Source organism: Typopeltis vanoorti, chromosome 15 (genome assembly GCF_054136105.1).
Source record: "Typopeltis vanoorti isolate ZY-2024b chromosome 15, IOZ_Tvanoo_1.0, whole genome shotgun sequence".
In the NCBI taxonomy this organism is placed as follows: Eukaryota; Metazoa; Arthropoda; class Arachnida; order Uropygi; family Thelyphonidae; genus Typopeltis; species Typopeltis vanoorti.
In genome coordinates this window covers 52,231,175-52,297,758 of record NC_143563.1, presented here as the reverse complement: position 1 = coordinate 52,297,758, position 66,584 = coordinate 52,231,175, and the positions used below count along the sequence as shown (strand labels likewise).

At 37.2% G+C, this 66,584-nt stretch overlaps 1 protein-coding gene across 3 annotated transcripts; it reads right to left on the bottom strand.

Moving 5' to 3' along the window:
• Nucleotides 1–7,458: 7,458 nt before the first annotated feature.
• Nucleotides 7,459–59,801, bottom strand: mTTF (mitochondrial transcription termination factor). 3 transcript variants are annotated; one of them, XM_090405182.1, is made up of 2 exons: nt 58,627–59,801; nt 7,459–7,512 (listed from the first exon to the last, which is right to left on the bottom strand). In XM_090405182.1, the coding sequence occupies exons 1-2, from the start codon at nt 59,542–59,544 to the stop codon at nt 7,507–7,509; spliced, it is 924 nt and encodes a 307-aa protein (XP_090261308.1). In that variant the 5' UTR covers nt 59,545–59,801; the 3' UTR covers nt 7,459–7,506. The 3 variants fall into 3 exon arrangements, with proteins under 3 accessions (XP_090261308.1, XP_090261307.1, XP_090261306.1); XM_090405181.1 differs by lacking the exon at nt 7,459–7,512 and adding an exon at nt 15,056–16,180; XM_090405180.1 differs by lacking the exon at nt 7,459–7,512 and adding an exon at nt 22,568–23,111.
• Nucleotides 59,802–66,584: the final 6,783 nt, after the last annotated feature.

Below are 66,584 nucleotides of genomic sequence, written 5' to 3'. Positions count from 1 at the left end.
TGGGGTAGTAATAGTCCTGGATTCTCAGAGGTATATAACTTCTGTGGGAGACAAGATTTTAATTAAGTAACCATCTTCAAAATCTTTTCCTATGCTACAGCAAAAGATTCTAATTTTAAATCCATCTATTTGATTAGTTCAGTCCTCATATTGTCTAATTCTTTCATGACTGAAGTCTAAATTAGTTGTCTATATTATACAAGGCAGAAAGTATTTATTCAGAAAGATTAACAGGAATTTTACAGCTTGGTTGCTCTACTGCATCGTTTCTCAAACTGTGATACATGTACCACTAATGGTACATTACGTTATTTTTGGTGGTACAATTTTTACACAAAATATTTAAATAAATGTTCAGAAAAATGTATTTTAATATAACGAGTAGACTGTTCCAAGAATTTAGCCTTGGCGAATCGAAAAAAATGAACAAATACATTTTATTGCAGTTTTATGTGAATTTTCGGATGCAAAGTTTCATTAGCATGTCACAACGGTTTTCTTATTTAATATTTATTTTGAAACAGTATTTTCGTATGCAAAAAAAATTATAATAAACAAAGTTTCTTTGTCAGATGACACTGTTTTGCGACAAATTAATGAAATGGCAGCTCAAGTAAAACAAACACTAATCGAAAATATAAAGCAAAAATAAATGGTGGTATATATATTTTTTGATTCTTATTTATGTGGTACAAAATTTAAAAAGTTTGAGAACCCCTGCTGTACTGTATGTATATGATTTAGCTGTGGTACATTTAAACTCTGTATTAAGCTTTCCTCCTTTAAGGAACATTCCTAAGCCTCTGTAATATTGTTAGTCCTTTATGGTGCACAGTCCTTTGTAAATCAGGTTTAAGACCATTTTACAAAAAAAAAAAAAAAAAAAAAAAAAAAAAAAAAAAAAAAAAAAAAATATATATATATATATATATATATATATTGTTGAAATTAGGATTTACTCGGGATGTATACATTTATGAAAATAAATTTAACTGACTACAACCCGAGAAAGTATAACAAAAACCTTTAATAATTTATTTCTCACCTGAAGAAGTCGGAGCACCGATGAAACTAGTTGTGATGTATTAAAGGTTTTTGTTATACTTTCTCGGGTTCTAGTCAGTTAAATTTATTTTCATAAATGTATACATCCCAAGTAAATCCTAATTTCAACAATATTTATCTACCTTCTGACGAAGTTAATGTACATCTTATCAAGGATTATGAAAAAACTCTGGTAAAAATTGGACTTTTTATCAATAGGTTAGTTTTTCTGAAAAGATGCAAATTTCACTCTATCATCCCAAAGTTTTTAGATTTCAAAGAATCGATTCGCACTAAACGTGCTCATAATATCTATCACAAGGCTAAACTTGATTTATTATATGAAAGAATCGCAGATACCAAGTCCACATTAGCTTCTTTGTTCTGCAAAAGAGATTCTTTAGAAAATAACTTAAATTCATCTTTAGATAACAAGTTCTGGATTGATATTAAAAACGAGCTCTCTCCGTGCTTCTAGATCGCAACTCTCCAACAAATTAATTCTTATCAGAAAATTCAACCAACTCAAACAGGAACAAACTCGCCAATACAATATCAACTCACAAAATTTAAAAAATGTTGTGATTAACAAATCCTCTCACACACTTTCTCCTGCAGAACTTAGTGTGCTCTCAAAGGGCCTTAACTTCGTTCCTTCTCCGACCTTCATTCCTAAAGAACTCTTTCTTACGAAAGTTGAGAAGGCAGCTGGACAATTACCAAAACAAACTGCGAATCTACTTAGGATCGATGCCATCTTTACCATTAACAACAGTCATCGTCCTACAGATAATCTATCGCCGACAGAAAGGAAAGCAATACACCAACTTCGTAACAACAATGACATTATTATCTTACCTGCTGATAAAGGGAATGCAACTGTAATCTTAGACAAAGCTGACTACCATTGTAAGATGAACAACTTGTTAAGTTCTAATACGTATTCTATGCTAGAAAGTGATCCCACAAGAGAACTTCATAACCGTACAAACAATCTTCTGAAATCAACTTCTGAACTTCCTTGACACCCCTTTAAGACCTATTGTGGAAGGGATTGACTCACCTACGTACAATCTGTCTAAATATCTTGCAGCTTCTTTAAAGCATTTAGTTGGCAATTCTTCTTCCTTCATCAAAAACTCTGAAGATTTCATCTCAAAAATAAAAAATTTGAATCTTTTAGACTCGGACAGAATGGTGAGTTTTGACATCGTATCTCTGTTTATGAATGTTCCTACAGATGAAGTTCTGAGTCTTCTTAAGGACAAGGTTTCTAAAAAAGTGTTCGCTCTTCTAACTCACTGCATCAATTCCGGCTATTTCTGCTACAAAGATAAAATATACAAACAAACTAGTGGTTTAGCTATGGGCAGCCCTCTATCTCCAGTCTTAGCTAACTTTTTTCTAGAAGATTTTGAAGAGAAAGCTATTTCCTCAGCTACTTTGAAACCTAAACTGTGGTTACGTTACATTGATGACGTCTTCCTTATTTGGGGACATAGTCTAGAGGAACTGCAAAACTTCCTAAACCATTTAAATAACCAACATCAAAACATTAAATTCACATCTGAACTAGAAATTAACAGCGTTCTCCCCTTCTTGGATCTAAAGATCAGTAGATTTCCTGTCTTAAATTTTCAATTTTTCGAAAAACCACCCATACTGATAGATATTTACATGGTTCTTCTCATCACTTCCCACCTCAGAAACTGGGCATCATCTCCACCCTCACCCATCGAGCAAGATGTCTCATTTCCACAGAAGAAGACCTTCAAACAGAGCTTAACTTCCTGAAAAACACCTTCTTAAATAATGGATATTCGTCTCGTAACATCACTAAACGTTTGAGACCACGCCAACATCCTCGACAAGAAGATGACTCCAACCCTATCACTCATATACAGTTACCTTTTATCAGCACTCTTACCCCAAAACTAGCTAAGATTCTGAAAAAATTCAACATAAAGACCGACTATACTACGCTGCCAAAACTTCGTTCTTTTCTGAGTCGACCAAAACCAAAACACAACCATCTGCATTTTCCTGGTGTTTATAAAGTTTTGTGCAACTGTGGTCGACCTTATTTTGGCCAGACAGACAAATCTGTTTCACTTCGTCTTGAGGAACATAGACGTGACATCTCCTACAGTAGAGCACGAGTGAGCGCCCTTTCCAGTCATGTCCTTTTCTCGGCAAACTCTAACCTTGAAGAACAGCCACATCAAGTTGATTGGGAACGCACTACTAATTTATATATTTGCAAGGATGAATTCGAAAGAAGAATTATCGAATCAAAAGAAATAGTTCTGGACCCTTCACATTTAAACAATAATCTTAGCTACAATTTGCCTGATTCCCATAGCGCAGTAATCCAGTACTGGTGCTCAAAAATTAGCTGTCGCACACATTCTACTCATGCCAACGGTAGCATGCGGTCACCTATTCAAATATGACTGTTACTATTCTGCTTTTTATTAAGCTGTAAAGTTCATTTTTTACCGTGTTTTTTATATCTTATGTTTTTATTTCTCATCTGAAGAAGTCGGAGCACCGATGAAACTAGTTGTGATGTATTAAAGGTTTTTGTTATACTTTCTCGGGTTCTAGTCAGTTAAATTTATTTTCATAAATATATATATAATTTTTCGGCAAATTCAGCAACCCCCCGCAATCTTAAAAGTATATACTAAACCAATTTATCATAAGTCAGACTCTTATGATAAACAGACATGCAGTCAGACACTTTTTCACTCAGAATTTGTACACAATTTTGATATTAATTAGATAGTGATCCAAGCTCTAGCTTTTTAGAATACAGCTATGACTCAGTTTATGATGGGATTAGGTTCCTGAGATTTGCAGTGTAAATTAAAGCAAAAATATAATGGGAACATATGTACTCGTAAATACATTAGATTCCATCCCAAGATTTTCAGTAATCAATAAAAATATTTAAAAAATCTATTTTATGAAATTTATGTGTTGAAAATTCTGTAATGTTTAAGAAACAGAAAGAAAATATAATCGCTTTAAAAACAATAGAATAAATGTCTGTTTGATTTCTTCTTTTCTAATAAGTTATAGTATGGCTGTAGAATTGTCTCAATTCCTCTCTAAATAGTTGAGTTCTGCTCCCAGTTAGAATCGTTGCTATAGAAGCTTTCGCATCCCTTATTAATAAGTGCGATAGCCTCTTGCATTGATTTAAATGTTGTTGTCCTAACTGGCAATGTAGAGTCAGCTTCACTTTCCTCTGTATCTTCTTTGGACAGTTGTTCAGCTAGCTCTTCTAAATCTTCCAGTCAAAGCTCTTTGCCACGACTCTCAAGGAGCTCATTTATGTCACCAACCTCTGCATCATCTAGCCCTATTTCTTTTGCTATATCTGTCACATTCTGTTATTGATGCAAGGGTAGTCTCATGCTCTTGCAAATTTAGAATGCAGTCAGACCAAAGCTTATGCCAAGATGTTATTCAAACATGATGATTTTGACACTTCACTCTAATGCCACCGAAACGTTGGAGATTTCTTTCATGATGTCATATGATTGCCAGTAATCTCTCAATGTGACATTATCTGACACTTGAGTAGCCTCAGCAATTCCCTTGAGTGTTGTCTGTGGGTTGTGAAAGTGAGGTTGTGTTTTGTGGAGGGTAGGCAATCTTGGCCTATAGACCAATGGTATTCAAAACATTCAAATCTGGAGGGTGACCATGGCCAATGTCAAGCAGCAGCAAAACCTTGTAAGGAAATCTATTATTTGTACAGAACTTCTTTACTGCTGGGAAAAAATATGATATGTACTAGTCACTAAAAATTGTCTACATAACCCAGGCCTTTTTGTAGGAACACCAGAAGAAAGGAAGCTGTGTTTTCATGATTCCCTTCATAGCACATAATGCTTCTGAATGGTAAATCTGAAAGTTCCTGAGGTATTGAAACCCAACAAAGTCAAATGGTCCTTGGCTGCATTGAACTCAAGGGCAGAGCATTTTTCATGAACAATGAAGGTATAGTTGAGCATTTTTTTTCCAGTACAGGCTCATTTTGTCTGCATTAAAAACTAAGTCCGGGGTAAGCTTTTCTTCATCAATGAGTTTTTGAAAATGAACTGAAAATACATTTGCAGCTGTAATATCAGCACTGCTTATCATGACATTTTAACACTCTGGATTTTTGTTCTGTTCTTAAATCTAAAGAACCATCTCTACTAGCAATAAAATCATTAGAACCATCCCCTTCACTGCTTAACTCATCAAAGAAAGATTTTGCTTTATACCTAATAAGTGATTCTGTTAGAGGAAGATGACACTGGGTCATGTTGTCAATCCACAGGACAAGCAGCTTTTCCATTTTTTTTGACTGTTTTATTCTGGGAACATGGATCAGGTGTTGTAGGAGCATCTCACACCAATACTGACCACTGATTGGGAAGATTACTTTGTGGTCTCAGCATTTTTCATTATAGCTGTTACAGCAGAAGGTGCTAAACTGTCAGCAAAATATACAGCTGACTGAATTTCTCCTTTCTCCATTTGCCGAATAACTTCCATTTTTCTTCGATTGTCAATGATTTATGTTGTTTTTAGTCTCTTGTCCAGAAGCACTTGATAACATCTTTTAGGAACATGGCGGTAGATATTTGAAAATATTAATTAAAAGAAGAGTGTAAGATGGACCACAAACACCTAGTAAAACTGAGAGCAACTAGGAAGGAAAAAGAAGGCACTTGTTAAAGAGGCTGGAGAGGCCATCAAAAGTGGGAGTAGGGACAATCAAACTTATCCTTTTGGCATCCTGTTGTCTAGATGCCAGTTCATTTGCAGCTCTTAGTCCATGTTAATGTAATTTGTTTTTTCTCGTTGCATTTTAAATATTCCATTTTTAGCTTATTTAAATTTTAAGCCATATTATAATGATTTAGTATAAAATTTTATTACAATGTCAGGACCATCTTTTCTAGGAAATTGGGCAGAGACATTACTCATCATCCCCTCCAAACATGATCAAATAGGGGCACAACAGTGAAGCAAGCATAAACTGAAGCACTGTAAACTGAGTCATAGTCATACCTGTATTCAGTTAATATTTTCCTTGAATTGTGCATGACTGAGCGTCTTTAAGCTTTCTAGAAGTGTAAATAAGTCTGTCTTTGTTTTGCCCCAAAAGAGATTTTATAACAAACATTAATTGATCATCTCACTATTTTCCAATCTCTCTGACCTTTGCTCTACAGGCTAGAGAAAAAAAAACATTCAATATTTTCATTACATTTTCCAATTAAATTCTGCAGAGAGTATCTGCTAGATAATATGTTTAGAGAATTCATCATTTATCAACACGTCATCTTGATCACTGGCCATAATTAAGCAATACCTAGAAAGTTTTCTTAAATTTTTCTCACTGAATCACTTATACAAAATTTAAACTTAAATTTAGCCTGTTCTACCAACAAATATTAAATACCAAATGGGCTCATTAAATAGTTTTATTCAATTAATAAAAGATTTGTATCCAGGATATTGTTATATCAGGGCTTCAGAAATACAACTTAAATCTACTAGCCAGAAAAAGTTTACTAACCCAAGATATTGGTCAAGTTTATATAGATATTGTTATGGGTGATGATGTTAAAAAAAACTAAATGTTATGTTGACAAAACAAAGTAATACATTCTTTAATTCTCACTATACATTACATGTAATTATACTGAAGTAGGCTTTTCTTTACGGTGGATATAAAATGTATACCACAACACAGTTCATCACAACTCAATTTGTTTTCTTTTGTTTCCTGTTCATAATGAAGGGTGAATTTATGTAAATTATCCATGAAAAATAATTTAACAGGGAAGACAATAAAAAATAAAATTCATGAAAACAAGAAAAGTAGGAGGCACTCAATGTTGAGCCAGACTCACTTTTTTTGCAATGCACTCAGTCAGATGATCCTGTCTTTGGAAGGCAACTGTATATTTTTTTTTTGATAACAGTATTAAAAATAATCTGTATTATGTAAAATTTTCATGCATTTAATTACATTAAGTTAATTCATGTTGTGAGTTGTGAAAATCGTCTTAGGATAATACTACATTACAATTTCACACTCAAGGAATAAAGGTGTTAAGAATAACATATATAGATGTACCACAGTATTTAATCAGATTATGCCAATTTTAATTTCATATTTATAATTATCGGTTTATTTTGTTGATGAAATTATACTGTACGAAAATTGCAATTTTCTTTTAAAGAATAAACTGTCTGTATGTAGGTAGCTGAAATAGTGTTTCCTTTCACAATGAGTCCTTGGAGGCATCAAGTAATTTATTAAAAATTTATTTACTGGAAATAATAACTGCAATTTAATTTAAATGTATATGATTTGAAAAACTTACATATTTTATGTTTTCAAAAAAAGTACCATAGCTATAACATAATGGCCACTCATTATTTGTTGCTTCATGACTGAAATGAAAAGCAGAAGTGTGTTACTAACTGAAAATAGCCCTATAATATTGCTACGAGAGAAATTAGTTTTTTTTTTTTTTTTTTTTTTTTTTGTGAACTTGAAAGTGGATATTATATATATATATATATATATAAGCCATTAGGAAAAAGAAAACCATGACATCCTCTTAAATGATTCAATGATGACTTCTAAGGCCAGAACAGGCCATGCTAGGCCTAAATCCTTGATATGCATGATGATGATATATATATATATATATAGAGAGAGAGAGAGAGAGAGAGAGAGAAATGCTTAAAAGTTATCAATTGTTATGTTACGACAATGACAGCAGAGCAACTGTTGGAGGGTGGGAGAAAAGAATCATTCGAGGGTGGGGAGGGGGAGAGAGAGAGAGAAGTTTAAAAGTTATCAATTGTTATGTTACAACAATGACATCAGAACAACTGTTGGGGAGAGAGAGAGAATTTTTAATTACTATGGAAAAAAAACAGTCTTTCATACAGCAAGAAAAATAAAGTTCTGAACCTTAAAGGAAATAAAAGGAGAGAAGAAAGTGAAGATGATTGGTTTATGTTATGACTTTTAAAGAAAACCAGCAACTAAAATTGCAACAGTTTTGGTGATCTGCTAAAAGAGAATGCTGCAGCATTCAAATTAAAGATTTCAGATACAGAACTTTTATTACCAACTTTCTGAAAATAAAACTTCTCTAATTTAATGAAAAAAATGATATACTTTGAATGCATTTAAGAACGAAGCCGAAAATTCACTCACAACTCGTCTCTTCAAAAAATTGAAGAGATTGAGTGAGACAATATCTTTATTCACAAATGATACCATCAGTGTAAATTATGGTATGCAAGGCTGTAAACAAGGATGTAAAATTTTTTCCTCAAAAGTATTGTATATACAAATCAGTCTTATAAAATAAAACTTGTAATCTAAATAGAAAGGTCTCACAAACTTTACATCAGACAAATTTCAAACTTATTCAAACCTAACTCCTTCAAATTAATTACATAACTGACACTTGATTTTTTTGCGAATAAAAAAATAACTGCAGACAGCATTTTTTGAATAAAATTATGTTTATTCTCCCATGTCTTCTTTAAACATATATTAATTTCTCTTCTGTTTCTTTGGAAATTCATTCCAAAGAATATTAAAGTTCATATTTTTTCCCTATTGGAAACTCCATTATCCTTGAAGCACAAAAACATTCATCTCCTCCCTGACTTACTGGAGGTCTCTCTTAATAATAATAACAATAATAATATCTCTTGCATAACTTAGGTTTTAAGGGGAATAAAGAGATAGTTTTTTCCTCAAATGTTTCTAAGTATAAATTTGTTAGTATGGGTGATTAAGGATTGCCTATGGCCAAGTCAAAGCTCTGTTTATGAATAGTATCTTTAAAAAAAAATAACCACAATTAATGCAATGGGTGAGTAGAAACAATTATTTTTTTAAATAATTTATCTTTTAAAAGAGCCGGAACTACCTGTGTGTATATTATCATCATACGGGCACCTCCATGGAGTTCAAAAACTCACCAAATGAGATCCAATCTATTATACCTCTCCCTGAATCCATTAACAGAAAAAGCACTCACAACTAACTCTGGTAACCCATTCCACTCATTCACAACTCTCCAAGCTAAAAATCTAGTCGTCACATCCCCTACTAACCACACCTTTATTCAACTTCCAGGGATGACCCCCATGTTCTGGTCCCTCTAGCCAAGTGCAGAAACATTTCCCCTGCATCGATCCTATAAAATCCTTCATCATCATCAAATTCCTGACATGTACCCTGAAGGGGTGTACAGTATATGATAGTACTACATGAAAAATTTACATCATTACTAACTTCCTACCTACAATTTTCCTCCAAATCAGTCTGTTACTTGTCAAGACTCTAATATTATCAGATCTTATATTTCTATCGTCTAAGGCACTTTGTACCATATCAAACGACCCAGAGGAAGACCAAGATATAGGTCTTCCTCTGGGTCGTTTTCCTGCCAACCTGGCAGAGAACACTTGTTTTGCTAATCTTTCCTCGCCCATTCTGTTCAAGTGACCATACCACCTGAGATTAGCTCTGCTAACGCATTTCTAGATGCTGACAATGTCAATTTCTTTCCTAACATTTCTTTCCAGGTAGCTACCCAACAGGGTGCACCACGAGAAGGTGAGGATTGAACATCAGGTCAGAAGCCCTGGTCGGTTCTCCGCATTCCTTTAAAGGCTATGTGGAGGTCTCCTCTCAGTTATACAGCTTTGACCTTAAAGCACCCTCTATCCTTTAAGCAACTTAAATGTCTCTATCATATGCCCTCACCAACTTCTGCAATATACATACCCTGAATCTATTCTCATAGTGAACATTCCATAGGCCAATCCATCTCTGAATTCTCTCCACCACTTCCTCAAGAAACCCATGGGACCAGATTTGAGCACAATATCCAGATGTGGACATATTAAGGCCTTATAAAGAGGAATAACAACTTCCTTATATCTACTTGTTAATGTGTTCTTCAATAGCCAATTAATCTTATGACCTTAGCAATATGTACTCTAACTCTGTCTACCACCATCCCTAAATCCATAGCTTCATCTATTTCCTGAAGCAATGCCATCAATGTGATACATGGCTTGCAATCTATTTTACCCAAAATGCATAACTATACATTTCTCCACATTAAAGTGACACCCATTATCTTTTGCCTATACTGACAGCCTATTTAAATCGTCCTGCAAGCTCTCAAGATTGCCTTGATTAACTATTATTCATCCTAATTTTGCATCATCAGCAAATAACTGAACATTTCCTTTCAGGTTATTTCCTATATCATTTAAGTACAAATTAAACAGCAATGGTCCCAGCACTGAACCTTGCAGCACACAACTAGTCACCTGTTTTTGCCTCTATTCTGCCCCTCCATATACCACTTTTTCACATGTCCAGCAGCCACCATCTTATTCATTTAACCAGTGTCATATTCATCCCCATTTGTTCTCATTTGTGTAACAAAGTTCCATGTGGTATTCTGTCAAATGGCTTTGTAAAATCCAACAAAATCATCATGTAGCCATTTCATTTATCCAACTCAGCTGATACTCTATTATAAAAAGTTAGTAAATTACAAAGGCATGACTGACCTTCACAAAGCCATGTTTACCCTCATATAGTATCATAGTTTTATCTACCCATTCTTGAATTCACTCTCTGTTTTTTTTTTAAACCAATTCTGGTACTTTTACTACAATGCCTAAGATACTGATTGGTCTATAATTTGCTACTGCAGTCTTAGAACCTCCCTTATGTAAGGAAATTATTTTGTCCTCTTTCCACTCCTTGGAACTCTACCAGAGCAGAGACTTAAAGTCTAGTCAAAGGCGTTGTAAGTTCCCTTGCAAATTCTCACAAAACCCTGGCTGATATCTCATCTAATCCCACATTAATATTTGTGACATAGGTTAAAGCAGTAACCTCACTAGGATGATATACCCTTGCAAAATGGTCATTCAGTAACTGAACGATTTCATCCATATCTGTCTCCTCACGACCATTCATTCATTAAGGTTAATCTTCCATAGTCATTATTCCTCTTACTTGCAATATAATGAAAGAACTCTTTGGGATTTCCTTTGTCCTACTTGGCTAGATTCTTTCCATAATCTGATTCTTCCTTCCTTGCCATGCTGGTCATCTTTCCTGTGTGAGCCTTGTACTGTTCATGAGTTTGCTGGTCACTTTTCTCTTCGTATACCCACCATAGAATTTTCTTCTTCTATAGCTCATGCTTAATGATATTACTCATTCATCTAACTCCTACCTGATTAACCCTCCTTACCCTAAGTATACAATTTAATACTGCTTCCTATAGATGACCCTGCAATGTTTTATGCCATGGCAAAGATATAAGCTTCTTCCTAAGCTTGTCATAAACATTTGCCTTGTAGTTCCACATATACCCCTTCTTGGCAGAATATTTCTTGTGCTTTACAATCTCCCAAGTCAAGACTGCATGGTCACTTTCATCAATTGGAAGCAATGTGGTCACCTTGGTTATGAATAGCTCTTCTGATCGTGTGACCCAGTCTAATACCCTCCCACTCCTGGTCCCCCCTGCATCACATGCTGCTTTAAGTAATTATCTCTTAGTAGGTGTATAAATTCTATTTCCTTCCTTCCAGTCTATATCTCCATAGCTGAAGTCTCCCATAATCACTCGATCTGTACTCATTATACTAATTTGGTGATGCATGTCTTCCAGATCATCTGTGGAACTCCCTGGCCTATAGCAGCAACCAACTATATATTTTATCTTACTGGCCTTAATCTCACACCAGATTGCTTCAAATAAACAGCCCTCCTACCTGTGTCACATTCTCTTTGGAGGTAATTCATCTGCTATCATCAGCAGTACTCCTTCCCTTCCCATCCTATCTTCCCTGAAAATACTAAACCCTTCACATTCAATCCCTCTATCTACATCATCTGCCGTTACCCTAGTCTCACTGATGCCTATAAATTTTGGCAAGGTTGCACTAACCAATGCCAAAAACTCCTCCCTCATATTCCTAATACTTATGGCATTAGTATATAGAAACTGCAGAATCCCTTTAGGCCCCAACCCACCTTTAATTCCTGAAATGACTACCCTATTCAATATTTTTAATTGAGAGACTAGATTTCACACTTGGTCATTCCCACACTCACTCACCTCCTGGGTACCTTCACAACTCACTTGCTTCCACCCTAATTGCTCAAGTTTTCTTGAATTTGCACTTCAGCATGCTCGGCGAACAAAGCTCTCTCAGAACAGTTCTCTCTCAGGACACCTAACACCAAAGCCATTTAGATGCAGTCCATCAGCATTGTACAAATCCTTCTTCCTGCCAAACACAAACCACAGGTCAACAAATGCTACATCATTCCTTCTGCACAATCTATGTATAGACTCATTTGCTACCAATGCCCTCCTCTTCCTTAATTCACCTCTATCATAGTGTGGTAGGAGACTTTCAATCTTCATCTGCTCGCTCTTCAGTTTCGCCTCTTCTAAGAACTCCTTTACATCCTCCCTCATAGAACACTTCTTGCCTATCAAATCATTTGTACCAACCAAAACAATCATTTCCTTTGACTTACCTTTTTGCTTCTGGATGTGGCTAATATCTTGAATTTTTGCACCTTGGAAACAAGATTTTGTTGCACTTTCGTTAAGTACTCCTCTTATCAATGTATCTCCATACATAATTTTCTCCTTTACTTGTTTTTCTTGTTTGTTTGGTTGGTCTTTATTATTCCTTTGGACCACCTGCTTCCTTTTCTTTTCGGCCCTGCTAATCTCTGACCACTTCTGCAATTTTAGTAAATATATATAATATATACAGGGTGGTTCAAAATTCCACGTACAAACTTTGAGGGGAGTAGAAGAGCATCAAAATCGACCATATTCACATAGGTAAGCATGACTAGAACCGCCACCCAAAAGTGATAGGTGGCGTTGTTCGCCAGCACTCCAGGTGAGCAATTGGAGCTTCCTCATTCAAGCTTTTGACATCATATGAAAAACATGCATCATTTACAAACGCTGAGATGGCAGTATGCACCTCGTTTATGGGTTAGCTGATGGTAATAGACAAGCCGCTGTACGAATGTATCGCGAAAGGTACCCAATCAGACGTGTACCTCATCATCAAATGTTTGTGTATTTGCATCAGAATTTGTGTGACTATGGATCATTCAGGAATCACAGGCATGATAGTGGGAGGCCACAATCGACACGAAATCCCACCATGGAAGAGGAGGTGCTGCATGCGATGGACAATAATCCAGAGAAAAGCACATGTGCCATTGCCTCTGCTATAGGAGTATCTCGATCCAGTGTATTGCACATTTTGCACTCTGAGTCCTTACATCTATTTCATCTGCAACGGGTCCAGTTACTGATGGCCGAAGATTATCCTCGACGTCTGGAATCTGTGCAGTGGTGTCTGCAGAAAAGCACCATAGCCCCGGATTTTCCAACTCATATTTTGTTCACGGATGAAACTTCATTTACCCGTGAAGGGGTCTTCAATCACCACAATGCTCATGTATGGGCCCATGAGAACCCACATGCTCTGCGATCACATGCTGCACAGCAACACTTCACCATTAATGTATGAGCAGATATCATAGCTGACTGTTTAGTTGGCCCATACCTGTTACCACTGCGACTGGACTCCCAGAAGTATCGGACTTTTCTGGAAGAAGTTCTGCTGGATTTACTTAACAATGTTCCAAGACTGTGCGCCGGCAGATGTGATTCCAACACGACGGGGCTCCAGTCCATTTTGGCATTTCTGTGCATCAGTATTTGGACAGGTCCTTTGGGGCTCAATGAATTGGGCGTGGTGGACCCGCTGTATGGCCCCCCATGCTCACCTGATTTATTGAGCATTGATTTATTTCTGTGGGGGACGCTTAAAGCCATGGTGTACGAAACACCTGTTGCCTCTGACATGGACCTCGTGGCAAGAAGTGCCATCGCCGCTGCTAATATCCGGGAGACTCCAGGTATTTTCGAAAATGTAAGGTAATCAATAATCATGCCTGACACAGACGACGCAATGATTACTGCTAATGGTCATAACTTTGAGCACCTGATGTGAAACCATATTATGTATCCAACTATTATTGAACTGTTCAGTTAAGCCTAATAAAGTTTTCTACACCTTGTTATTTCTGTATCTTTGTGTCCCTGTTAGTAGCTTCCGGTGGCATTTCTAGTCATGCTTTCCTATGTGAATATGGTTGATTTTGATGTTCTCTAAATCCTCTCAAATTTTGTACGTGGAATTTTGACCCACCCTTTATATATATACACACACACACGATTAAAATTTGTGCAAAAAAATAAAAATAAAAATAAATAAATGAAATAAACTCCTTTGTTTTAGATGACAATATGGAGCCAGAACTACAATGTGCACTATCTAATTCTGCCTTCCATTCCCTTCACTCCTTTGATTTAATGAAACCAAGGCCAAGTATCATATTAATGATAATAACTGTTATGTTAAGCATACATGTTTCTTTTTTTGTTTGTTTGTTAAAGAGAATGTCAAACATTGTGAATTAAAATATAGGTATTTTTTATATTTACACACAAGAAATAAGTTAATTATTATTGCAATATTCACTATCTGTTATTCACCCATATCAAAATTATACTTCTTCAATAAAAGAAATCATTTAATATTCAATTACAACTGCAAATACAATTAGCGCTTGTAATCAAATATCAATCTCAACCTATTGTGGCAAATGTGAACAAGTTGGATGCCACCGCACTATACAAAACTTTCTATTTAGATGTACAAACTTTGCCCAAGTGAACTGCCTGGAGTGGCAAAATAACAAGGCAGTGAAATGAAATCATTGTTTGTTGTAAACAAGGCCACAGTTGGTGAAAACTTAATCAGAAAGTTCAATATTTTCTTCCCCCTCTTAACTTTTTCAATTTACAGAAATAAAATTAAATTTGAGGCAAGTCCTTTTTATTTATATCAATAAATATCATAACAGCTTACAACAGGCCATAAGACTGCACATTTGTTTAAATTTTATTTTATTTCTCCCACACACACACCAAGGGCAAAACAGCCTATATATAGCAAACAAATGATGCTGTGTGTATGGGGGTGGGGTGGCCAGGAGTAGAGTAATCTGTTGATATTCTTTTGAACTGTTCAAGATTGTAATCCTTTGGAAATGCTTCATGGGAGTGGCTGCTCCACAGAATTTAGGTGGAAGGAACAAAAGATGACTGGAAGCAGCACATTCAGTGGGTATGCAGTTTGACTATAAAAGGATGTTAAGCAGCTGTTGCTCAAGTTCCTGTAAACTTCGCAGAAATGGAATGCATACCATATTTACTCAAATATATAACTCACCCTTGCATATATCTTGCACCACTGATTCTACTTTACGAAAAAAGAAATTAAAAAGTTTCGCATATACCTCGCACACAAATGTAGTTTAAAAAGAAATAGATAGTGAATGTTGTTATGGCAGCTGCAGATATTTTGGAATTCTGTTGAAGAGAATCAGTATTTCAACTCAACAATCATTCGGCTTGTTTTTGTTGCTGAGTCAGGTGATCTTTTGTTAATAATCATATGCATGTCTTCATAGTTGCACTATCTCTACTGGCCTACCACTGCTGTCCATTTTGATTTCCACTTCTCATTAGTCATTCGTGAAGGATTTTTCGTAACATATCTCAAATCTTGTAAATTATTTGTTGCTAAAGATTGAAATATATTGAACGATAAAGGTGGGCTGCCGATCAAGTAAATAACATTGATAATTAAAATTAAATGCATTCATTCTATAAATAATGTGAGGAATTATAAATTATAATGATACTGATGATTTAATTATAAATGTCAATTTAGTTTTTTTTCCTGAAAAACCTTAGTTTCTGAAAATCTCCACATATATCATACACCACAATTTTTTAAGATTAATTTTTGGGAAAAAAATGCGAGTTATATTCGAGTAAATATGGTAATGGATGCTAATTGCGCTGAACAATGTCCATGGAAATTTCTGTAGAAGAAACAATGCAGAAACTGATCTTCTATGTGATAGTAGCTGAAGAGTCTGTAAGAGAAGTGTTATTAATCAGCCAGACTACTCTTTACTGAACAACATCAAGTAAAGTCCTATAACTCTAGACCCCCCCCCCACATATATGGGCTCCCAAAAATACACAAAGAAAATGTGCCATTACGTCCCATAGTGGATGGCATTGATTCCCCCACTTACAAACTAGCCAAGCGCTTTCACACTATACTGGCAATACACCATCACACATAAAAAACTCAGCCCACTTCAAAGCCAGTATAGAAAACCTTACACTCCAACATAATGACATAATGGTCAGTTTTGATGTCTCCTCCCTATTCACGAATGTCCCCCTCAAAGAAACCTTAGAGCTAATCCAAGCTAAATTTCCTCCTGATATCTCAGCCCTATTTCACCCTATAACACCCTAGAATCAAGTTCACCCTGGAAAAAGAGGAAAACAATAACCTCCCCTTCCTAGACACACTAGTCACCCACCAACCTGATGGAACCTTGGTTTTCTCAGTTTATAGAAAACCCACCCATACAGGCAGATACATTCACCAACAATCCCATCACCCCCCCCCCCCCCTCACAACAATATGGAGTTATTAAGACATTATTCAACAGGGCAAAAATAATCTGTTCTAATGATCAAGCCCTAACCACTGAACTAAATCACATCCGTGACACTTTCTCAGCCAATGGCTACCCTCTCCAAAAAATACTTAACCCAGTTATCCACAACCCACCACCCCCTCCCCTTCACAAAAAAGATTACTCTAAATCCATCACCATTCCCTACATCCGAGGCACCTCAGAAAAAAATCAATAAAATCTTAAAAAAACATGACTTGACCACTTGTTACAGACCACATAGAAAACTGGCATCCCTTATTCGCTCCACTAAAGACCAACCACTTCCCCTAGACCTACCTGGTGTATACCAGGTCCCTTGCAGCTGTAAATTGTCCTACTTTGGCCAAACAGGCAGGACAGCAAATATCAGAATCTCAGAACACAAGGATTACATCTGATTTCACCAGTACAGCCACTCTGGGCTTGCAGACCACGCTCTGGATACTCGCCAGAGAATAAGATGGAAGAAAGCCACAGTAATACACCGCAGCAAGTTCAAGTATGAAAGACTATTCATGGAATCAGCCGCGGCCCTTAGGAACATGCCAAACCTCAACAAATTTGGATGCATGAGACTGCCCCAAATTTGGGAAACTTTTATCAGAAGAACTTCAGCCCAAAGGCCAAGAACTACCAATATAGCCCGCCAGGGGGCACCATCAGGACTTTAGGAAAACGTTAGCTTCCTAGCTTCAGTCTCATTTGCTGTTATTAGTACTTGTGTGCACGTGTCTTTGTAGTAAGTTCCCAAGAAAATGGCAACGTGACGTTGGCCGAAATATCGGAAAGTATATATTAAAGTTTATTTAATTTATATTTCTAGTATATGCTGTCAATTTCTTAAATATTAGTTAACATCAAGTATTTTTAGGGAGGTCTTAAGTGCACCACCCCAAACATGAGAGCAGTATTCCAATATTGATTGGATTTGGGATTTATGTAGAGTATCTGTTCAGAGGAGAAGTACCACCCTGAGCATAAAAGGATACCATGTTTTTTTAAAGCTGATGATGCTATAGAAGTGATATGATTGTGACAGCAAAGGTTTGGAGTAAGAGTCAGTTCAAGAAAAAATATTTGGTCCTTACTGTTGAGGAGCATCATCAAAGGTAAGTGGAAAAGATCTCAAGTCTTTTTTTACAAGAAAAAAAAAGCAAAACTGCATTTTGAAAACATTGACTATGTTGCTTTCACTCCAACCAAGGATACTGTGGAGATCAGTATCCTTGATTTTGAAGCTTGAGATGTTTGAGCACTGCAAGGCTTGTCATATGAGTAGGATGAGTGGAGTGAGATATCATCAGCAAAATTATGAATAGGTTTTGCAGTCAATGAGAGCAGGGTCATTTATATAAATCAGAAAAAAGAGTGGGTAAAATGACAGAGCCATGAAGGACACTGGCATTAACAGGAATCAATCTGAAAAAGAAAACTCATTTACACAAGAAAGAAGGCAGTCCCAATGATGGTAACATGTTGAGAAGCCCTCAATGCCAGACCCCATCAAGAGCCTTGGAGATGTCAAATGCATTGGCACAGTTTTTTCCAAACCTATCCATGGAATGGATTCAAAGGTGCATGAAGTATGCTAGGAGAGCTCCTGTGGATCTAGAGTGGTGGTCATAATTAGATAGCAGTTCTCAAGGTGTTGAAGAAGTTGACTGTTAATAATCTTCTCCATTACTTTATTATTATTATTATTACATAACACCTCCAGGGAGTCCAAAGCCTCATCGAGGGAGGGTACCTGCTCTACAATTCTCCCTCTCCACCACTCCACCAGCTGCAACTACCTTCATCATCTACACTAACGCAATCTACTGCCGACTACCACCACTAGTATTTTCACAAACAAACATCTATGCCCACAGCAGGATTCGAACCCACAGCCTTTTGGCTGGAGAGAGGATACGCTAACCACTCGGCCAACCAGGCTGCCAGACAAAACTTTAGACAAAACTGATGTAAAAGTAATAGATTGAGAGCTTGGTGGTAAACATTTATCTCCTTTTTGGGAAGTGGTTGTATATGAGCTTTCTTTCATGCTGATGGGTACAGTTTAGTGTGATTCACTAACCTTACTCAGCTGAGTACAGTTTAGTGAATAGATAACAAAGAAAAGGTGTTAGTTCAGGAGCACATCTCTTGAGTACAATGGGTGGAATTCCATTAGGAACTGCTGCCTTTGTGGTATCCAAGTTACTTAAGATTATTCTGATGTCTTTCTGGCAGAAGGTCACAGGAGGCAAAAATGAAATGTTCTAGGCAAGGAAGGAAATAATCAATGAAGTATGACGGGAGAGTTCCTGTGGATCTAGAGTGGTGGTCACTATTAGATAGCAGTTCTCAAGGTGTTGAGAACACCCTCTAAAGAAACTGAACTTTTTGAAAATAGAAGAAACTAGTGGTGCCATCTGTTGTATCTTTTTGTTGCCAAAAGCGGCAAACTTCATTATTGTTGTGTCAACTGTTTATGACATTTGTTTCATTAGAAGCTGAGTTATAGTTCCAAGAGTGACAGTGTGTTTTGATGAACGGTCAGAAAATGAGTTTCAAACAGAGAGCTGCGATTGACTTTTGTGTTAAAATTGGTAAAAGTTTTACCGAAATGCATCAAATAGCACACAGTGATGAATGCTTATCCCTTACTTAAGTTTACAAGTGGTTTAAGCAATTTCAAAGTGGTCGTGGGAACTTGAGGATGATAAAAAGTGGGGTTGTCCAAAAACTGGACTGAGCAAAGTTAACATTCAAAAAGTGCGTGATTTCATCATAGAAAACCCCAAATCATCTGTGAGATGGATTGAAGATGAACTGGGGATTCCAAAATCAACTTGCACAACATTTTGACCGAGAGTTTGAGCCTTCATAAATTGAATTCGCGATTTTCCTCACAAGTTGACTGACGACCAAAAAATGTATCAAATTGAACACTGCAAGGACCTCATTAAAACTGCTTGTAAGGACTCAAACTTCCTTGAAATGATTGTTACGGGCGATGAAATGGGAGATGAGTATGAGCCTGAACCAAAGCACCAGAGTGCTGAGTGGAGACCACTAGAAGAGGAGCATTAAAATAAAAGTTGCTTGGAGAAGTTAAAAGTAAAGACAATGCTGATTTGTTTCTACAATTCCAAGGGCATTATTCACAAAGGATTTGTTCCGTTTGGCCAAATGGTCAATGGCGAGTTTTATCTCGAAGTTTTGAAGCGATTGATAGTGAGAATTCATCGCGAACGGGCATGAATATCGTTATGCAGGCAGTTGGTCATTTTTGCACGATAATGCACCATCTCATCGTTCAAACATTGTGAGACAGTTTTTGAGCAAAAACCAAGTTTGTGTGTTGGATCACTCGCCATATTCACCTGATTTAGTACCCTGTGGCTTCTTTCTTCTTCCCCTGACTTCATTTGCAATGAAAGGAAAGCAATACGACATCATTGAAAACGTTCAAGCGGCAGTAACCACGACCCTTACCAGTATCCCAAAAACCAATATAAAAAATTCAATTTGGACTGTGCTAAACGCTGTATTGAAGCTGAGGGAGAGTATATTGATTGAAATAAATGATTTGAATAATTATAATTGGCCTGTGTTTTATTTTCTATCAAAAGTTCAGTTTATTTTTGGACAGAGGGTGTATACCATCATTAGGATAATATAGAGGCGGTGGAAAAACCAATATGGATGGACAAAAGCTGTGCTCAACAGCTATGGTAAGGGACCAGAAGGCATGACTACCAGTGGCACATCAGCAAGTTTTCTATATTTATCCTTGCTGAATTTAGACTTTATCCTTACAATGATGGTTTTATAAGTGTAGCAAGCAATTGTGTAGGCTGTGAAGGAAGCTGGTGTTTTGGTCTCAGGCCACTTGTGAAAGGCCGTTTGCTTTTCTTGGACAGCCCTGGCACACTTCTTGGAGAATCATGGTTTAAATATAGGTTGGGATATTTGAACAGAATGAAGAATGAAAACTTTGATTACAATATAAATTATTTCTGTAACAAGATCACAATGGGTATCTGGATCTGAAGAATGAAAACAGTAGTCTGACCAAGAGGAGTAATCACTTGAAAACAGAGTACCCAGAAGGAGAACTGGTTAAGAAGAGATCCAGAGTGTTGGGTGAGTGAAGAGGATTGTCGGGAATTCTAGCAGGGAGATTATCTGTTTTAAGCCATTGCTTACAGCAAAAATCTCAGTGAAATTCAAAAAAGGGAACCAATAAGAATTGTTAACATTGAAATCACTAAGACAGATGACTTCATTGTTTAGAAATTATCAAATTTTCCGTGTATAAGACGCACCCCCTTTTTGGTACACATTTTTTTAGGGGGGAAAAAAAAAAAAACTACCAGCGAATATTATATTGGATTTACAGTATTTCAAATATAAAGTAATAAGTAGGTCTACTTTCAACAAATACCTAATCTAACTACCCATCTTCTAATCTTCTTCGTCAAAACCCAGAAATTCATCTCCAGATCTAAATGAAGAGAAACTTGAAACCTCTTCTAAATCAGAATCTGAATCCTCTTACAACAAATTGTCCTCTGTACTATCCAGTGCATTACTAATGCCACAGTTCTTAAATGATTTAACCACTGTCTCAGTTTTCACAGCATCCCATGAAGCTTTGACCCACTCACAAACTTGCGAAATGCTAGGCCTTCCTGATGGCGAAACCTCAAAATCTGAAGACTGCATCCAACAGTCTTCTGGATGCAGTGTTCCACTTCTTCATAAATCTCTTAAATGGCTTATTAATACAGACATCTAAAGGTTGAAGCTGACTAGTTAGACCTCCTGGAATTACAGCTAACTGAGTTTTGAATTCATTGAGTTTATTTTTTAACATCATCTGTTCTGTGAGAATGAAACTGATCCCATACTAGTAGGGCAGGCTTCAACAGTCCACCAGAGCGCCTAGACTAAATGTTATCTACCCATAACTGGAATACTAGAATGTATTCCAGCAACTGGAATACATAACTAACGTAACTGGAATGCTCCAACACACACCGCAAGGAATCAAGAAAGAAATCGCATAACTCGGAACAGAGAAAATTTCCAGAAATGGAAGTAATAAAAAACTGAGTACTGGCGTATAAGACGAACCCTGTTTTTCAGACCTATTTTCAAAGGAAAAAAAGTGCATCTTATATGCCGGCAAATACGGTAATTAATGAAATCGAGCTTTGAAGATAGGAAGTCAAAGATGCCAGAATGATTTTTGGAATTGGAAGAACAGTAGAGGCAGCAGATGAATGAAAACTGCAGTTATTCTAGGTTAGGCATTCTTCAGCAAGGAATATGAGAAAGCACAAAAGTATAAGCACCTCCTTTATGGTGGAAGGAGTCGTATAGGTGTCCACTGGACAGTTAAGAGGAGCTGTAGTTGATTTAGTAGAAACTTGAGGTTCGATACAAAACAGAACATCAGGTTTCGATGACTGAAAATGATGATGCATGTCAATTTAGGTTACTGCTGATGCTATGGATGTTAGTAAAGCGAATATGAAAGTTTTTTTTTAGTTGTATACAAAACACATTTAGATGTTTGCATATATAATAAAATGAATAAACTTTCCCATTTCTTTTTTCATTACCAAAAATGGCCATCTCTACATTTTAAACAATGTAAGAAAATTTGATATCACTAAATAGTAAATATTCTACAATACAATTGTAGTTTAAAAAAACCAACACACAGAAAAATACCTACATTTTTAATAAAAATAAATATATATTTTAATGGGAATGAATAAATACAAAAAACAAGCCATTTATTAAACTTGCTGAACAGTTTCTGGAACAATGAGCTTCTGGATATAAGCCCAACCATCAAATCACACAACTTAAATTATTGAAGCAGAGGCTAGAGTTAACACAATATTGAATAAATCAAATAAAACCAGTCAAAACCATAACTAGGGGTTTTTCCTACTGAGAACCTAAAAAACACTGCAGCTTGTTATCATAGTTATTCAAACGAAAGTTCTCCAATTTTTGACAGGATTAAAATACATTTTTGTATTGAAAAAATAACATATAAAGATACTCCCCATCATTAACATTCATATATAGTTATACTTGGAATATTTTAGGATTCTGCTTTTTTCATTTTTTTTTTTCTTACACATTCTATATTCAATGCATGCCTATTTTTAGAAATACAGAGACTAGAAAGAGATGGTGAAAAACCATAAGAAATTAAGTCTTTAAAGCGTTGCTGTATGGTTTCCAATTTGTAACTCAAGACTCGAGGGCATTTACAGATATCTGCTTTTGTATATCCAAGCTCAAATAACATATCCAGCATCTAACCAAAAAAAAAAAAAAAGTTATGAGAAACTTTAAACCAACAACATAAACTAAATTAAGCTTCCCAAGAAATTATAACCTTGCATAACCCTTTATCCAAATAAACAAATACGTTTTTGAAAATTATGGAGACAACTACAGTGTTTGAATAAAAACTTTAGCATAATATAATTAAAATCTACATTCGATGTTTCGACTTTTATGTCAAGGTCATCTTCTGGAGATTACAACTATACATAGGAAACAAGCTCCACTACAACAATTGTTGGCCTGACCTCTGGTGACAAAAAAAAAAAAAAATTATACATCAACGCTAGAAATACTAGAAAAAAAAACTATTATAGAAATACATTGGGAGTAACAACAAGTCTATGTATCTATCTATATACATATATTAACATCATGATTATAAATGTACATTCCAGCCAGTTGGTATGGAATGGTTTCTAATACTAGCTGAAGAATGGCTAGAGTCCTGACTTATGCTGGATCTTATATATTAGGTAGGCTGAATGTGTGTCATCCAGATCCTTGGAATTTTCAGGCCATCTTTGTTGATATTTGGGTAGTTTATCAGGATTTTGCAGGCTTCCTTAAATTTACTTTCATACCAGGTTTTTGTATGGTGTAAGGTGTTGAGTGTGTGATCTGAGAGGCCTGATTCACCATACTGGTTATATTTAATGCGTCTAATGTGTTCTTTCTTATGTATAGGTATTGTCCGTCCTGTTTCACCAATTAACGGTAAGTTACAGGTGCAGCAGATTCAACAGACTCCAGAAGGTGCCAATGGGAGGAGAGGATCCTTAGAGGAGCTGAATATGGTTTTAAGTATAGTGGGTGGCTTAAAGGTGGCATTGAGGTTATAATGTTGTAGGATTCTGGTGATTTTATCTGATAACCCTTTAATGTATGGGATGGCTATAGCTTTACTGTAATCTAGATTCGTTTTTGTTGTTGTTTTACGGAGTATTTTATTAATAGTATTTTTGTTATAAGCCATTATTTATGAATGTGTCGCCAATGATTTTTTAATTCTTGTTTCAGGGCTTGCTGGTTAGAGCAAATTGTTGTACTCTGTTTTTAAGGGTGTTAATGACTGTATATTTTTGTGATGGGTGGTGGTATGAATTAGCATGTATGTATTGGCCCGTGTGTGTCGGTTTACGGTAGACCGTGAAGGAGAGACTGGCTGAAGGAAGACGTGCGACTAGTGTGTCTAGGAACAGGAGCAACTTTTGATTTTCTATTTTGATGGTAAAATGTATACGTTCGTGTTGTTTGTTCAGGTGACTAAGGAATGTGTTTAGCGTTTGTCGCCCGTGCGGCAAGATTGCAAACACGTCGTCAACGTATCTAGGCTAGTCTGTCAGTCGTAGCGTGGCGGAATCAAGATCCCTTTGTTTAAAGGTTTCCAAGTAGAAGTTAGCGATTGGGGGGATAGTGGTGAGCCCATGGCTGTACCTTCTTTTTGTAGCTAAAATTTGTTTTGTCACACGAAGTAAGTGGACTATAGTACGTGGGAGAAAATTTTTCTGTAGTAGGAGAATTGTGTCATTAATGGGGACATTTGAGAAAAGTGCAGAAAACATCGAAACTGACTAATAAGTCATCTTTGTCGAGTGTGACGTTTTTAATTTTATTTAAAAGTGTTGTGTGTTCTTTATGTAGGAGGGGGAATGACCTACCAACTGCTTGAGTGTTAATGTTAATTTCTTGGCTAAGTGGTAATTGGGGCTGTCTATCCCTTCCTCAATTGGTCGAAGGGGCACTCGAAACTCGCTCCCGTTTCTAGACACACTAGTCACACGTCTTCCTTTGGGCAGTGTATCCTTCACGGTCTACCAAAAACTGACACACATGGGCCAATACATACATGCTAATTCATACCGCCACCCATCACAAAAATATGGAGTCATTAACACCCTTAAAAACAGAGCTACAACAATTTGCTTTAACTAGCAAGACCTGAAACAAGAACTAAAAATCATCAGCGACACATTCATAAATAATGGCTATAACAAAAATACTATTAATAAAATACTCCATAAAACAACAAAAACGAATCTAGATTACAGTAAAACCATAGCCATCCCATACATTAAAGGGTTATCAGAAAAAATCACCAGAATCCTGCAACATTATAACCTCAATGCCAGCCACTAAACATAAAACCATATTCAACTCCTCTAAGGATCCTCTCCTCCCATTGGCACATCCTGGAGTCTATTGCATCCGCTGCACCTATAAGTTACAGTACATCGGTGAAACAGGATGGACAATCCCTATATGTAAGAAAGAACACATTAGACACATTAAATATAACCATTATGGTGAAGCAGGCATCTCAGATCACGTGCTCAACACTTACACCAAATCAACTGGAAAAGCACCCGCTCTTTACACCATACAAAAACCTGGTATGAAAGGAAATTTAAGGAAGCCTGCAAAATCCTGATAAACCACCCAAATATCAACAACAAAGATGGCATGAAAATTCCAAGGATCTGGATGACTCCCATTCAGCCTACCTAATATATAAGATCCAGCATAATTCAGGATCTAGCAATTCTTCAGCTAGTATTAGAAACCATTCCATACCAACTGGCTGGAATGTACATTTATAATCATGATGCTAATATATGTATATAAATAGATATATAGACTTGTTGTTGTGCCCAATGTATTTTTACAACAAACAGATAACACTAATAATAGGACTCTAGCGTTGATGTATAATTTTTTTTTTTGTTTTTTTTGCACCAGAGGACAGGCCAACAATTGTTGTAGCAGTTGGTCAGTAACTTTAACAAACCAGTTTGATTTTAGTGTAGCTTGTTTCCTATGTATAGTTGTATGCTCCAGAAGCTGACCTTGACATAAAGGTCGAAAAGTCGAATGTAATTTTAGTTATATTAAACTAAAGTTTTTATTCAAATATGGTAGTTGTCTCCATAATTTTCAAAAATGTATTCAGATCACCATGTAAGCTTAAAAGAAAGGATTCAGATCATCCATGGAAATGATACCCAGAAGTGCTGCAATCAGTATGGTAAGATAAAGATACGTATTTCCCTCTTGATCAATCGGCTGGCCTTTTTAAAGAGATGCAGAGACAATAACCTTATTCCTATTCGCATCAGACTAAAAAAGAAATTTACGTGCGCTAAAATACTCCGTGTTTATGACAGCACAGAAAAAGCAATGCTCAGAAAACAGATCCAAACAGCCTGCCAAAACCTAGCATTAACTGAAAATCTGGTTTAAAAAATTGTAATCTGAACTATCGAACTATATTAATCCAGACATTCTACAAGTACTTGAAAGAATTACTGACTATTCAGCCAAATATAACCTGGAAAAGAATAAAGAAAAACTCAAGACCAAATTCCACATTTTGAAACAATGGTGGCCAATCACAGGAATCCATCCAATCAGGAGACCTCCTCACCGATAAACACCAACATGAACAACAAACAAGGGAGACAAGGTGCGACCAACCCCCAGGAAGCAAGAACCATGTGATCAACCTATCAAGCCACACCCTGAACAGCAGAAAACTTACGCTACTGAATAAAAGACTTAACTACACAATAGCAGCTTAAAAGGTAAACAAATTGGATTTTATCTACCACATAGAAAGAGGCACCAGGTCCCTACCTAAATATAGCCGATAAAATATGATTAGAAACTAGTAATGTCCTAAAAATTAAGAAAACCATACAGAACAATCTCACAAAAAACAGAACTAGCAGCAATTAAGTCATTAAAAGAAGTCAACCAAGACATAATAATAACGAAATCAGATAAAGGCAATGCCACTATCGTCCTTGGTAGGTCAACATACATACTTGAGATGAATCAACTGGTAGCTGATAACAACACATATAAGCTGGTAAATTATAACCCAACAAACAGGATAAAGGATAAAACAGAGAAACTACTCAAGTCCATCACTTCTTGGCCACCGAATATGGTTTAAAAACTCAAGCCCCACAACGCCTGCCCCCCAGAATATATGGGGTCTCGAAAATACACAAACAAAATGTGCCCCTTTGACCAATTGTGGAAGGAATAGACAGCCCCAATTACCACTTAGTCAAGAAATTAGCGTCAAAACTCAAGGAGTTGGTAGGTCATTCCCCCTCCTACATAAAGAATACACAACACTTTATAAACAAAATTAAAAACATAACACTGGACAAAGATGGCTTATTAGTCAGTTTCGTCATTTCTGCCCTTTTCACAAATGTCCCCATCAATGACACAATTCTCCTACTACAGAACAAATTTCCGCCCGACATTACGGCCCTCTTTGCCCACGTACTACAGTCCGGTTACTTTGTGTGGCAAAACAAATTTTACCTACGAAAAGAAGGTACAGCCATGGGCTCGCCACTACCCCCCCCCCCTCAATCGCTAACTTCTACATGGAAACCTTTGAGCAAAGAGTGCTTGATTCCGCCATGCTAAGACCGACAGTCTGGCTTGGATATGTTGACGACGTGTTTGCGATCTGGCCGCACGGGCAACAAACGCTAAACACATTCCATAGCCACCTGAACAAACAACATGAACACATACAATTTACCATCGAAATTGAAAATCAAAACTCGCTCCCGTTCCTAGACACACCAGTCACACGTATTCCTTCAGGCAGTCTATCCTTGACGGTGTATCGAAAACCGACACACACACGGGCCAATATATACATGCTAATTCATACCACCACCCATCACAAAAATATGGAGTCATTAACACCCTTAAAAACAGAGCTACAACAATTTGCTCTAACCAGCAAGTCCTGAAACAAGAACTAAAAATCATCAGCGACACATTCATAAATAATGGCTATAACAAAAATACTATTAATAAAATACTCCATAAAACAACAACAAAAATGAATCTAGATTAAAGTAAAACCATAGCCATCCCATACATTAAAGGGTTATCAGAAAAAAAATCACCAGAATCCTACAACTTTATAACCTCAATGCCACCTTTAAGCCACCCACTAAACTGAAAACCATATTCAGCTCCTCTAAAGATCCTCTCCTCCCACTGGCACATCCTGGAGTCTATTGCATCCGCTGCACCTGTAACTTACCGTACATCGGTGAAACAGGACGGACAATCCCTATACGTAAGAAAGAACACATTAGACACATTAAATATAACCATTATGGTGAAGCAGGCCTCTCAGATCACATGCTCAACACCTTACACCAAATCAACTGGAAAAGCACCTGCTCTTTATACCATACAAAAACCTGGTATGAAAGTAAATTTAAGGAAGCCTGTAAAATCCTGATAAACCACCCAAATATCAACAACAAAGATGGCATGAAAATTCCAAGGATCTGGATGACACACATTCAGCCTACCTAATATATAAGATCCAACATAAGTCATGACTCTAGCCATTCTTCAGCTAGTATTAGAAACCATTCCATACCAACTGGCTGGAATGTACATTTATAATCATGATGCTAATATATGTATATAGATAGATACATAGACTTGTTGTTGTGCCCAATGTATTTCTACAACCAACAGATAACACTAATAATAGGACTCTAACGTTGATGTATAATTTTTTTTTTTTTTTTTCATCAGAGGTTAGGCCAACAATTGTTGTAGCGGTTGGTCATTAACTTTTACAAACCAGTTTGATTGTAGTGTAGCTTGTTTCCTATGTATAGTTGTATGCTCCAGAAGATGAACTTGACATAAAGGTCGAAACATCGAATGTAGATTTTAGTTATATTAAACTAAAGTTTTTATTCAAACATGGTAGCTGTCTCCATAATTTTCAAAAATGTATTCAGATCACCATGTAAGCTTAAAAGAAAGGATTCAAATAAACAAAGTTTGCACATGAAGTATCTTCATGACTAGGCTACTTGCATATAGAGGTTGATGACCACATGAATTGCCTTAGTATCCCATAATGCAAAAGCATACAACTTGGACTGGTTTCAACTTGTAACATGATCTCATCAACAGGAAGCAGATCCTGAAGACCAGAGCAATACCCTCTTCTTAGTCTGGTTACCATCAATGAGATCTCAATAAAGTTCGAAACCGGTCTTGGTAGTGACCTTTCCCTTAATACAAAGCATTATACACATCCTTTCGGATGTGCGCCTTGCATAATGAGATACTAAGGCAACTGACGCGAAGTCATCAGCCTCTATATACAGGTAGCTTAGCCATGAATAAAGGATTAAACAAAAATATAATTTTTTGTCAAGTTTAATTTAATTTGTAACCAAGTGTAAAAATTTTCTGCAACATAAATGAAAAATACAGAACATACATACAGTAAAACTCCATTTTTACGTTCCCGCAATTTACGTTTTCCTGCCATTTACGTCATTTTCGGTTGGTCCCATCTTAAGACCTATTCTTACGATATATTGTTTTCCCGTCATTAACAACTTGATGTGGACATTATTTCTTGTGATTCGCATTTTTTTCTCGGGTGGCAATAGTGATTTTCGAAATTTTTGAAATCTGCACATTTCTGTTCCCAGACGGCGTTGCTTTCAGCTGTAGTTTCGTTTCCGCCATCACGGTGACTTGCATGCTTGCAGCAATAATGTAGTGATGAGCAATACCATGATTTCTCAATCACAGTACGAATTGATATTGCAGAATTTCTGCTATGTAATTTAGCATGTGAAAGTTGTTTTCAAGTCGTGGTGGTGGATTATCCATGTTAGTAACATGGAGAAATACGACAGAAAATGTATTTCGGTAGAAGAAAAGATGGCAATTCTGCGACATGTAAATTGGCATGCCAGAACATGTGTGCATTTAGCAAAAGATCTTGGACTCTCCGTGTCCACTTTGAGCACGATAGTAAAAAACAATTCAAGCATTGAACAATGAAAAGCAATCTGGCGCTATGTCAAAAAAAAAAAAAAAGCAAAAACAATCAACAATTAAAGATTTTTTTTAAATAGATAAATGTAAGTAATTGTAAATGTTATTAAATTTTGTAATCGAGTAGGTAGACTCATATACTAGCAGTCATCTTTTAGCATTTAAAAAAATTTTTTTTACATTTCCTGCTATTTACACTTTTTTCCATCAGTTCCCCTGAAAAGTGTAGAAAAGAGGTTTTACCGTATATACATCAGAAAAAATATAAAGGCTAATGACATTAACAGCCTAACTGGCCAAGTGGATAGCTCTTTAGGCGATAGATGATTTTCATTAGCAGGTAAGTGACTAACTTATTAAGGATTGAAGAGACTTGAGCATGGTTTCTGGATTATCCAACATTTAGCCACTCAAGCACTGGGGGCGAATTCTCCATGCTTGCTATGGAGAATTCAAGCTCATTACTGGAGAAAGAAGTAATATTTATTTGTTAATAAATGCATGCATTTATAAGCATTCCATTTAGGCTTTTATTTTTGTAGACAGAAGACGTCTTAAGCTTGTGCGACAATAATTGAGCTTTGCGTTGTATATCGAAGGCCAATGCTTGCTTGTCTAGTCAAAGCTACCTTGGCTTGCTCAGTTGTGGGAGCTTCCAGGTCCTTGCTGCAGCACTGTGATTTCATGCGCACGCATAGCTATTTCCGCTCCCTTCACGTCGTCTTAAACACAGGCCATACGCAGTCAAAGTAGCTCTAGCCAGTGAGCTTCAACCAGCCTTTACAAGTGTGCGTGTTGCTTGGGAAAATTAAGTTACAACCAACTTTTTCTGACGATGTTAGTGACCAGTTCATAAAGAACAACCGTAGGGTAGAATATGTATTCAAGTAGTTAAATTGAAAAAGATAGAATATCATTTGTAAAATAAATGTTGTATTTGTATAATTAAATGTACATAAATTTCTAAATATATAGTTTTAAATGGTCAGTAATTCATTATTCCGCTAATCAGACTGCAATCTCACCTCTCACTCCCTGAATGATAACGAGAACAAGCGTGAATTTCAAGACCAGCATTCGTCCCTACTAAGCGCTATATTATTATTACACTAGTATCTCCATGGAGTCCAAAGATTTGTTGCAGGAGGCCCAGACTAACCATTATTGACACAATATTCATCGTACCTGTCCTAAAAGTCATTCAATGACAAACCTATAGGCTATTCTCATAGGGAACGCTCCTCAAACCAGTCACCATTTTGGCCATTAGCCTCTAAATCCTCTCCACTGCCTCCACATCTCAAGAAACCCAGGCAACCGAATCTGGCTTACATAAAGTAATGAAAGCTTTATAAAAAGGGATAATAACTTTCTTATTCCTGCTTGTTAAGAATAGAATTCAAGAATGGGTGGATAAGAATAATAATGAGAGATGATATGGCTTTGTGTACAGGTCTTGTCTTAGTAATTAACAATTTACCCAATTTCTACAACAAAGTAAGAAGTGAGTTGGATAAGGGAAGCAACTATATCATGATGCTACTGGACTTTGTAAAAGCATTTGACAAGATACAACACAGAGCTCTAGTACATAAGCTGGAGCAAATGGGAAAGGACACAAACTGGTGACAGGAATAAGAGGGTGGCTGATAGACAGATATTAGAGTGAGTAATATACAATGGAGTTAAATTAAAGTCTCATTGATACTGGAAATGATTAATGGGGAACATCCAGCCAAAGTTTACCTGTACTAACAAACTTGGAAGAGCAATTATTAATAATGGTGATACAGATGTCTTGCAGTATGATTTAAACAGACTGATAGTTTAGGCAAACTATGATGGCTGACAATTCAGTGTGTGTCAAACTGTCAAGTATTGCATTTTGGGTTGAAAAAACTACAGGCTGCATAGCGCATAAATGGAACTGCACTGCAAAAAATTAATGAAGTTATGGATTTAGGAATAATGGCAAAGAGAGTTGAAAATCAAAAGACATACTGCAAAACTGGATAGTTCAAAAGATCATTTGGATGTTAAGAACACTGACAAACAGATACATAAGGAGTTATTATCCCTCTTTATGCCCTTATTCACCACATCAGGACTCTTGTGCATAGATTTGGTCACCTGAGTTTGTTTGAGACATGGAGGTGGTGGAGGGTTCTGAGACAAGTGATCAAAATGTTGACTGGTTTGGGAGGATAGACCAAAGGTTTATAGGTTACAAATTTTGGCTAAAAGGCAGAAACATTAAAGTTACTAAAGGGTTTTATAGAGTAACTGATGAGCCTCCATAGCTCATTTGGTATAGACGAACCCCTTTTGTAGGAAACACCTGGGTTTGATTCCCATCAGTGATGTGAGGAACCTTTATCTGGGCTCTTTTGACAAAAGGTGAGTTAGCTGGTCTCATACAGAGGTAGGAATTTTTTTCACCCGGAAGCTCATTTTTCATCCCCCAGAACATGCAAACTGGCCCCGTGAACACAGACATAGGAGGCATAGGGCCAACCACCTTAATCTTGAGTTATGGCTGCAAAGTTCAAGAATACTTGGAAAGGTTATGCCATTTAAGTGCCTGTTAGGACCACTGATAGGATAGGAATAGGAAATGATAAAGAAATTTTCTAATACCTGAATGGATGGTAATTCAGATATTGGAAGCAGTGTAAGCGTGTGGTTAAGAAGATGTAAAAACCAGATTTTTTTGCTTCGAGAGTGGTAGAGGTTAACGAGAGGTAGTTATGCCTCTTTATTGGTGAATGACTTTAAGGAGAGGATATATAATAGGCATTATATCAATGATAGTTAGTGTGGGCCTTCCACAATGAGTATTTGGAGATGCCTATATAATTCCCAATATTACTGATGTACAAAATGAACAGCAACAGCCACCCAATAAAGAGCTCTGCAGCACACCACTGGTCACTGTCTTCTTTGATTCAATCCTACTATACAACAGCCACCCTCTCGTCCAGTGTCGTATCCATCCCCACCCATTCATTTGCTCCAACTTATGCAATATGGCACCATGTGGTATCCTATCAAATGCTTTTGCAAAGTCCAGCAATATTACAGTCTTTTGCTAACTCAGCTGTCTCTTACTATAAACAGTGAGTAAATTAGTAAGATAAGATTTCCTTCCCTTCACAAAGTCATGCTGTCTTCCATAGCATATTATATTTCTATCCACTGGTTCCTGAACTCTGTCATTAATTCAACTTTTCCACTATACTTTGAACTGCTACTTCATAGATATTAAATTAAAAGAGAAATTAAAATCTGTCTTGAAGTATCCTTTATGTTATGGAACTATTTCATCCTCCTTCCTCAGTCCCTTGGCATTCTACCAGTGCCTGAAATAAAGTGTGAAGGGCATTTCTCTTGCACTTTTCCATAACACACATGCTGATATCCCATCCAACCCTATTTGCTGTTTTTACATCAAGATTTCTTAATATTCTAAGCACTCATGGAGGTACAAGGTTTTTTCCTCCCACGAAGCAGGCAAACCAGCCAGGACACCAGTTCACATACATAATACACTGCCCTCAAAGCCTTAGGTGCTTCAAACTCTAAATAACATTAACAACCTCAAGTTTTTATGTACATTTCTTCTTGCTCGGTCTTCTGATGTCTGAGGACTTGTGACCATAACCACAATGTCAGTGGCATCTTGTGCCCATTTGAGTTGGATGTGCTGTCATGTGGCTTATGCAACTCATGATACAAAATTCATGTCAATTTGATATTACTGACTAGAGGAACATTTTCTAAGTCTTTCTTTAACCAAGTTAGTCGATCTCTGGCTTGGGCAAACAGATTTTCCTACTGGAAACTTGGGTTTTCATCCTATAAATTCAAGAAAATCGACTGTAGAACTCGCACTACCTCAGACAATAAATATATAGTGTTAGGATTAGGGACCAAGAGATGACAGTGCTTGTCAACCACTTCTCTTCACCAGATGCCAGATATTATTACTGATAGTCTTGGGCCAGTTATCTCTAACTGGTGTCTTGTAGAGATTGAGCTCTTCCTCCCCCCCCATCTCTGAGAATAGACAGGGCTAAAATAGCTTTGCCTATTCTCTGTAAGGGGACTCAAAAGTATCAGCGGCTGGCTGTATGATTGCATTTTTATTGATGTGTGAAAGTTTTAAGAGTGCATAATGCATCAGTGCTTATCTTAATCGGTCCAATGCAATTAACTGTAGAATAAATTTCAATAGTTTAATTTATTCAAATATAATTTTAAATATGGAAAGCATAAAGGGTATATGCTTTGTAGTGTCTTGTAGAGATTGAGCTCTTCCCCCCCCCCCCCATCTCTGAGAATAGACAGGGCTAAAATAGCTTTGCCTATTCTCTGTAAGGGGACTCAAAAGTATCAGCGGCTGGCTGTATGATTGCATTTTTATTGATGTGTGAAAGTTTTAAGAGTGCATAATGCATCAGTGCTTATCTTAATCGGTCCAATGCAATTAACTGTAGAATAAATTTCAATAGTTTAATTTATTCAAATATAATTTTAAATATGGAAAGCATAAAGGGTATATGCTTTGTGAGGAGATTAGATTATCATGGCAAATACTAGAATGAGACACTGATAATTTAAATTTTGATATGATTTTTAAATACAGCCATATAATACCCACAGAATTCGGAAAAAGTAAATCACTTGAAAAATTATTTTTCCGAACTGAACCAAAGAAAGGCTGAAATAACTCGTTTTATTTACTTATTTATACACAAGTTCCAACCTTCTTCAACTATAATCATACAATCTGCAAACGCTCTGGCAGAAAATGGGACATTCAGTACATAATCAACACTGTTTCCCATTGTAAATATAGGCAAAAAAAGTTATAAATTATTTATAGGAAATTATAAATATATATTAAGAACTTGTCTATATTGGTGTCAGTTCACACTTCATGCACACAAAACAGATGAAACTCAGAAAACAAAAACAGAAACTCATGATAAATGACAACGTTCAATTGCTTCATATAATAACCAATCACAGCTATTTATGACTTCTGGGTGCTACTGTCTCAGCACACACACACACACCCTGCCTCACATTCTGGGCTGTTTAAAACCACTGGAAGGCCAAGAATTTGACACACCACCATTTGCACATCTGTTTAAAGGGCTCAAAGTGTCTATGTTTGTGACTACATACCAGGGCTATTAACATGAATGTGATACAATGTTTACGCATAAAAATGTCTCATCAACATGAGCATTAGTGCATTGTGTTCAATTTTAGGAATCACGCAAAGCCAGCAAACAATTAGGGGATATCAGTGAAACTGCTATTCCATGGGTGTGGACTTCACATCTAGAACACCTTGAACATGTGCCCAATATATATATACAGGGGGTCTACGACCTATGTCGTCCTCGACATGCGTCATTTCGACTTTACAGTGGTAATCCCATAAATAATTTAAAAAATAAATTTCGACTTGAAGCAGCACGATGTAAAATTCAAACGCCGCGGGCAAATTTGTTTGTAAGCACGGTGGAAGAATATGCCGTTACGCGTTTGTTTGGGAGAGGTGCCGTCACTTGGGTCCCAGCATACATTCTTTGGGTACCGTGTGCTTTGTTTACATCCGCTCTCTCACTTTTGTGTTTGTATTTTTTTTGTGATTTTTTACCCTTGAATATGGTTATGGCTCCCAAACGTAAGGCAGACTCTTCCAATGGCAGTGTGTCAAAGAAAAGGAAAGCCATTACATTAGAAGTGAAATTAGACATTATTAAAAGAGCAAAAAAGGAAGAAACGCTAACGAACATCAGCCGCGCGTTGAAATTAAGTCATACCACAGTCGGGACTATTATCAAGGATAAAGTTTGCATCCTTGAACACATGAAAGGATTGGCGCCCATGAAATCGACTGTGATTACAAAAAAAACGTAGTAGGCTCATGACTGAGATAGAAAGTCCTCTTGTTCTGTGGCTGGAAGACCAGCATCAACGCCGTATCCCAATTAGCCTCATGTTAATTCAAGAAAAGGCGAAAAGATTGTTTGAGGCATTGAAAAGTGAAAGGGGGGAAACGAGTGCAGGTGAAGAGTTTAATGCTAGTAAAGATTGGTTTATGCAGTTTAAGGCTCGAGGGAATTTACATAACCTTAAGGTGCAAGGTGAAGCTGCTAGTGGTGATGATAAAGCAGCTGGTGAGTTTCCTAAGGGGTTGGCTGAGATAATAAGGGAGGGGAGGGGGCTATAGTGTTCAACAAGTTTAATGTGGATGAGACAGGCCTATTTTGGAAACGCATGCCTAATCGTACCTATATCACCAACGAGGAGAAGGCAGCACCAGGCCATAAAGCTGGTAAGGAGAAACTGACTTTGCTTCTTGGGTCTAATGCTTCTGGCGACTTAAAACTGAAGCCCTTGTTGGTCTATCAGGCTGAAAATCCAAGGGCACTAAAGGACATTTGGAAAAGTCAACTGCCTGTCATCTGGAGGTCCAATAAGAAGGCACGGGTGACACTTCAAATCATTGAGGACTGGTTTACCAACTATTTTGTGCCAGAAGTTCAGAGGTACTGTACAGCCAAGTACCATTTAAGAAGTGGCTGCCCTTTAGTGCTAGACAATGCCCCTGGTCACCCTGCCTACTTGGATGATTTCCACCCTAATGTTAAGGTGGTTTACTTTCCACCAATATCACAACCCCTTTTGTAGCCTATGGACCAGGGTGTTATTGCTTCCTTTAAGGCCTATTACCTCCACAGGATATTTGCATGGCTTTCACGGCAACTGAAAAAGACAGGAACTTAACCCTCAAAGACTTTTGGAAATTGTATAGCATTTATAATACCACATAAACATTGAACAAGCTTGGGATGAAGTGAAGCAGACAGATTTGAATGGTGTGTGGAAAAAACTGTGTCCCCAGTTTGTGAATGATTTTCATGGATATGAGGAGACAGTTGAGGCTGTCACAGAAAAGGTTGTTGCCCTGAGGAAGCAGATAAATTTGGAAGTGGAGGCCGAAGATGTCACAGAGCTTCTGGCATCTCATGGGGAGCAGTTGCCAGCAGAAGACCTCATTCAGTTAGAGAAACAGCTGATTGAGGAGGAGGAAACGGTTCCAACCCCCTGAACCCAGGAGATTCACCACCTTGGCAGAAGGTTTTGCCCTCATTGAGGATGGGCTGGCAAAGTTTGAGGCTGAGGATCCCAACACTACTAGGTACACAAAGGTCTTCTGAGGGGTTATGGATTGCCTGCAGTGTCATAGGGAGATATAGAGGAGAAGAGGATATTATCATTCCAGACTAGCCTGGAATGTTTTTTCACGAAGGTAGAGAGGCCTGCAGCAGGTGCTGGTACCTCAATTGTCTCTTTAGTTCCTCTTCCAGCCTCTCCATCTTCTTCAGTTGCACCTGCACCTTCTGCAACCTGTCTGGACTTTCCCAGATGAGTCTTTGACTCCACGAGGTCTTGGGTAATAATAATAATTATATATAGATAAAAAAACATGGAATATCCTTTGCATTTTAGACTGTAGTTTCTATGGATTTTTTTTTTCACTTTATTTTTTCCCAGCAAGAACTTAAGTTCACTTTAACAAGTACTGTTCAAGAGTAAATAAATCTTGAGTATGATGGGGAGGACGGGGGGGGGGGGGGAATACTGAGTTACCTTTAAGGAAAAGTAGTATTGTTACTGTTTTATTGTTTTGTGTTCTGTAATGTAAGAAACTCATACCTTCATAAGGAATTTGCCATAGTTTTAATTTATATATAAAAAAAATTAATCAAAGTACCTCAAGCCTACTCTTATTTGCTTATAGTTGAACAGCTACAATAAATACAAATAATGTGTTCAAGATAAACCCTATTATATTTTTGACATGCCAGGATTAATTTTTAATAATCATCATTAGTCGTTGACAGTCATAATTTCTAAATATCTTGTTTAGAAATGATGACTTTACCTCAGTCGGTCTACAGCCACCTTAAATTTACTTGACATATAGAATACTTGCATAACAAACAAACCACATATTGTTGCTGCAAAACTCTTCCAAGCAAAAGACATGATACCAACCAATGTAAAAAAAAATCTGATATATCACTTGCATTGTACAAATTGGAATTTGTACAATACAAGTGTACGGCATAACCGTCTACACACCAAACAGTCACTTATCAAGTTTAGAAAAACTTCACCAAAGAATCATTTCAACGGTTTTGGAGATCAAATACAAACCAGTCACATGAATCCCTAATGGCAAAACACAAAATCCTGAGCATAAACCTTTAGAGATACTATGTACTTTCATTAAGACACTATTTAAATAATGCTTGTTGGAAGTTTTTTTTGGAGGAACAGATTTTCTAAAAGTATGTACTTTTAAAAATCTGTTCCTAACTTTTTATCAAGACATTCGAAAAATTCCCAATGATATAGCCTATTATTCAAAGCGGTGCACAGATCAGAATCGGAGCGCTCACCGCTCTCACCTGTTAGTAAACGAATAAATGTGTAAGAACCTACAACGGCATGCATACTGGCACTATGAATGCGAGAGAGGCTGAATAACTGACCTAATACATTTAGGTGATGAAAAGTAGGCGATGACAACTGCCTAAAACAAATGAATGCTTTAGGGTGTTTCATGCGTCATAGCAGATAAAGAACGATCGAAATCAGTCAATCGTTAATCAATCGTAAAAGTATGATGAGCGCTTATAACGTTTCAATAAAGTCTCTTTTTTTTTTGTCTTGTTAATTGCATGTTAGTCGGCAGTGAGGAAAATACATCATGTCTACTACTCGAAAATGCGTCAATAGTGTAGATTCCTTCTGCTACATTTGTGGCAGCTTTACTGTTCCCAGTCAAAGGACAAATATCACTGATTTCGTTAAGAAAGTGTACTTTGACGTAAAACTTGCAGATCAGGACAATTTGTGGGCTCCAAATAAAGTGTGTAAGTCATGTGTAGAAAATTTACGACAGTGGAGCAAGGGAAAATGCCAAAAATTAGCTTTTGTCATTCTAATGATTTGGCGTGAACCGAAAAATCACGTAGATGATTGCTATTTTTGTTTAGTTCAGACTTCTGGTTATAATAAGAAGAATAAGAAAAAAATTGTGTATCCAAATCTCGACTCAGCAATTCGGCCAGTTGCTCATTCCAATGAAATAGCCGTGCCAATTTATAAAGGACTTCCTATACTTGAGAACGAGCATGATTGGGATATGCCAGATGTTCTTGAGGAGCAAGACCCAGATGTTGATTTAGACAATGAAAATTTAATTTCTAGTTCTGGACCGCAACGTTTTACTCAAGCGGAATTGAATGACTTAGTAAGAGATTTGGGCCTATCAAAGGAATCATCGGAATTGTTAGCTTCAAGATCAGATGAAAAAAACTTACTGGAGCAAGATATGAAGATAACTTTTTATCGTAGCAGGGAAAGTAATCTTGTACAATATTTTAAACACGAGTGTGGGTTTGTTTACTGTAACAATGTGTCAGGTTTACTAACTGAAATGAGTGTTGTACAATATCATCCATATGAGTGGCGTTTATTTATCGACAGTTCAAGTAGAAGCCTCAAGTGCGTCTTACTACACAATGGGAAAGTATATGGCTCAATTCCTATTGACTACTCAGTCCACTTAAAGGAAACATATGAGAACATTAAAAAGGTTCTAAGTTATTAAAATATACAGACCATAACTGGATCATCTGTGTGGATCTTAAAATGGTGAACTTTTTTCACTTGGCTTTCGAAGAGGATATACAAAGTTTCCGTGTTTTCTATGCTTCTGGGATAGTTGAGCTAGAAACCAACACTGGAGTCAGAAACATTGGCCTCTTAGAATATCCTTAAATGTTGGAGAACAAAATGTTATAAATCAACCTTTAATCGACAGAGAAAAAATCATTTTCCCACCTCTACACATCAAACTAGGTCTTATGAAGCAGTATGTTAAAGCTTTAGATTTACAAGGTGACTGTTTCTAATACATATCTGAAAAATTTCCACGACTTAGTTATGAAAAAATTAAAGCTGGTGTATTTGATGGACCGCAAATTAGAACTTTAATGAGAGACCCAAATTTCATCAACTCTATGAACGAAATTGAGAAAGAGGCCTGGACTTCATTTACGATGGTTGCAAATAATTTTCTTGGAAACAAAAAAGCGTGCAATTACAAAGATCTAGTGAAAACAATGCTTGAAATTTCCAGCGCCTAGGTTGCAAACATGAGCATAAAGCTTTATTTCCTATACAGTCATCTTGATAAATTTCTCGAGAATTTAGGTGCTGTAAGCGATGAACAAGGCGAAAGATTTCATCAAGACTTAAAAACTATGGAAGATCGGTACCAAGGAAGATGGGATTCTCACATAATGGCCGACTGCTGTTGGAGTATTCAAAGGGATTGCCAAAACAGAACACACAGCAGAAATTGCTACAAACAAAAATTTATTCCCTAAAACTCATGTGTAAGTAAAATTGTTATTTTTTTATAAATATTCTTGTAATTTTTAATGAATATTGTTAAGTATCTAATCATTGGCCTCTCTCACATTCAACGTTGCAGGTTCTTATGCATTTATTCGTTTACTAACAAGCGAGAGCGGCAAGCATTCCGATTCTGATCTGCACACCGCTTTGAATAATAGGCTATATCTTCAGGAATTTTTTGAATTTCTTGATAAAAAGTTAGGAACAGATTTTTTAAAAAGTACTTTCAGAAAATAATATTAAAAAATCGATTTTTTTGATCCTCTAAATAGTACTGCCTCCTTAAAACTATCAAAAACTTACAAATTTGCAAAAAGAAAATGCCATAGAGGAAAAACCTGACGTGATAGAGAAAAATGGGTTTGATATTTGAAATCAGCACACCGAAATTAGAAAAACAAGTCTCATATAAAAGTCAGCAAAAATTGTGTTGGACTGTGTTATCTATCAATTTGTAATAAAAAGTGAGTGCAAATACAAGTGCTAAATTAACAATGACCACTTGGTATTTTAATATACAGAAATTTTAAAGGAAGATCCAGAACACATGGACTTAAAGGTGCTGTACATAATAATAAAATCCACTCCAATCCTATACTGACAATACCTTGTAGTGTTCACACATTTCAAGCTTCAAGATCTTCAAAATTCAATGGCTGAAACGCTGACCTCCTTGCCATTCTCTAGTGAAATGAGAACAACTTCGTGACTTCAATGCTAAAACACATTGCCTACTTTGTGACTTTACCTCCCTTATATCTGATATTACACAGATCTTCAGATAACATCAGATTTCTTTCTTGGACTGAGATACTGCTCTGGCCTTTACTGACAAACATCACATACATAGCATTCCCAGCTTCAAAATTATTTTTTTTTCCACTCAAGGTGATGGATGAAAGGAAAGTTAACCAGAATCTGGTTAACTTTCCTTTCATTCCTTTCTCAGGCTCTCCAATCAGTTTTTCACAGACATTATGTTTCTTCCTCCACCGCTGTTTTTTTTCCCTATAGGCATTTATTTTTGTGGACACTCTTCTACTGAATTATTTTCTACAATTTCACACTTTCCTCTAAGCCACAAAAATGTAAGTGGCTGCTGTCCGAGTTCAAACTTACCAAACTAACTTTCTCATCTTTCTCTTTCATTCCATCTAAAACAGCTTTGCTTAAATAATGTTTCTAGCACAATCTCCAGCTGTTTATAAAAATGCTACTATTTTCATCCTCTCTCTCACATAATTTTTTATTTATTTTTTTAATGTTGGGTCCATATATGAGAGGTTGGCTGGTCAACCTATAGTACGTTAGTACCGTATATGGGCAGTGGGTTGGGAAAGGAGAAACTTGTTTACATTTGATTTAAAAGCCTGTATGTTGTATTCCTTTGGAAATACATCAGGGAGAAGACTATTCCACGGTACCACAGCAGCAGGGATGAAGGAGGAGGAAAACAAACTTATTCTGTGGGTTTCAAGGTGTAGTGTGACAGGATGTTGAGCGGTAGCTGTACGTGTTTCAATGGGCTTAGTACAGAGTAGGGGAATTATTGATGCTGTTTTGGATGAACATTTTCCCACGGAAATATTTATAGAATATACAAATCGCAGAGACCAAGCGTCTATGTGAAAGTGAGGGGAGTGAGTTGGTGAGAGATGGGTCATTTATCAATCTAATTGCTTTCCTCTGTATTGAGTCAAGCATTTTGAGGAAGCTTTTAGGAGCCCCATTCCAAATGTGAGAGCAGTATTCACTAGCTGGGCGGATTTGATATTTATATAATGTTAACAGCTGTTTAGAGGTGAAGTAGCATCTTGAGCAAAAGAGAAAAACTAGTTTTTTGGAAGCTAAGGATGTAATGGTCGTGATGTGTTTATGCCAGGAGAGGTTTGGTGTCAGGGTAATTTCGAGAAGAGAGATCTCATTTTGTCTGGGAATTTAAGTGTTATCAAAAACAATATTGAAGAAACATGGTTCTTTTTTGTGAGAAATAAGACAGAATTGGGTTTTACTAGCGTTGAAGTTGACGAGGTTATCTGAGCCCCATTGGAGAATGGCTTGGAGGTCAGAATTAAGGGCAGTGGTGGTTGATGTTCTGTGGGTTGAAGTGAGTTGTGTATAGTAGGATTGGTCAAATGAGAGGGAGGAGTGTAATGTGCTGTCATCTGCAAAACTATGTGAGTTAGAGGTCAACTGAAGTAGGTCATTGATATATAGAAGGAAGAGGATCAGTGAGAGAACTGAACCCTGTAAGACCCCAGCATCAGTTGGATGGTGAGAAGATAGGGAGCCATCTACCATCACACATAGTGTTCGTCCAGACAGGAAGCTGGCAATCCATCTGCAGAAGTCCTGAGACAGTCCAAATGATGGGAGTTTGCTTAGTAAGCCTTTGTGCCAGACCCGGTCAAAGGCTTTAGAAATATCAAGTGCAACTACTTGGGATTCGCCGAATTTCTCCATGGCATTTGTCCAGCGATGGGTGATGTATGAGAGTAGATCTCCTGTTGATTGGCTTTGACGGAATCTGTACTGGTGGTCACTTAATAGTTGGACACCTTCAAGGTAGGGTAGGAGTTGAGAGGATGGTTTTCTCCATCACTTTAGATAGGACTGAAGTGAGTGAGATAGAGCAATAGTTAGATGGCAGTGATTTGTCACCCTTTTTAGGAATGGGTTGCATGTGGACCAGTTTCCAGGCTTTTGGATATATATATCTATATATACCAGTGGAGTAAGAGAGTGTGTACAGATGGCATAGAATAGAAGTCAAGTCTGTTGTGCAGACTTTCAGGACAATTGGAGGAATGCCATCAGGGCCAGGAGACTTTTTTGTGTCTAATTTAGACAACAGGTTTATGATATCTTTTTGGCAAAAGAATACAGGGGGCATTGCATGTTGGACAATTGGAATGACTGGAGGGCATTTGCCATTGTCAGTTATGTGTGCACTGGAGGCAAAGTGTGAAGCCAGGAGGTTAGCTTTTTCTGTGGGTAATGTTGCATTTGAGCCATCTGGGTATGACAGAGGTGGGAGTAGTGTAGGGCAAAAATTACAACAAACTGCCTTGGCAAGAGACCAAAAGGCATGGCTGCCATTTGGACAGGCAGCAAGCTTCCTGCCTGTTCAAATTCTGTTTTAGAAGCATTGAAGGAGGATGGGGTTCTTGATCTGAGCCAGTTATGGTATGTCTGATTTTTCATTTGTACCGCATTGGCACATCTTTTGGAGAACCAGGGTTTAGTTAGGGGACGGCAGTTCAGAGTAGTGTGGGGAATGTATGTTTTCATGCCAGTGAAGCTTACTTTGGTGATATGTTTGGACTGGAAAATCAGAAACAATAATCCAACCATGGGAATGTAGCATAAAAAATTTCGGAGACTGTCCCATTTGGCACTGTTATAATACCAAACTACTCCTGTGTGGGAGTGACTGTGTAAGCGTTGTTGCATGGGGGAGGAGATGAGCACCAGGTTGTGTTCAGAATTACCCAGGAGGCTCGCTACATTCACTACATATTTGGAGGGGTCATTAGTAAAGAAGAGATCTAGGATATTTGGAGAGTGGTTCGGGTTATCTGGTATTCGGGTCGGCTTTTGAACAATTTGTGTAAGGTCATTAGTGATGGCAAATGTTTCAGCATCTCTGCCTGCAGGATCTGTACAACTGGAAGAAGATAGCCAACTGGTGTTATGGTCATTAAAATCACCCAGGAGGATGATTTTGCTGTTAGGAAGTTGGACTGGAGAAAATCAACTTTTAGGGAGAGCAAATGAAAGAGCTCAGAATGATTGGTGGTATTAGGAGAGACAGCAGATGAATTTGACTGAGTGGGGGAGGGATAGCTTTAGTCAAAGAAGTTTGAAGTTGGGCGATTCTAGGTTAGGTGCTCTCTGGCAGGGTATATCAGAGCAGATATATGCACAGATGCCACCCTTGGGGCGAAAGGAGTTAAATAGTGTATAGTTAAGGAGGTTGAGATGGATAGTGCTGGGGGAAGGTGAGATTTGAGTTTCTGTTAAAAAGAGTATATGGGGTTTGGCAGACTGCAGATGATAGTGGATGCTATTAAGGTTAGAATTGAGGCCACAAATGTTGGAAGTGGATATGCAAGGTTCTGTGAAGCATGGATTTGACTGCAAGGGTCTTGCACGTTTCCTATGCAGTGTCTGCATACTGGTCTCCTTGGTGGCTAATAGTGGAGTCACTTTGTTTTTGCACTAGTTTGGTTTGTTTGTAGTCTATCATCCAACTGTTGTCTCCATTTTGGTGTTAATCTTCTAGTTGTCTTCAGAGTTGGCGTCTTTGTTCTCTCTGGGCAAAGGTTAAATCGGGCCAAGCCCGTATGCGCGACTGGGGAAAAATGTTCTTTAGCTTGTTGTTTATCACCATTATAAATTTGGATTTGTTTGTTGGTGTGTCGCAGGTCACTTTTACAAGACGTGAAAAGTTCGTTCCGTCCTTTCTTTTGTTTATGGGTCTGAAATGATGGCATTTAATGATATTTTTGGGATCGAGATTGAATTTTCCTGCTAGTTTGCTGACATCTTTTAAGGATTCATTGTTTTCCATCGGAAAGTTCAGGATAACGGAGTTGAGTCTCCTATTTACGGCCTCGAGCGACTCGTGTACCATAGATGCAATTAGTTTGTTAGCTGGTACGGGTGCACTTGCGATCGGGTGCTGGTCGTCGAGTATCTCGAGCTTTGTTTCCAACTTTCTGATTTTGTAGGAGAAAGTATCTATCATAGTATTAAACTGTTGTTCGAGGTTTACAACTCTCTTGCCTAGGTTTAGTAGCTGTTTTACGGAAGGGAGGTACATTGTACAGAAGTAGGGCTGGATGAGATCGGTCAAAAGCTTTTACGCCGATTCATCTATTTTCGTGCAGGAAGTATGCAGCCACTTGCAACAGAAATCGCACAATATACCTTTTTTTCCCTTTCTTTAACTTCGGTTTAACAGCTGCAGCACTTCGCGATGTCATTTAGTTTGTTGGCGATCGGCGACGCTATGTTGATGGAATTAGAGGTAATCTTTCATTGTTGGCCTTTGTTGCCGCCATCTTTACTTTGCACGGTAGCGCTTTCACGTGGCTGTTTTTTAATTGAAAAAATAGCTGATTTAATGGACTAAGGGTACTTACGAGTTGAACTGAAATAATCAGTTCCTTAGTACCTTCTGTTAGTTTTCCCATTTACTGCTTATTTTCCACAAAATACATTTGGAATTATGATGAAATGTGGGAGCATAAGTTTAAAGTAACTTATTCACAGGCGCCACACCACATAGCCCTGATCTGCTATAGGAATATGCTATTGATATATATATATATATCATGGCACACAATATATTAACAAACTGAAATGGTTAAAAAAAAAATGCATTTACTGGACAAATGTTGAATCTGATGCTTGGTTTCTTGGAAAATATTTTTATAGTAACTTAGGTTCAACATAACTATTCATTTTGCTTAAAAATTATGGAAAGCACACATTAACATATGTAATGACCTTGCAACATGTGAGCCTCATAATAAATAAATAACGAATAAATAAAACATCATATGGGTTCAATTCAGGATTAAGAGTTGGCTAAAAACATTCACAGCTGTGGTGATTAGAATAACACTGTGATATTAGGACAAAAGGTTGGGTGCTAAAAATCCAATAAACATTCACTCTGTGCTTTCATGGTGAAACAGTGATCAGCATTCATTATGTGAACCTCCGTAGCTCAGTCGGTATAGATGAAGTCTGCTGGCTGGAAAGACCTGGGTTCGATTCCTGTCCATGAACCTTATCTAGTCTCTTTCAACTAAAGGTGAGTTAGTCAGTCTCATATGGAGGCAGGAATTTTGTTAACCCGGAAACTCAGGTTTTTCGTCCCACAAAGCAGGCAAACTGGCCCTGTGAACACAGACACACACACATACACACGGATCTACAGTCATAAAATACATACTTAATCCCTCATTAGGAGGGCTCAACCATCTAAGGCAGTGTTTCTCAAAGTGTGGTATGTGGACCCCGGGGGTCCACGAAAGGTCTTCAGTGGATCCATGGTAATTTTCGGCTATGCATCATTAACGCATGGAATAAAATTTAAGTTTGAGATTGTAAAACGTTCCTATTGTATCACTGAATAAGGTACAGAGACATCTGCAGGCTGTGTAATATGTTTCTCAACAAACAGTGGAATTAGAGACAACGGCACTAACTAATGAATCGCATGATCCCTCCAACATAAAATGTTGTATAGTAGACAATCAAAACCACATGGTGCACTGGCAACATATGGTTTTGTTTGAGTGAACGTGTTAAAACTAAGAAATATATAGTGAATATGTTTCAGATATTATATAAGGAATTCGGTTGAAGAGAATTAGCATTTCAACTGAACTGTCTGCTTGCCTTTGTCAATTAGTAGCGCAATCTTTTGTTAATACCGCACCAATCATATGAACGTCTTCATAGCTGCTTTATCTCTACTGGCCTGCCATTCCTGTCTGTTTTGAGTTCTGCTTTCACTAGCCATTTGTTGAAGGAATGTTCATTAAATATGTTAATTTTTTTTAGCTTTCAAATTCTTAAGTATGGATCATTGGTTAAAGACTGGATTTTTAAAATGCGCAAAAGAGAGTAACATAGTAGATACAAGTAGCTGTCAGCAACAAGAAAATGTTGATAGTGTATCTGGATCAAGTGAAATTGATAAGTGTGTGTCGTCTGACATCTCTAAAGAACCAACTAGGAAGAAGATGAGAAAACTTCGTAAGTACAATATAAATTACTTGAAATGTGGATTTTCATGGACGGGAAATTAAGAGGAACCTATTCCATTATGTGCAATTTGCGGCGAAACTTTAAAAAATGAAAGCATGAAATTTAAATCGCCATTTTGAATTGAAACATAATGAATGAAAGGACAAACTTGTCGAATTTTATCAAAATGAACTAAAAAATTGAAAAGAATCTCAAAAAGTGATGTCAATCGTGTCAGGAGGTGAAAACATGAAGGCTTTAGAAGCTTCATATCGTGCGTCACTATTAATAGCAAAAAGTGGTGCAGCAGAAACAATTGGTGAAACTTTGGTCAAGCCTGCAGCAAAAATAATAGCGGAAATTATGATCGGAGATGATGCAAAAAGATCTTTTGATCGGATTTGCCTTTCAAATAATACCGTTCATCGAAGAATCACTGAAATGGCTAAAAATATAAAACAAACATTGTTATCCGATATATGTAAGAGTCGTTATTATGCATTGCGGGTAGAGGAATCCACCAACATTACAAATTTTGCAAATCTTCTAGTGTTCGTTAGGTATGAAAAAAATCATGACGACCTTTTATATTGCCAACCCTTGCCAGAACATACAACAGGAGAAGAAATATTCAACAGTATAAATATCTTTATGCATCAAAACAAGCTTGATTGGAAAAGTTGTGTTGGAATAAGCACGGATGGAGCGAAATCTATGGTCGGATCTAAAAAAGGGCGTGTTTCAAGGATTCAAGCTGTTGCAAAGTTGACACACTGCTGCATACACAGGGAGACTTTGGCTACACATATGATGTCTAAAGACCTAAGAAAAGTTCTTGATGAAGCTGTAAAAATCATAAATTATATTAAAGGCCATCCTCTAAACGCCAGACTTTTCTCTCAACTTTGCAAAGAAATGGGAACAACTATACACAACTTCTTTTCCATACCGATGTTCGTTGGCTTTCTCGTGGAAAAGTCCTTACTCGTTTATTTAAACTTCGGAATGATCTACAAGTTTTTCTTGATGAAAAATGTGAATTGAAAAAGCATTTACATAATTGGAAATGGCTCAGTCAATTAGCATACCTGGCAGATATATTTACTGTATTAAATAGTCTTAATTTATCTTTACAAGGCAAGGAAATTTCTATATTTCATGTCCAAGATAAAGTGAATGCCACATTGGCAAAAATGAAGTTATGGCAAAAGCGGGTTGGTAATGGAGAATTTGATGCGTTTTCATCGCTTCATGAATTGCTCGCAAATTCAAATGAAAAAATTGATGATGATGTGAAAATTACTATCGTGCAGCATTTAAAAAGCTTACTAATGAATCTAGAAAAGTATTTCCCTGAATTGGACATTAATATTGAGTGGATAAGATACCCTTTCAATAAAAACAAATTTATGCCAAAGGGTCTATCGTCAATAGAAGAACAACAACTTTTAGACCTAGCTTCCGATGGTTTCCTAAAAAATAAATACAGTGAGAATACATTATCATCATTTTGGCTACAAATACAGAATGAATTTCCTGAATTAACAGATAAAGCTCTAAGGTTCATTTTTCTATTTACAAGTTCATATCTGTGCGAATTGGATTTTTGGCCCTTGTAGACATTAAGACGAAGAGGAATCACATTATAGATGTCGAATCGCACCTGAGATTGAAATTAACTATAGAGCCAAATTTTGCTGAAATTTTATCTCACCATAAGCAATTTCACTCCTCTCATTGATGATAAATTATTTCAAGTAAGTAAAACTTTATAGCATCTTTATAGTTTGTTCTATTAAAAATAAATCATATTTTTACATGAACATATAAACTCAAATAAAATAGATATTTATTTTTTTAATATTTTAAATTAATTAATTTATTTGTTTTATTATTATTATTATTAAACAAGACCTCATGGAGTCAAAGACTCATCTAGGAGGTCCTTTTATCTCACACACATCTCATCATACCACGTCTTAAACACATTCAAACTCCTTGCAGACACCACACTCTCAGGCAAGGCATTCCAATCAATCACAACTCTGCACGAAAAAAACCTGCCTCTCACTCCCCTACTCACACCCTCATTATACAGTTTCCAGGAATGACCTCTGGTTCTCCCCTGATCTCCCACTATTCTCTGTAGAACTTCTCCACCATTGATCCTATAACAACCCCTTACCAACTTGTAGGTCTCTATCATATCTCCCCTCTTCCTTCTCTCCACTAGACTCTGCAAATTGCATCTTTTCAATCTTTCCTAATACTCGACATTCCAGAGGTCAGAAACTACCTTAGTCAGTCGCCTTTGGACCCTTTCCAACATCGCTTCATCCTTCTGAAAACCAGGTGACCAAATCTCGGCACAATAGTCCATGTGTGGCCTAATCAAAGCCTTATACAATGGAACAAGAATCTCCCTACTTCTACACGTCAGTGTCCTCCACATCATTCCCAGAAGTCTTTGTGTTGTCTTCACAATTTTGGCAATGTGTCCCCTAAATTTTAGATCCTTATCTACTATCACCCCCAGATCTCTTATTTCCTCTACTTCCAACAATATGTTCTCACCAAGCATAAATTCTGCATCCCATCTTTGTTTTCCAAATTTTAAAACCTTACATTTTGCAACATTGAACTCACATCCCCATTTGCTTGCCCAATCACTCAATTTATTCAAGTCTTCTTGCTAGGCCACAACATCTTCACTACTCTTTATGGTTCGTCCCAACTTTGCATCATCTGCAAACAACTGAATATCTGCATCCAAATCTTCGCCAATATCATTAATATACAAGTTAAATAGTAATGGCCCTAAAACAGATCCCTGAGGCACTCCACTAGTGACTTTCCTTTTCCTGGATATTGCACCCCCATACACAACTTGTTGATACCTATCAGATAGCCAGTCTCCAATCCAATGCACTAATCTACTATCCAACCCCATCTGCTCTAGTTACTGTCAACTTATCATGAGGTACTCTATCAAAAGCTTTTGCGAAATCCAAGTATATTACTGTGTATCCTTTTCCTCTGTCCAAGGAAGCAGTCGCTTTATTGTAATAAGTAAGTAGATTACTAAAAACATGACCTCCCTTTAGCAAATCCATGCTGTCCATCAAAGATTATACCATTGTTGTCAACCCAACTCTGGATCCTAGTTCTCACAAGCTTCTCCAACAATAGTCCTTAATCACAACACCTGACACACAGATAGGCCTATAGTTTGATGCTTGAGTTCGATCACCTCCTTTATAAAGTGGCACAATCTTGCCCTCCTTCCACTCTTTAGGGACTTGACCAAGTGCAAGACTCGTATTAAAAAATATGTCAAGGCAGGTGTCAACTCTTAATTAATTAATTAATTAGGGGGCACTTGGTAATAATGAAAATTTAAGAAGGGGTCTGCAGATATCTGAAGATTGAGAAACACTGATCTAAGGGATGGGGGGGGGGAAGGAGGGAACCCCATACGAAATAATAAATAACATTCATTATACAAATTATGGAAACAACTAACGTCTTAAAGTAAATACTTCAGTTTAATATAAACCAAAATAATCACTCAACATTTCAACCTTCACATTACGATCATCATCTGGAATATACATATATATACCAAGAAACAAGCTACACTACAATCTACATGGTATGCCAAAGTTATATTAATCTAGTCAACTGTTAAAATTAATGGCCTGACCACTGGTGAAAAGGAAAAAACAAACCCTTATTACATCAACGCAAGAGTACAGTTATTATTATGATTTTTTTCTTTACAAAAATTAATTAAGTTAGAGAGCAACATGCTCTCACATAATTACTCATATAAGTACACACATAAATTAGAACAAAATAGCATGGATAGTGACTTGAATTTATTGCTTAGTCCTAAAGTCAGGAAACAAGTTTCAGGGTATGCTGAAAAACTTGAACTTATGTGGGTTGAATGTGTGCTATCCCAATTTTTGGAAATTTTATGCCACCATTACTGTTAAAATTAGGTCGGTTGATCAAAATTGCATAGGCTTCTTTAAATTTGCATTCATACCAGGTTTTTGTATGATGTAAAGAACAGGTACTTTTCAAATCAGTTTGGTGTACGGGGTTAAGAGGCCTGCTTTACCATAATTATTAAATTTAATATGTCGTTTATGTTCTTTTTTACAGATAGGAATTGTACATCCAATTTCACCAATATGAGGTAAGTTACATATAAGGCATGTGTGCAATGAATACGATATACTCCAAGGTGAGCCAATGAGGGGTGAGAAGGATCCTTAGAGAAGATGAATATGTTTTTTAATGTTATTATTATTATTATTGTTATTAAAACAAGACCTCATGGAGTCAAAGACTCATCTAGGAGGTCCTTTTATCTTACACACACATCTCATCATACCGTGTCTTAAACACATTCAAACTACTTGCAGACACCACGCTCTCAGGCAAGGCATTCCAATCACTCACAACTCTGCACGAAAAAACCTGCCTCTCACTCCCTTACTCACACCCTCCTTATACAGTTTCCAGGGATGACCTCTGGTTCTCCCCTGATCTCCCACTATTCTCTGTAGAACTTCTCCACCATTGATCCTATAACAACCCCTTACCAACTTGTAGGTCTCTATCATATCTCCCCTCTTCCTTCTCTCCACGAGACTCTGCAAATTACATCTTTTCAATCTTTCCTCATACTCAACATTCCAGAGGTCAGAAACTACCTTAGTCATTCGCCTTTGGACCCTTTCCAACATCTCTTCATTCTTCTGAAAACCCGGTGACCAAATCTGGGCACAATAGTCCAAGTGTGGCCTAATCAAAGCCTTATACATTGGAACAAGTATCTCCCTACTTCTACATGTCAGTGTCCTCCGCATCATTCCCAGAAGTCTTTGTGTTGTCTTCACAATTTTGGCAATGTGTTCCCTAAATTTTAGATCCTTATCCACTATCACCCCCAGATCTCTTATTTCCTCTACTTCCAACAATATATTCTCACCAAGCATAAATTCTGCATCCCATCTTTGTTTTCCAAATTTTAAAACCTTACATTTTGCAACATTGAACTCACATCCCCATTTGCTTGGCCAATCACACAATTTATTCAAGTCTTCTTGCAAGGCCACAACATCTTCACTACTCTTTATGGTTCGTCCCAACTTTGCATCATCTGCAAACAACTGAATATCTCCATCCAAATCTTCACCAATATCATTAATATATAAGTTAAATAGTAATGGCCCTAAAACAGACCCCTGAGGCACTCCACTAGTGACTTTCCTTTTCCTGGATATTGCACCCCCATACACAACTTGTTGATACCTATCAGATAGCCAGTCTCCAATCCAATGCACTAATCTAATATCCAACCCCATCTGCTCTAGTTTGACTGTCAACTTATCATGAGGTACGCTATCAAAAGCTTTTGCGAAATCCAAGTATATTACTGTGTATCCTTCTCCTCTGTCCAAGGAAGCAGTCACTTTATTGTAATAAGTAAGTAGATTACTAAAACATGACCTCCCTTTAGCAAATCCATGCTGTCCATCAAAGATTATACCATTGTTGTCAACCCAACTCTGGATCCTAGTTCTCACAAGCTTCTCCAACAACTTAACCACAACACCTGACACACAGATAGGCCTATAGTTTGATGCTTGAGTTCGATCACCTCCTTTATGAAGTGGCACAATCTTGCCCTCCTTCCACTCTTTAGGAACTTGACCAAGTGCAAGACTCGTATTAAAAAAATGTGTCAACTCTCTAGCACACTCCTTCAGAATACGTGGTGATATATTATCAAGTCCCACAGCCTTATTTACATCTAGTTTACTCAACTCCCCAAACACCTCTTGCTCACTTACAGTCAGTCTCTCCTCCCCATCATTAACTGCTCTTAATCTCTCCATGAAGTCACATTCACAAGATTGAAAGATCTTTATGAATTGCTCATTAAGTATCTCCACAACACATTCTGCAACAGCTGTCTTTATACCATTTCCTCCAATCAATGTCATCCTTCCATAATCATTCTTTCTTTTGCTTGCTACATATCGAAAGAACTCCCTAGGATTCTTTTTGGCTTCATTAGCTAACTGCTGTTCATACCTCTCTTTAGCTACTCTCACCAACCAAGTCACACAATGCCTTTTTTTTTCTGTATTGCATGCTTAATCTCTTTATTCATCCATCTCACCCGTGGTATACATTTAGACATTGCATCTACTAAATAGTTTTTGAAAATCCCCCAAGCTGCATTGATCTCTTTTCCAGCTAACTCCTCATTCCATGCTACATCTGCAAGCTGTCTCCTGAGCTCTTCATAATCACCCCCTTGTAGTTCCACATATACCCTTTTTTTCACAGGGGTCCTTGCACTGCTGGCAACCACCCAGGTAATCACCTCATGGTCACTTTCACCAATTGGTGGATGATTTGACACCTCATTTATAATTACATCCTCCGATGAGATGACCAAATCCAAGACCCTTAATCCTCGTGTGCCCTCTGTTACATACTGTCTGAGGTAGTTATCCCTCAAAAACTCAAGAAACTCATTTTCTTTACTTCCAGTCGCTATCTCTTCATTCCAGTCTATATTGCCATAATTAAAATCACCCATAATGATCACCCTTTTCTTATTTGCTTGGCTTATTTGACTATACATTTCACTATCACCACCATCCACATTACCAGGTCTATAACAACATCCCACCAAGTATTTGATTCTATTCACCTCTATCTCACACCATACTGCCTCAAAACCACTGGCCCTATTTCCCTCTTGCATCTCTACCTTGTATGGATATTATAGGTGGTTTAAAAGTAGCATTAAAATTATAATGATGTAGAATTCTATATTTTTTCTGATAACCTTTTAATGCATGGGAGAACTATGGTTTTAATGTAATCTATATTATATGTATTTTTTTTATGAAGTTTTATGAAGAACTTTATTCATAGTATTTACTGAAGCATTTAATTTAACATGGTAGTTGCTTCCATAATTTGTATAATGAATTCACTCTGTGTTGTGATGTCATACAAAATCAATGTTCATGATAAACTTCTCTTTGTCTTATCATGTTCAGAAAATTGCTGCAAGACTGAAAATTTGCAGAGAAATACTTTCAGATTAAATTAAAAATTCATTAAACTGAACACTGATATATATATATATATATATATATATATATACGGCTTTTCTTACTTGCTCACTTTCCTAGAGTAAGCTGCACTGCATATCTCAGCAAAGATGTTTTTTGAAGAATAAGTGCTAATTACAAAATATCATCATTCCTTTATACTCTATTTTAAGGCTACACAGTGGTCAGCATTCATAGTTAAGAATTTATGAAGACACAACACGTGTGCTAAAATAATTATTTCACTTAATATTACGAAAATAACATTCAACGTTTCAATCTCTGTATTGGGGTCATCATCAGGAAAATACATATGTATAAGATTCAAGTTACATACCACCGTACTTTACAAAGGTAAAATGAATCTAACTGCTTATTAATCTTTTACCTAGCCTGACCTCTTGTGAATATGTTTAAGAAGTGTGATAGTTATTGTGTGAATAATGTGCTTGTTGATCTCCCCTAATGCATCTTTAGATATGTCTGTATAATCATAAAAATCAATCACATAGAGAATGATTGTAAGATGCCAAGAAATTATATGGTTTAAAGATACTAAGAAATTATGTACTTGGTTAAATCCTTTATCCAAGTGTAAGCAAACAAAGCCTTGTGCATGAAGTCACTTCACGACTGGGCTACTTGCATATAGAGGCTGATAACACATGAATTGCCTTAGTATCCCACGATGCAATGCACATATCCTTATGGACATGTACAATGCTATGCATTATGGGAAGGGTCATAAAGAGTTTTTTCAAACTGTGGCAAGCAGAAAGAAGAATGTTTATGTTAAGATAATGTCAATGGATGAAAATGGTAGAATAACTGCTGCAGAAGACATACTTGAGGCATTCAGTGAACAATTCATAAGGGTGTTTCATCCTCATAAAGGTGAAATCATAAGAAACTCAAGTCTAGAGGAAACAGGAGAGGATGGCTTAACTATGAGTGGGCAAGGGGTATATGAGGAAATAAATAAGCTCAATGTCAATAAGGTGATAGGATCTGATGATGCTTCACCATGTATCTTAAAGAATGCTCCAGGGAATTGACACAGCTGTTTAATATCTCGCATGCCCCAAGAGAATTGAAAGAAGGTAACTGTTTCACTGAATACAGGTGGTGATAAGGTGAAGATACAAATTATAGGTTACTCTGTATATCTAGAGTTGTGGTTAAGGTACTGGAGAGAGTAGTGAAAACTAGGATACAGACATGGGTAGATAACAGCAGTATTCTCTGTGATTGTCAGCATGGATTTGTTAAAGGGAGATCATGTTTTACCACCTTACTTATGTACTATAATAAGATGACAAATATACTAATCAAGAGAGATGGATATGTGAGATAATCTGATATCATTGAATAGTGGATATCTGCTATTCAGTGATATCAGATTAGCAATATACTTAGCTTTTGCAAAACCTTTTGATAAACTGCCACACGACAAGGTGTTAAATATATTGAAACAGATGGGATTGGATAACAGACTAGCGAGTTGGATAGGTGGCTGGCTGTCACATAGGTATCAAAAAGTTGCATACGGAAATGCGGTATCCGAAAAGAGGAAAGTCACTAGTGCCGTGTGTTGAGGCTGAAATGCTGGGAGAAACTCATGTTAGAAGCTTAATGGAGTGAAACAGCACCAACAACTCCCCCCCACCTCAAGCCCTTCAGTTCATTTATTCCCCTACCCCAGGATATAGATTATTTAAAATACACAAACCCAATTCCCCACCACCACCATCCTAAGACCAATAGTAAATGCTACAGATTCCCCATGCTATAAATTAGCAAAACAGTTTGCAAGCTCTTAGCCTCCTAACTGGTCATACCACTTCCTATATAAAAAAAAAACTATCCATTTAACATTCTATTGAGAATTGAATGTTAAATAATACAGATATTTTAATTAGATTTGATATCACCTCACTATTCACAAATAGTTCCTTAAATGACACCCATATCACTTATAAAGAAGGTTTTTCCTCCTGATATTACTGATCTATTTCCCTTTGCTATCCATTCTGGATATTTCTCTTGAAAGTATACAAAATTTATAAACAGACAGAGAGTACCTCTATAGGTTCCCCCCCCCCCCCCATCTCAACCTCCTTGCCAATTTTTTATGGAATATTTTGAAAAATAAGCTCTTGCCCTAGCCCCTCTCAAACCTTCCATCTGGCTATGTGGATATGTTCTTTATTTGACATTATAGCCTGGACACAGACTCTTTCCTCTCTCACCTCGGTCTTCATGCTAGAATCTAGCTTAACAATGAAAAAGAAACTAATAATAGTTTAGCCTTTCTAGACGGCAACACGCATACCCAATGGTAACATGTCCTTTTCAGTATACAGGAAGTCTACCCACACAAGCAGATACATTCACAAATTTTCCCATACTCCCCACCCTCATCAATATGGTATCATTAATACACTAACCAATAGAGCCTATAATCTTTGTTCTAATGAGTCCTCTCTTACAACAGAACTTAATCATATACACTACACCTTACCTAATGACTACAGGTCCCACAGTATCAAAAACACGATCAATCCTTCCCCAAATCCTCAATCTTCCCTTCAGGAAGATTTTAGTAATACTATCATCATCTCCTATGTACAAAATACAATCGCTGCATAGCTTTCAAACCCCACTGAGAGTTTGCTACCCTTATACACTCTACTAAGATCAGCTCCCTCCTCTTTCTCTGTGCCTGGAGTATATAAAGTGCCCTATATCTGCAAGTTGACCTACTATGACATGTGGAAGCAAACATCCACATGGAAGAACACAAAAAAATACATCTGCAGTCACGATTAAAGTCAATCGAGCCTTGTGGAACCATGCTTTTGATACAGCTCATAGAATCAATTGGAAAAGGACCACAACGCTCTATCACAATGAATTTAGAAAAGAAACACTCTTTTTTGAGATCTAGCTGCCCTCTGAAATCAGCCTAATTTAAATAAATATGGTTGTATTAAACTTCCCAAAATATGGAAAACAATATCATTTTGAGATGCCAGTTTACTGCCAACTGGCACCCACAAAGGGGCGCCCAATAGTTAGGATTCGAATCTTTCATCTATGTGTTTCACTTAGTTTTGTGCTGTTTTTGTGTGTTACAAGTCTCATCGTGTACTCCCTGATGATATGTCAGTGACTGATGAAATGTGGAAGAATTAATATTTTTAATACTTTCTCAATGCTGTTTCACTGCATTAAGCCTCTAACATGAGTGACTAATGGTGTTGCAGGGGTTTATATTGGGGCCATAGTTGTTCAATTTGTGCATTAATGATATTAGGATGGGCTTATATACAACTGTTGGCAGATGATGCCAAATTGAGGAGAACAATGCAGAGTCAAGCTGATGTTATGGCCTTACAGGAGGACTTGAATAGATTGTATGAATGGGCAGGTAAGTGGAACTGTCAGTTCAAAGTGTCAAGTTTTGAAATTTGGTAAGCAACACTGGAATTCAAGATATACATTTGATGGAGATGAGTAATCTGGGAGTGGTAGTGGACAATGACCTCAAATTCAGAGGTCACATTATACACACAACATCATCACATTGGATGATGGCATTGATGCATTGGATATTGACATGCAGAAATAAAGAGATAGTGATTACATTGTATAAAGCCTTGATCAGGACTCATATGGATTACTGTGCACAGATTGGGACACAGGGTCTTCATTGTGATGAGAATAGAAAGGATCCAAAGATTCACCAAGATGGTAGCTGGTCTTTGTAACATGGAGTATGAAGACAGATTGAAAGAATGTAATATGCAAAACCTCATGAATAGGAAGGGAGAAGGGGAATATGATTGAGACATATAAGATGGTCAGGGATTGTTACCAAGTTAACATGGAAGAAATTTTTCATAGAATAGAAAAGAGTGGGAATAGAAAGAGGCCATCCCTGGAAATTGTATAAAGATTGTGATCAAAGGAGTGAGAAGTAGGATCTTTGCATGGAGAATGGTTGGTGAGTGGAATGCATTGCCTGAGTATGTTCTAAATGTAAACACACTGAATCAGTTTAAGGCATGGTTGAACAGATACTTTGTGCGTGATAGTTGGTACCTTCCACAATGAGTCTCTGATTATGTGGAGGTCAGATTTTAATAACACAAAACTTACTCCTGCTATTTTAAATATATTATTGTTTCAGCATACCTGCTTTAATTTTGTGGGTGAAATGGAAAGTAAAGATGGCCACTTTTCATTAAGATGAACAACATACTCATTGGTACAACCAAGTCTTGCTGCTAAGTATTCTGCATTGTTGGGGTGAGAATCTAATGATTCTGTCTTCGCCACCCACTTGCGAATGGTCGTTAGGAAATGTTCATTAGAGCAACGTAACATCCATGTTTTTAAAGGCATGTTAACCATTTTTGCCATCGAAATACGTTGGGACGAAATATATTCACTACCTGAAATGCAATTTAGATCTTGTAAAATGGCGTCTGGTGTTATGCCTGCATTCTTTAGCATTTCCAAACGTGTTTTTAGAGTTGAAAAATCTAGGCTCAATAGGCGATGGTTGCGAAAAAGCGCATCAGCTATTATTTTACTGTTTATTCCTAAATTCTGGGCCATGTATGAAACACGCATGAGAAAATCATCTGGATCACTACACTGGGTTTTAAGATTTTGTAATGTCTTCACTGATAGAAACAATAATGGCAATTCTATTTTTGACAAGCAAAGTTTTTTTAGAAGACGAAATTTATAATTAATTGTAACTGAAGAATAGCCTAGAAGCAACCGTTGTTCTTTTATTTCTTCTATGTTGTAGCCATGTGACACAAGCAACAGCATTATTCGGTTTGCGTTATCTTGAGTAATATTTGATAATTCTGGTTTTTCATTTATCATTTCTTCAATATCAGACGACTTGAACTGAAACAATTTTATTAAATAATCATGAGTCTGGTCATGCTTAGAAGAAAAAGATCGTAACCCATCTTGAACAAAGAGTCGAAACGATACCATTTCCGGAAATAAACGGTTAGAATTCTTATACAATACATACTTAGATAACTCCCTATACCAGCCAAAAACTGCATACACTTTATTATAATAATTCATGGTAATATACCATCTTCTAAACACATCCAATACACGATGTCATATGCACCAAAAATAAATAGAAAGCAATTACGCTACACAAATCCGCTAGGTTAGCGATACTGGCCTTTATGAACAAAAACTCTCTTTAAATATGAATTTAAGATGATAGTCAGTGTCAATGTATCCACTTTCATCATTATAAGAAACTCTACAATTGCACAACTTTATATATAATATGGTTTTGAGAAATATATACAAACACTGTTAAATCCTTATTCTCAACAGCTCCATTCGTTATTGCCATTGGTCACACTCTAAAGAAATTTGAAATATACCTTCCAACTAAGCTAATATATCAAAAGAAAAGACTTTATATCAGTTTCCTGGTTAGAAATAAGGAAATATGATTTCTATCATGACGTCATCTATGCACTGAATCTCCAAAAGCAAAGGTTAGTCGATTGGTGGAGCCTCTGCTACTAATGGCTCACGCAAGTTAAGCAAGTTTGAGCGCGGTTAGTAGTTGGAAGGAATCTATAGTTCGATGCTATTGGCACACTCTCCCACAATGAGTCTTTGGATTCCCTGGAGGTGTCACATAATAATAATCATAATAATAATAATAATAATAATAATAATAATAAGAAGAAGAAGAAGAAGAAGAAACGATGAGTCTTTGGACTCCCTGGAGGTGTCTAATAATAATAATAAAAAAATAAAATAAAATAATAATATATCAAGTGCATTTTTGATAAAGAAATTCTACCGGAAGTCCCAAAACACCCTCCGATCGCAATAGCTGAAAGACGTAAGCGATGAGATATGATAGAAGCATGTAAGTTATAAAAAGGAGTTTTTTGGGGATTGACTCTGATGACATTTTTTGACATACAGCGCTGTAGAGGCAAGAACGAGGGATTTACCCTGGGAATTGTGTAAGAGTGTGAGTAACAAGAGTATTAGGGCTAAATTTTTTTTGCTAAGAGGGTGGCGAATGGGTGGAATGTATCACCTGATGTACATGCGAGTGCTTCGTCTGTGAATGAGTTTAAGAAGAAGTATGATAGGTATTGTGTGATTAATGGTTAGTGTGTGTCAATATAGTCTTCTGATATGAATCACCAGAATCGTCGCCGAAGAACCTATGGAGATATCCGTACAATAGTACCTCAGTGAAAGTGAGATGTGCACTAGACCGACCGAAAAAAGAGCGTCGTAAGTTCTATTCTAGTCATCGGCAAGAGGCATTTTTACTAACGCTTGTTTTTAATTTTTTTTTTACCGTTTACAGAATTGGTCCATCTCTGACAGGGACAAGCGGCTTTTTCAACCGGAAACTCGGGTTTTTTATTCAGTGAACTCAACACAATTGACCGTAGAACCCACATTATTTTCGGACAATAAATATAATGTTAGGATTAATGACCATGAGATGGAGGAACTTCTCAGCTGCCTCTCTGGTGCCTTCACCAAATAATAATAATATCAAACCGAAGAAAAAGAAATAAAAAAATCAGCTAACGCCTTTTTTTTTTACTGTATAGAGAGTAGGCAAGGCCGTTGTAGCCATACATGTTTAATTTACTCACGTGTTTCAAATACTCCTGTTTCCTTTTAAATTGAAATACATAAAAAATGCATGTTAAAGCGAAGTTTTATAGAAGACAAAATTTATATTTAATTGTAACTGAAGAATAGCCTAGCAGCGACAGCCTTCCATTCTCGTATAAGGAGTAGGCAAGGCCAGTTTAGCCCTACCTAACTTTTGGAGACTGAGTGGACAGTACAATTTCCACTGGTACCCAATCAGAGATAGCTGGCACAAGCCTATCACTAATTAAGCGACACACAGTGAAGGGAGACGGCCCAACAAGTGCAGCCATCTCGTGGTCCCTAATCATAATGCAATATATTTAATGTCTGAAATAATGTGGGTTCTATGGTTGATTTTCTTTTGTTACGGGACGAAAAACCCTAGTTTCCGGGAGGAAAAAACCCTCTTGTCCGTGCCAGAGATCGGCTAACTCAGGAACCCGTCGAAAAAAGGCTTAGAAAAGTTTCCTTTAGTCGCCGACTAGATTCGAAAGCAAGTCTCTCTTCGTGCAGTGAAACGCCCTGGTGTGCAAAGGCCCCATCCACTGAGCTACACAGGAGTTTTTTTTTCTTTCAAATAACTACTGTTTTTTAAATTATCAATCTCATCTAAGAATAGTTGCAAACCAATTATACTTTTGTACTCAAGCGTAGGTGTAGGTGTGCATGCACACTAAGAGTCGGATTAGGAGAAATTACGTTAAAAAATTACATCGACAATAGCACTGAGTAGATGCTCCAAGCCATTTTACAAGAAAGCTTTCCAAAAGCAATAGGAAATAAATTCAATTACGAAAAGAACAAGCCTTTATAACTCATTCGTTATAGGACGTAGTCCTTTGGTCAGAAGGACCTGGGTTTGATTCTCGTCAGTGACGTGAGGAACCTTAATCTGCTCTCTTTCGATGATATGCTAGCCGGTCTAATACGGAGGTAGTTTTTTTTTCTCCTCTTCTTCTTCTTCTTCATGAGGAGACACGAGTTTTTCGCCCTCGAGAACAGACAAACCGGACCCATGAACACACGCATCTACAGACATACGATACACCCGGAGGTATAGGGCTAACCACCTTAGCCTCGAAACCGTTGCGGTTGCAAGAATAAGAAACCCCGACACCGTAAAAAAAGGTAGTAGAGTAGGATTAAGAAAGAAAGAAACAAAAAAGAACAGAAAAATAAATTATATGTACTGGAAAAATAAATCCCCACTGCCAATTTCTTAGAGACATACAGAGGGAAAGTTGACATCACCAAGTTGTTGGAAATGGCTCCAATATGGATATATTAAAGAAGAAAAAGAATAATTCATTCTTTTTTTTTTCTCTACAACTAACAATCTCATGGAGTGGGACAAAAACTGTTCTCCTTACATAGAGGACGATCACCATTCAAGAATTTTCAAAGAAGCAGCCACAGTCGCCCGTTCTACTGTCAACCTTAACAGAAATCAAGGCCTAATACTCCCAGAGATATGGAAAACCCTAATCCAAACTTTAAAAACGGAAGAAATGAACTTTAATACAAACTGCAGAAAGTTCCTTAGCAACAGCTAGCTAACGTTGTACGCGCGATACGTGTCTCACTCACGTCCGATACTATCTTCTTCTTCTGCAGCTTCTCCCACTTAAGTGGGGTCACTGTTTGTTATGAGTCTCCTCCACACTTTCCTGTCTTGGGCTGTCACCACATCCAAGTTCTTCATCTTCAAGTCCTCTTCTACCAGCTCCCTCCATCTCTTCTTTGGCCGCCCACGCTTCCGCCTTCCTTGCACATCCATCTGCATGACCCTTCTTCCCACATATTCGTCCTCCCTCCTCATCACATGACCAAACCATCTCAACCTTGCCTCCTGTATTTTCGCTCCTAAGTTCGTAACTTTCACTGTTCCCCTGACATAGTCATTTCTCAGATGATCCTTTCTGGTCACACCGCACATCCACCTAAGCATTCTCATCTCTGCTACTTCCATCCTGCTGATGTTATTTTTCCTCAGGGCCACAGTTTCTATAGCATGTGTCATAGCTGGCCTCACTACTGTCCTATAAATTTTGCCTTTCAGATTGATCGGCACCCTCTTATCACATAACACTCCAGCCATCTCCCTCCAGTTCCTCCAACCTGCTTGTATCCTGCATCCCACTTCCTTCTCACCTCCTCCATCTTCTTCCACTGTCGAACCTAAGTATCTAAAGTCTCTCACCTTCCTGATGACATTTCCTTCCAGCTCCAGGTCTGTCTCCTGGCCACCGCCCACTGCGCAACACATATACTCTGTCTTACTTCTGCTCAGTCTCATACCTCTCTCTTCCAGTACTTTTCTCCATCTTTCCAGTTTAGTTTCCGCTTCTTCTCTTGTATCTACACACAGCAAGATGTCATCTGCATACAACATTGTCCAAGGTGCATCTTCTCTCACCTCCTCTGTTACCACCTCCATCACAATATTAAACAGAAACGGACTTAATGCTGACCCTTGATGCAAGCCAACTGTTACTTGAAAACTTTCTGTCTGTCCCAAACAGGTCCGAACACTTGTCTTCACATTTCTGTACATTTCCTGCACCAACCTGACATATTTCTCCGGCACCTTCTTCTCCCTCAGACACCTCCAGACTTCTTGCCTTGGCACTCTATCGTATGCTTTCTCCAGATCAATAAATACCAGATGTAGCTCCCTTTGTTTCTCTCGATATTTTTCCATCATCTGTCGTAACCCAAAGATAGCATCTGTTGTTGATCTACCAGGCATGAAGCCAAATTGTTCCTTTGCAATCTCCACCTCCTCCCTCAATCTACCATCAAGAACCCTTTCTAGGATCTTCATTGTGTGGGACATCAACTTTATTCCTCTGTAATTTTTACAGTCTTGTGCATCCCCTTTACCCTTGTAGATGGGAACAAGAGTACTCTCCCTCCATTCCTCGGGTATATTTTCCTGTTGGCAAACTTTCACGAACAGGTCCCACAGCAGGTCAATTCGCTCTTCCCCCAGTGCCTTCCATGCCTCCACTGGAATTCTGTCGGGGCCCACCGCTTTTCCATTCCTCATCCTCTTCATGGCCTCCATCACTTCCATTCTACTGATGTTCTGCACCATCCCCTCAGAAGGCTGCCCATCTCCTCTGTGAGTCCTTGCATTTTCCTCATTCAGAAGTCCCTCAAAGTATATTTTCCATCTGTTTCTTATGTCCACATCCCTCCATAATACTCTTCCTTCAGCATCTTTGATCTGCCTCACATGTAAGATGTCCTTAGCTGCTTTATTTCTACATTTCGCTAGTTGGTAAATTTTTCTCTGCCCTTCCTTTGTTTCTAATTGATCATACAGATCTTGATATGCCATGGCCTTTGCCTGTGCCACAACTCTCTTGGCTTCTTGCTTTCTCTCTTTGTACACCTCTCTGTCCTCTTCCACTCTTGACTCGTCCCACTTCTGCTTTGCCTTCCTCTTAGCTGTCACTGCCACTTGTACATCATTATTCCACCACCAACCCTCCTTCTGCTCTCTAATCTTTCCAGATGTCTCACCAAGCACCTCGATTGCACAGCTCAGGATTACTTTTGAATTATGTTTCCACCAATCTTGTACACTTTCCAGTCCATCCGAAATCCTCTCTAACACTCTCTCCCTAAAACGATTCCTCACACTCTCTTCTTTTAAGCGAAACCACTTAATTGTCTTCATCCCATGGCAACCAGAAGTTCTTATCTTCGATCTTAATTTAAAGTCTGCGCACAGCAGTCGGTGTTGTTGTGCTACTTGATCTGTAGGAATTACCTTACAATTTGTCACAACCTTAAGATGTTTTCTTCTAGTCAAAATGTAGTCAAACGTCCGATACTATCCTATTTGTAATTATTCTAGTCAGTTTTTTTCAGGTAATTTTGTCAGTTTTGCAGTTACGCATAATTGTGAGATTGTTTACACTTATAATGTACCCTGAAGATGCCAACAGTTAAAGTGTGGCAAAACTAGTTGGTTCAATTTAATAATAAAATTGATCAACACTTGATCTGCAACCAATTATTATTATTATATACAGTATGTTGTTTAACAGTGAAGTGTGGAAGTGATATTTGAGTGATGAGGTTCGCTATCAGAGCACATATACAGTAATAATGACTCTCAAGTCCTACCAGGTGGCGGCCCATCCTAAGACACTGCGACACTTCAGCACCCCCAAGGAAAAAATGAAAAATTTTAATTTTGTTTGTGTTTATAAATAATAACAATGCTTGCAACATTATATAAATGCAATACAACATGTTAAATGTTACAGCTTATGTTTCGACAATCAATGATTCAATAGTTAATAATTGAAACTGTTCGATTAACACTTTAGATTACGAAACAAATACACTGCGATCTAACGCAGTGTCGAATTATCACGTTCGACCAATTGCAGCGAGACTCGCCGATATTCTTTTGCGCTTGTGATTGCACGTTACAAGTGATTCCGACACTGTTCGTTTAGGCATATCGTATGCTTGAGCGCGTTATTTCTGTGATACATGAAACTTTTATTATTGGTGCATGTTCGTGGTGAGGGTGAACTATTTTTTGTAAATCTTATTTTATTCTGTTAAAATAACATATGATTATTTATTTATTATAGATAGAAAGCTGAATTATGATGAGAGCTAGTGCTGAAGATAGGAAAAGAATTATATTTTTTCAATTATCGTTACATGAAACAAATGCACTGCGATCTAACGCAGAGCGAGAATTATTGCGCCAATTGCAGCTAGACTCACAAATATCCGTTTACACTTGTCATTGCACGTCAGAAGTGTTTCAGACACTGCTCGTTTGAGGGCAGTGTCACTTACTGATAAATTGTATGCATGCATGCGTTATTTCTGTGACATACGAAACTTTTATTATTGGTGTTTGTTCGTTGTGAGAATGAAATATTTTAAAAAAGCAATTTTTAATATGTACATTTATTTAATTAATAAATTGGTTACTGATTAGGAAAATAATAATTTTTTTTTTGTATATGCAGCACCCCACTTAAAATATTCACCGGCCGCCACTGAGTCCTACAGTGATGACAAACAACTGTATCTGTCCTACACTGTGGCAGTTGAATGGCATAATCCTTTATACCTTCCAAAACAATGACTGTGAATTAGTGACATGAAGAGAATGACATTGATACAGCATGATTTCTACTCGAATTCGATATAGCATATCCTTTTTGGGATGAACTGGCATATGGAATGATGGCAGTGCCAATACTCCCCTTCATTAGTGGAGGTTGTTGTTACTTATTTAAGCGAATTGTAGTGTAGAACAGTACCACCAACATTCTAGCAGAAATTTGTAGAAAGGATTGAAAACGAATTCACCAGAACAGTCATTGTGATCAAATTCTGAACACCACGATGTTAGTTTCGGCAATAAAATCTGTTTTTATGATTTCTGGATGTTTCCCTTATCTTCTGTTAGGAAAGAATATAAC

What these genes read in the sequence shown, in the direction of transcription:
- mTTF (XM_090405180.1), bottom strand. Translation starts at nt 59,544, where the DNA reads ATGAATTATTATAATAAAGTGTATGCAGTTTTTGGCTGGTATAGGGAG. An exon ending in CACCCACAAAATTAAAGCAG is followed by an intron (nt 23,112 to 58,626) that starts GTATGCTGAAAC and finishes TTTTTTGGTTAG; the next exon opens with ATGCTGGATATGTTATTTGA.